This window comes from Phytophthora ramorum (genome assembly GCF_020800215.1).
Source record: "Phytophthora ramorum isolate Pr-102 chromosome Unknown Phyram_PR-102_s0002, whole genome shotgun sequence".
NCBI classification, from domain to species: Eukaryota; Oomycota; class Peronosporomycetes; order Peronosporales; family Peronosporaceae; genus Phytophthora; species Phytophthora ramorum.
Window position 1 is genome coordinate 758060 of NW_027150648.1, and position 61325 is coordinate 819384.

The 61325-nt window shown below is 52.5% G+C and overlaps 11 protein-coding genes across 11 annotated transcripts; 3 read left to right on the forward strand and 8 right to left on the reverse strand.

The window, feature by feature from the left end:
* Nucleotides 1-11528: 11528 nt before the first annotated feature.
* KRP23_1727 (uncharacterized protein) lies at nucleotides 11529-13935 on the reverse strand (the record flags this gene model as incomplete). Its single annotated transcript, XM_067886384.1, has 3 exons — nucleotides 11529-11650; nucleotides 11764-13498; nucleotides 13582-13935. The coding sequence occupies 3 exons, from the start codon at nucleotides 13933-13935 to the stop codon at nucleotides 11529-11531; spliced, it is 2211 nt and encodes a 736-aa protein (XP_067749060.1).
* Nucleotides 13936-18273: 4338 nt separating this feature from the next.
* Nucleotides 18274-19892, reverse strand: KRP23_1728 (uncharacterized protein; the record flags this gene model as incomplete). Its single annotated transcript, XM_067886385.1, has 2 exons — nucleotides 18274-18518; nucleotides 18728-19892. 2 exons carry the CDS (start codon nucleotides 19890-19892, stop codon nucleotides 18274-18276), a joined length of 1410 nt encoding a protein of 469 aa, XP_067749061.1.
* A 1180-nt stretch (nucleotides 19893-21072) lies between these two features.
* On the forward strand, nucleotides 21073-22976 carry KRP23_1729 (uncharacterized protein; the record flags this gene model as incomplete). Its single annotated transcript, XM_067886386.1, has 2 exons — nucleotides 21073-21962; nucleotides 22946-22976. The coding sequence occupies 2 exons, from the start codon at nucleotides 21073-21075 to the stop codon at nucleotides 22974-22976; spliced, it is 921 nt and encodes a 306-aa protein (XP_067749062.1).
* A 948-nt stretch (nucleotides 22977-23924) lies between these two features.
* KRP23_1730 (RxLR effector protein PSR2) lies at nucleotides 23925-26888 on the reverse strand (the record flags this gene model as incomplete). Its single annotated transcript, XM_067896039.1, has 1 exon — nucleotides 23925-26888. The coding sequence occupies one exon, from the start codon at nucleotides 26886-26888 to the stop codon at nucleotides 23925-23927; it is 2964 nt and encodes a 987-aa protein (XP_067749063.1).
* Nucleotides 26889-28422: 1534 nt separating this feature from the next.
* Nucleotides 28423-36624, reverse strand: KRP23_1731 (ABC transporter G family member 5; the record flags this gene model as incomplete). Its single annotated transcript, XM_067886387.1, has 3 exons — nucleotides 28423-29583; nucleotides 30037-31577; nucleotides 32376-36624. 3 exons carry the CDS (start codon nucleotides 36622-36624, stop codon nucleotides 28423-28425), a joined length of 6951 nt encoding a protein of 2316 aa, XP_067749064.1.
* Nucleotides 36625-39733: 3109 nt separating this feature from the next.
* Nucleotides 39734-40582, reverse strand: KRP23_1732 (Phenylcoumaran benzylic ether reductase PT1; the record flags this gene model as incomplete). Its single annotated transcript, XM_067886389.1, has 1 exon — nucleotides 39734-40582. One exon carries the CDS (start codon nucleotides 40580-40582, stop codon nucleotides 39734-39736), a length of 849 nt encoding a protein of 282 aa, XP_067749065.1.
* A 774-nt stretch (nucleotides 40583-41356) lies between these two features.
* Nucleotides 41357-42001, forward strand: KRP23_1733 (uncharacterized protein; the record flags this gene model as incomplete). Its single annotated transcript, XM_067886390.1, has 1 exon — nucleotides 41357-42001. One exon carries the CDS (start codon nucleotides 41357-41359, stop codon nucleotides 41999-42001), a length of 645 nt encoding a protein of 214 aa, XP_067749066.1.
* A 1015-nt stretch (nucleotides 42002-43016) lies between these two features.
* Nucleotides 43017-43661, reverse strand: KRP23_1734 (uncharacterized protein; the record flags this gene model as incomplete). Its single annotated transcript, XM_067886391.1, has 1 exon — nucleotides 43017-43661. The coding sequence occupies one exon, from the start codon at nucleotides 43659-43661 to the stop codon at nucleotides 43017-43019; it is 645 nt and encodes a 214-aa protein (XP_067749067.1).
* A 1131-nt stretch (nucleotides 43662-44792) lies between these two features.
* On the reverse strand, nucleotides 44793-46988 carry KRP23_1735 (uncharacterized protein; the record flags this gene model as incomplete). Its single annotated transcript, XM_067886392.1, has 1 exon — nucleotides 44793-46988. The coding sequence occupies one exon, from the start codon at nucleotides 46986-46988 to the stop codon at nucleotides 44793-44795; it is 2196 nt and encodes a 731-aa protein (XP_067749068.1).
* A 1059-nt stretch (nucleotides 46989-48047) lies between these two features.
* KRP23_1736 (uncharacterized protein) lies at nucleotides 48048-48512 on the reverse strand (the record flags this gene model as incomplete). The annotated part of the gene is made up of 1 exon (XM_067886393.1): nucleotides 48048-48512. The coding sequence occupies one exon, from the start codon at nucleotides 48510-48512 to the stop codon at nucleotides 48048-48050; it is 465 nt and encodes a 154-aa protein (XP_067749069.1).
* Nucleotides 48513-58191: 9679 nt separating this feature from the next.
* On the forward strand, nucleotides 58192-58506 carry KRP23_1737 (uncharacterized protein; the record flags this gene model as incomplete). Its single annotated transcript, XM_067886394.1, has 1 exon — nucleotides 58192-58506. One exon carries the CDS (start codon nucleotides 58192-58194, stop codon nucleotides 58504-58506), a length of 315 nt encoding a protein of 104 aa, XP_067749070.1.
* Nucleotides 58507-61325: the final 2819 nt, after the last annotated feature.

Here is a 61325-nt window from a genome sequence, read left to right on the forward strand (position 1 = left end):
CACAATTGGTCGAAAGACACTCCGCCGTTAGGTGTAGAGGTAAAGAAGACGCGTCGGCTCTGGGAGCCGACGCTGCAAGCAGTGCGGACGGTTGCAAACATCCCGCACCGGAAATGCTTGCGAGCTCGCGTGCAGCCAGGCTGCACGACGAAGGGTGCGCGATCAAGCCGGGCTTGAACGCGTGCGCCCGCGGGTAAAACCCGCCGGCGAATACAAGGAACAACTGTCCACGGCCGGGCCTGGACAAGAAGAAACTCGCGGAGCCGGGCTCCGCACGAGAAGTGAACGGTGCAAGCGAGAAAAGCTGCGCAAGTCTCGGTCAGGGACCGAGACGGTACAAGCAGTGTCTACCGGGTAGACACAGGAGTTGGAGACACCGTCGAGACACTGAGTGTCTTGACACGTACAAGTATTGGTCTCCAATACAAGAAGATGGGCTGGATAATCCTCCGACGTTAGCGTCGGAGTTATGTCGCTCCCAGTCACAAGCTGGAAGGTTTCGCTCGTGACCTGCACGATGGACGCATCGAGCAGATCTGCATCCTCTCGGACGTCGAGAGGATGACGTGTGAAGCAGAAGAGCTGAATCAGCTCATCTCTGAGGGCGCGGACGCCCTCAGCGCGAAGTCGAAGAAGGAACGCTTCGACGAGCAAGGCTGGGACTCGCTCAAGGCGAGCCCCTTTTACAAGGTCTTGCGTGAGTACAAGGATGTACTCCCGGACGACATTCCTGCGGAGTTACCGCAGGATAAGGGTGTTCAGCACGAGATTGATATCGTGCCGGGAACGAAGTACTGCGTCACGCGGCAGTGGCCACTGCCGCGTGAGCAAGTCAAGGCAATCGACGACTTCTTTGAAAGTCGTCGCAATGCAGGACAAGTGCGGGAATCGAAGTCCCCGCACAGCGCGCCTACGTTCTGTGTGAAGCCACAGGACGGGTGGCGCATCGTTCATGCTTACAACAAGCTGAATGATGCGACGGTACCGGTGCAGACGCCGATACCTCGAAAAGATGTGATCATCGCTTCGATGACTCGAGCACTATCTTGAGTGCTCTGATCTGAGAGACGTTCTATTAGACCCTTATCGTGAGAGCGATCTCTCTCTCACAGCGGTAAGCACTCCGAGCGGCATGCTCTGGGAGTGGCTCGTGATGCCGCAGGGGCTGAAGAACGCCCCAGCGACGGTCAACAGGTGCGTCACGCACTTGTTGCGCTCGGTGCGCGACTTCGCACCGACTATTTCGACGACGTGTTCATTCACAGCCGGGCTGTGAATGGGAATCGGATGTGAAGATGCATACAGAGCATCTCCGCAAGTTGCTTGAGCTCATGCGAAAGCACAAGCTCTACGCGAACCTGAAGAAGTGTATCTTCGGGGCGACCGAGATACCCGTACTTGGGTGTCTCGTGGGGAAGAACGGCGTACGCCCTGACCCAGGAAAGGTCAGAGTGATCAATGAATGGCCTACGCCTTCATACGTAAAGGAACTGCGGCAGTTCCTTGGACTCGCCACGTACTTGTGCAAGTACGTAAGCAACTACGCGGGCAAGATTCGCCCGCCGTCGCAGCTCTTAAAGAAAGAGGCTGCATGGGAATGGACTGCTGATTGTCAGCAGGGTCAAGCAGGGCTTGACTGAGGCGCCGATCTTGGCGGTGGCCGACCAAGATCGCCCATTCCACGTTGTGTGCGATGCATCCGATTTCGCGATCGGATGCGCACTGATGCAACTCGATCACGAAGGTCGTGATCGTGTGGTTTACTACCAATCGCGTCAGCTGAAGCCAGCTGAGCGCAATTACCCGGTACATGACAAGGAACTCCTTGCCATGAAGTATGCACTCGCAAAGTTTCGAGTGTATCTACTTGGGAGTAGACCATTCGTGGTCTACACCGACCACGCATCGTTGCGTACGGCGATCAAGTCGCCGCACATATCACAAAGAATGGCACGGTGGCTGTCATTCTTTGCTGAATACAACTTCCAGGTTGAGTACAAACCTGGAAGGTTGAATGTCGTGGCCGACGCGCTTTCGCGTCGACCAGATTATGCGGTGCAAGAGGCCGACGCCAACTGCGTTGGCGTCGTCAGGACGACTACACCCTCGTCGTCCTTGCTGGACGAAGTGAAGGCCGCATACGCACATGATGCGGATGCGAAGCAATTGTTGGAGTACTTCTCCACACCTTCTGACAAGTCTCGTCAGAAGCTGGCCAAACACCTTCGTGCCCGTGTACACCGTTATCGTGTACACAATGGTCTGCTGCTTACAGCGCAGTCGACGACAACGCAGATCGCATTGTCGTGCCGGATGATCATGAGCTGAAGCTCAAGATCACGTATGAGTACTACGATGCCCCGACATCGGGACATCCTGGCCGTGAGAAGACATATTTGCTTCTCACGCGTGACTTCTATGGAGTCACCAGTACAAATGGTACGCAAGTACGTTCGTGCTTGCGAGGTATGCCAGCGTGAAGCCTGCGCCCAACTCGCAGGCTCCGCTTCAATCACTACCGACTCCGTCGGAGTGCTGGCAGTCCATTTCAATGGACTTTGTTTTTGGTCTTCCGCAAGACAACAAGCGGAGGACTGGTATTGTGGTCTTTGTTGACCGCTTCAGCAAGATGGTGCATCTTGCTGCAGTACCAGCCGAGGTGACAGCCAAACAGACGGCATGTCTGTTTGTTACCTGGTGTTTAGACACCATGGTATGCCACTCGACATCGTGTCGGATCGGGATCCGCGCTTTACAGCGCGATTCTGGCAAGAAGTGTTTACACTTCTTGGGACGCAGTTGTCCATGTCGACTGCGGATCACCCGCAGACCGACGGACAAACAGAGCGTGTCAACCGCGTGCTGGTTGACACCATGAAGAGCTACGCGCACTCGTTCCATCAATGGAGCGACTGCTTGCCGATGGCGGAGTTCGCCATCAACAACTCGGTGCATGTCTCGACAGGACACACCCGTTCTACGTGAATGCCATGAGGCACCCACGCGTACCGAGCGTACTCGGTGCGGTAGCTCCTTCCTTAAGTGGGGGAGGATATCCGGTTCATTCAAAACAACCGGATAAGCACGCTGATACAAGCAATGTATCAGCTGTACGACTCGCGCACGTACTGCGCGCAGTCATGGCGACGACAAGACAGTGTCTACGACGGGCGTAGACACTTTAAGCGACAACGAACATCACGCACAGGCCGGGCCTGCTGCGAACAAGGAGCACGAACTGAACCAGGGGTTCAGCTCGGATGCAATGGACTTTGTCCAGCGCCGACAAGCCGTAATTGGTTTGTCCAGGACGCATAGCAGCTTCTGTCGATCGACAGAAGCTGAATGCCGACAACATCGGCAGAGGAAACACAAATGAATTCAAAGTTGGTTCATTAGTTCTGTTAGCTACACAGAACCTAGCTAAACATGCCGTTTCCGATTTCGGAGCAAGCAAGCTTGCTCCGCGCTTCATTGGGCCATTCACCGTGTTGGCGAAGCATGGCAACGCGTACACACTGGACATACCGTCCAGCATGCGCTTGCACCCAACGTTTTACGTTGGGCGACTGAAGCCGTACGTGCAGCACGAGTCACCTACGTCTGGTGACTCGCCAAAGCGCTCTCGAGCGCGGCGACGCGCTTCAAGGCGCCAGAGAGCCTCGTCCCGACCTCGACCTTTACGTTCGAGGTCGTCTGCGCAACCTCCGCGAGCTGAGCCTTTGACAAGCTCAGCTCCTGACGCAGAGCAGCGAACTGCGATGCTTGGAGACGCTCAACAGCCTCCAAGCGAGACTCAAGGTTTGGTTGACCAAACCCGGGGCGTCTTCCCGCCCCCCCCCCACCCCCGTTGCGAGACGCACGCGGGCAACTCGCTGGATCGTCCAGCGAATTGTTGGTCATCGGAACCAGACCCGAGGTCCGGTTCATTTTCGTATTCGTTGGAGAGGATTTTCCCCAACACGATACGTGGGAATCACGGAATGTCCTGATGGAGGACATTCCGGAAATGGTGACGGCGTACGAAGGCCGCCACCGCCACCTCCGCCGAAGGGCGTAAACTTGGGCGAGCGCTGTAGTCGTCTACAGCACTAGAAGACGCCTGCGCCTGAAAACTGGCGCGCAGGGTCTTGAGGTCGTCAGGTACACACATGTACGTGTACCCGTTGATGTCCCGTTCAGTATGCGTACTGCTCCGGGTAGCAGTACTCACAAGCAGTGTCATAAGGCACTGCGCAAGGAAGTCGATACCGACTGCACCATGGTGCAGTCGTTCAAGTTTACCACGCTTCGAGAACTTCTCGTAGCGCTCCCGCGCCAGGCTAATCCGGTCGCGATAGCCAGCGGGGTTGTTGATGTTTTCAACAAAGCACTCCAACTGACAAAGTGCCTGCCACTCGGGCACTTTGCTTCTGCGAGAAGTCTTCTTACTCGCAAACCATCGGAGCTCATGGAAGAGCCCGATGTAGTAGTCGCGCCTTTGATTCGTTAACGGATCAAAGTGTACTCGCTTCGCGACGTCATCGTCAACGATGGCGTTGCACGAGTACAGCGCGTACAGATTCGGTGGCGCGGTCGCACCGAATCGGCTGCCGATCTCAGACTGAGACGGCATCCACGGCTCGCGCACTGGCTCAGTGTGCGAGGCCACAACAACAGCGGATGGAGCGAGTCATCTCCATCCCGCGGAGTCGTTAAGGCTCCAGCGGCAGCGAGCGGTGTGCGGTGTTCCACTGCCGCTGCGCGAACGCTTCGAGCCGAAGCGTTCGATCGTCCTCGCGTGGACGACGCAGACCCACATTGGGGTCAGTGTGGCCCGGAGACAAGGTGTCCTTGTCTCCTTCGAGTTCCCCCCTCGACTTCGCTTCCGTAGTCGAGGGGAACTCCCTCTCCACCCGGAGAGTAGATACCCACTCCGGTTTGACAGCAATGATCTTGCCTGTCTTGTTTCGGATGGCATGTTTCTCATGCCATCTCGAGTGGTACCCACACAGAGAGGCGACTCTCTGTTGCCGCGCTTGTCGACATCTCCGTCGAGGCGATGCCAGTAGCGGTCGTGGCTGAGGCAGCGGCCGTCGTCGCCTTGGAGGCGACGACAGCACTTGCTGTTGCCGAAGCGGCCGGCGTCTTGGACGAAGGTCGTTGGCGTGCTCATTGGGAATGAGCACGTGTTCTCCCGAAGAAAATACGGATTGACGTGTCGAGACCGGCACGTCAAATCCTAACGGGGGGATGGTGTAGCGGGGCTACACATCGGTTCACCTCCTACCTTAGTGCAACATGCACTAAGGATACATTCAGGTGACCACCACAGTGGTCCACATTCATAGCAAAAGGCAATGACTGGTAGAAAGTAACACCTTTCTACCAATGAGAGTCATTCAATAATAGGGGTTCTGCCAGCCATCCAATGGCAGAACCTCTCATTAGAAATATCAGTTTTAGGAGGAAACCCCATTTACAATCAATACAGTTCTCATTTAGCACCAAAGCTTTCGTTTGGTTCATTTATCTAGGTTTAAGTATACTTGTGGATATAAGTATACTGAACTTAAGTAAATTACTCCTACGCTTCCTCCTACACGTGCGCACACGTGTAAGCTTAAGTAGTGGGTCTAAGCAGACCCATTACAGCGTCCGACTTGCGCTTCGTCCAGCAGTCGGAGCGGTTCGATATCCCTCGGCCTCTCTCGCCAGCCGTTCTGTACGTCTGACCGACCTTGGCGTCACCATGTGAGAGTCTTGGAAATACGTCGACGTCGCACCTTGGGCCGAAAATACTCCGGCCTCGGTCGACCCTCTGGGGCGTCTCCCAGGGGTCAATGGCAACGGGATCATGGACGGGTCGACCGGATCCGATGCGTGGCGGACGTTCGGTGGACGGCTAACTCCCGCCTCGGCCACCCCGAAGGCCGACCGAAGTTTCTGCTTCCACTTGCGAAGAGCCGTAGCGGCGTCCTCGGGTGCCCATGCTCGGAGGTCTGCTTCCGACGGGAACGCTTGGGGTTCACATCCCATAGCGCGTAGGAGTTGCACCGTGTCCTCGGCCACCTGCCGAGTATTCCACGACTCCATGGGCACAGTTAACTCGCCACCGAGCTCCATCCAGATGGCTTGGCGAACAACCTCTGGAGCGAAGGATCGCATCCAGTTGCTCTTCACCTTCATGAGTTCTAGGTATCGACCCAGAACTCGGTTGGCGGCCGGGGTGTCTCCGTTAAGAGGAGGCCGGCCGCCATTCGGCCGAGAATTCGCATCCTCGACCATCGCCGACGATCGGTGATCGTCGGACTCATCTTCGTCGTAACCGTTGGCTGGTTCGGGACCAGCCACTTCGTTCAACTCTTCGGTGAGGTTTCGCGCAAGCGACCTCACCCCTCCGCTGCGTCCTGCAGATACTGCAGCGGCTTCCGAAAGCTCGGGCATAGCTTCCTTCTCTTCCAGGTTATCTTCTTCGTCATCTTCCTTGGCGTCAGAATAGTCCATCGGCTCATCAAAACTGTCCGAACGCTCGTTGATCGACGCCAACGTACTCGGCGGCGCGAACGACGAACCGGAACGCCCCGAACCCTCGGTACGCGTTCCACTTGACCTCGCCGGCGTTGCTGGTACCGCTGACTTCGTTTCTTTCGCCATCTTCTTTCTTCTTCTCTTCTTTCTTCTCTCGAATGCTCGTTAAGGTAAGAACCTATATGCAACCAAGACACACAGAAGGTCACACACCCGGGTCGCGGCACCAGTTGTCGTGTAGGAACACGCAGAATATCTCACTACCGAACGGTATGAGTCCAACCAACAACACACGCTTCCCTCGCGAAAGGTCAGCGAACGTTGGATCAACACCTGAAGACCAGGAACGATCCCTTACACCGGGTTGGTTGTAAGCGCCTCTGTATACCAAGGTTGAGTTCGGTCAACCTTAAAACCTGCACTACTAGCCACGAGCGAGGGCTAGAATGCAATATTGCGCTTTCGCGCGAACCCCCGCAGTCCCTCAGAAGTAAGGGTACCGGCAGTCACGCCTAATACGGGTTTGCCGAGGGTAACCTCGGCGGGTAGTGAAATACACTTGGAACACTCGGGTTCTACCAATATATAGGGACCGACACTCCTTGTCGCCCCTAACTCTCGGCCACTCCTATCTCTTGGACTGACCAGCAACAAACTCTCGGTTCAATGTACCTCAAGCTCGCTGACAGGCATCCCACGCAGCCGAGCGTATCCAGACCATAAGACAAGCTAGCTAGACTTACCGAAGACGGACTTGACCCTTGGTGGCTTGTGGGGAAGACTGCTGATTTATTTCTCTTATCCTACAGCTCTGGGAGCCTCTGTAGGTCATCATTTGGCTAGTCCTATATCTCTATACAAATATCAAGTGTAAACAGATCTCTGTGGGAAATCGTATAGCCGGCTCTACACAGCCGAGGGTACGACACGAAATGGGTACAACCGAGGCTTTTAACCTCGGCCGGGGTTTTATTAGACCCAGCCGAGACCTCGGTCACTATTGTTCCTAGGTCACTATAGCGCGGGAAATGAGACCCGCCAATCAAGACGCTCTGTCGCCGTTCACTGAAAGGTGCAACGTCAGCCAAACTGTGACAGTTCGGCACCAAAACCCAACGCCACACTCAACAGCACTCCTTCGGCCAGGAACTGGATGTTGAACGAACCCGAGATGCTCTGGTGTGTGTTCTTGGCTGTTGTGAAATGGAAGCTAACTTAAACTCGTTTACCTTCCTTGAACCGGGGGTGCGGAACGTTATCCAGCTCCTCTAAGTTGTACGTAATGTCCATGGCAACACCCCACAGCATGTACGAAGAAATCTACTGGCTCATCAAACATAGTTCACAATTACTGTACTCGAAAAGTGAACTCCAATTTCATTTCATCTGTTGTTGTGTCCTCTTTTGCTAGGACAAAATGATACCCCCACCTATTAAGATACTCCCAATCACCAAAGCGACGAACAAGATGGCGTACTTCGCAGGATGGCCACGGGTCTCCCTCATATAAGTTTGCACCTGCCTCAAACTCTTCGTCGACGGGTTCGTGCCTAACAGTGACTTCGCTTTGCTCAAACCAGGAGTCTTCTGCATCAGCTGAATGTCCTTCTTGGTGATCTCCGCCGGCTTCTTTGCGAAAATCGCCGTCAGTTTCCCGAATACAGGGTTTTTCTTGAAGAACGAGACGTCCTTCTCCGTGAGTTTCGGTTGATTCTTTCCTAGGGCCTCCACGAGTCTGCTGGTAGTAACGTTTTTCCATCACGCAACCGGCTTGGGGAAAAATGTGTTCATTGAGAGTTGAAGGGCGCGGTGAGGCGGTTCGACTTGTGTGCTGCTGGGAGAAAACCCGAATGGTTCTCTCTCCACTGCTTCTGCCTACCGCTATGTCTATTGTTGGCAGAGTGGTTACCTAAGATGCGAAGCCTCATGCTTCCGGAAATAAAGGTATCCGCCTCAACAGATACCTCCGCTTTCCATCACGCAACCGGCTTGGGGAAAAATGTGTTCATTGAGAGTTGAAGGGCGCGGTGGACGGCCCCATGTTGTTAAATTGTTCGCCGTGGACTTGACTCTCTGTGAAGCACCATTCTTCTCGACATCCCCATAGACGCTTTTGCTGAAAGACGAGGATACTCTTTGAAGCAGTTCGATGCCCATCTGCCGAGTAGCTTTATGGCCAGCCGATCTGCCCCGCCCGCGACGAGGGCTGTCGCCCCACCGATGCGAAGTGAATGCGTGGCGTACTCGTGTTCAGGGACTCCAGCAAGTCGTGCCGTACACTTGATTGCGTTTGAGACTGCGAGCGCCGTCAGATTCCCGCACAGGTAGGGGTTCAATTCACAGTGTAGTTTCTTGCGGGCCTGCCTGATGTGGCTCAGCCCTCGGACCGGGCAGATTAGATCATCTCCCGATGAATGCATGGTTCTCCACGAGCCTCGTCCAAACTGATCATTTTTTGCGCCTTCTAGTCCCATCGTGACGGCAGAGGCCTTGGACTGCTTGACCCGCTTGCCGTGTTTGTCTGAGAAATACACGTTGTCATTTTTGAGGCAGTAAAAGTGACGTTGCTTGCCGATCTGCAGATACTCCGACCTTCGTAGCATGAAGAAGTAGCCGATCAGGACGCTGCCCCACAGAAGCTGGTGATGCGGCCGAGACAAGTCGAGGGTGCGGTGAAGCAGGTGTAGAATGGCGTAGTGATTGGTTGCTTTTTCCTCTTGGGAAGCGACAGTCGTTTGATGCCCTGGAGTAGCATACTCAACCGCGGAGATGATACGAGCTGTATATCGCATACCGCCGGTGGAACCATTTAATACTGGCGAGCTTCAGCATGATGGTACTGTGTTGGTTGCCCTTGAACTCTTGGTTGGCGCCTTGTGCCCAGCATGAAGTAGCGAAATATCCTAGTCGACGGGAGGCGTTTGTTGCAGTGAGCTACCGATTCCACCCCATCTGCTGTGTAAATCTGCACCATTGCTTCCAGTGCTGGCGATACTTGGTACTGGTAGCGCCTGCCAGGGAGTGCCGGAGCAGCATTGAGCCCAAACGGCCGATAGATCGTCGAATGGTGGCTTGATTGCGTCCTGTGACCACGATTTAGATAGGTTAGTCCACAGTGTTGAGATGGGATCGGCGTTACTCCAGGCCCTCGATCCCGCGTCTGCCATCCCATTGAGCTTGCCGGGTATGTGTGATGCCGTGCACACTAGTTTGTACTGGAATTCTGCCAGTGAGAGTAGTCTGTTGTACATCTGTGCCGTTGGATGTCTGCTGGCTCGCCGATTAGCCCAGGTAACAGCGGTAGTGTTGTCGATATGAAACTCAATGCGCTTGAGCTTATTGTCCGGGGATTTCCAGCGTGGACCCCAGTGAAGTACGGTTAGTACCGCACTACGGAGTTCTCGTACGTTGATAGATAAGGCTTCCGATTCACCGCTGCTAAACCGTTGACGGATATATCGATTCGCCTGAGGGTCCAATGCACAAAGTCCGTCACCGCTAGCGTCCATGTGTACGTAGACCTCGGGTTCTAGTAAGTCTGCAAATTCTGCCACCGGGATCGAGTTGAAGTGCTGAGGCTGGTGGAGTACCGCGCGGAACCACATAAGGTCATTACGAGCATCTTCTGATAGAGCTCTCGATCCGAATCTTGGCATCTCATTGGCATTGACTTGTAATCTTTGGAAGAAGGCACGAGCTGGTCTTGAGCACGATGCAACGTGACGTAAGCTGCCCAAAACCTTTTCAAGCGTCTTCTTTGTTGAGACCCGAGCTGCCAATATCGCCGATACCCTGTTCATCGCTTTCAGGATCTTGTCTGGTGGAATCGAGACGGACGCAGCTTCGGTGTCCCACAATAGTCCCAGGGCCTTGAGTCTTGTAGACCACCCTGTAATTTTTTCTCGTTAATTGCGGTCGGTCCCAGCACCGTCGCCATTGCCCGGCGGAGTGCCAGATTGGCTTCGAGACATTTTGAGCCTTCGTTGATCTCCACCAGCGTGTGGTCGTCGCACCACACGTTTCCTTTGAAACGCTGACAGTCGCTGTCGCCGAACTCATAGAGGGGTTAATGAGCTTTCCAGCTACCGCGTAGTAAGCTGGTGATCCGCACCATCCGAAACCGAGGGAGAGGTCGATCACTAGGAGGTCATCGAACAGGAAGCTGAACATGTGTACATCTTCTGCGCGAAGGGGAATGTGGCGGAACGCCCCGGCCACGTCTCCCAGCATTAGATGTACGGATGCAGCAGGGTCGGACTTTTTGAGTCCGTGAATTCGTTTTGCGATTGCTCTCAGCGGATTGTACGAGATCGGAGGATGATCACTCCGATCCGTGTAATCGTTCACCGAGGCATTAGATGGGTACGCGTAGTTGTTGATGAGGACGTATGTCATTCTCGCCTGCACCGGGTTTGTCCACCACCCCAACGGGCTGATGAAACCTCTGTCCATTGGTCTAGCAATGTCGCGTTGACAATCAGGTACCGGCCTTCTTTTTGACCTTTGCGGAGGTGACGGCGTACATGTTGCCGATGGTCATCGACGCCGCGCTGGTTCGTTGGCCGAATGGTTTGAAGGTTCGGTTTTGACGCGTTCCACCTTGGAACGACGCCGTGTCGTACGATCTCGTTCCATTGAGCTACGGTATCTGCGATTGCTGGGTCGCTCGATTGGTGGAGCTCGAAGAGATCCTTATTTGGACGTGGATCAGATAGAGTCTGGCCGCGCAACGCCTTGACAACCTCGGGTAAGCTTAGCTTGCCGCGATACGCCAATTGGGACCAAAAGGCCACCTCATCATAATTTATGTCATCTTGATCGGCTAGTGACTCTGACCCCAGCACTTTCATGTCGAACTGAGCCGCCACGGATGCCCAGTGCTCGCGAAATGTAGTGACGTTAAGCCGGTGTGTAGCGCTGAGAGTCGCCATGAATCGTGAATGCTGATGGCACGAACTAGCGCTGTGGTTGTCACTGTTTCCGCTCTTGGGTTCGATCCCCGGTCGGGTTGCCTGGCCTCATAAGTCCTTGCACTCGTCGGACAGACTTTCCACCTCTGTATGATGACGTTTTTGGCGTCGGTTGTCAGCGATTCTGGTCGGAAATGCGCTCGGGCACAGTCTGCTAATGTGCAGCCTGCCTTCGACACATATCGAAGGCACAAGCGTCGGCCGTCATCTCCTTTCGGGAGCGGTGCTATCACAGATGATGGAATTTTCGGCCTGCGCTGGTCTGGCTGACGCTGGTGCTTACCGCCGGTGCTTTCGGTTCCCCTAGGGTGACTACCGACCGTCTGTTGCTGCCACGACGGGATGGACTCCTTCAATGCTATCAGTTTTTCGTCGTTGCGGGTGAACTCCTTGCGAACATGAAGGGCGGACTCCAGTCCTTTCGTGACCAGTAGGCTACGGAATCTGCTGAACTTGCAGTTGATCCAGTGAGTGAGCAGCCGTGCCATGACTACAGTTTGCGGTGCGTTGTCGGCGTAGCCAATGATGAAGTCTCGCGCAGCAGCAATAAAACGTTTTGTGGCCTTGTTGTAGAGAAACTTCCCGAACTTGTAGAAAGCTGAGAGCGCGCCGATGAGATCGCTGCAGCTGGTAGCTTTCGGAGGAGGGCTTAGATTGTTCTTTGAGGAGAAATCCCACATATTCACCCCATTTTCGATAACCGCGACCTCATCCGTTGGGAGCGCCCGCCGGAAGTGCATGATTGAGAGGCCAGCACCGAACGCAAAATGCCAGGCGCCCCGGAGTATCGGTGGCGTTCCAATGAAATCGACAGAAGAGGACTGTTGGGCCGTCTGGAGCAAGAATTGAGGAAGCTTACCTTTGTGTCGTCGGCGAACGATGGCCTTGTGGACTCGGCGCTCCGTCGGGGATGGGTGAAAGACAACTCCTCGGTCTCTCCGTTTGCTGTGTTCATCTTCGCTGGTGCTGCTGTCGAAGTCGGAGCTGGAGTCCCTCCTGCGGCTGATCCGCCGTCGTTTGGAGAGAGGCCGATGCATTTGCCTCACAATGTCTACATCCTCGTCATCTGAAGAAATGTCTGCTAATACTGGTTCATGATTGTGCTCAGAGCTGTCGTCGGGATCACTCTCGTCATCATCATCGGGTCGAGTCCGGCGGCGGCCCAGCCTTGGCGGGTTATCCTCCGATGCCGTTGTGGTACTAATGTCTTGGGCGTGGTTGTCGACATACATGTTGTCCGGACGCTTGGTTCTCGCAGCGACGTGAAAATCAACGATGTGTTGCCGTCTATCGCGGACGAGCTGCAGCGTTGTGGGCCGTATAAGCGGGACCACGTCGCTACCATTAAATGGTATTGTCAGGGACCTTGTGATCGTATCGGGAAGGCCCGAGCGCCGGCGGCGGCACAAGACAACGACGTTATTATGCGCCGCGAGTAGTTCAGTGGCGCTGAGAGCGATGGGGTTCGCACCTCCGCCGGTTTGGATGGCATAATTGAGAGCATCGACTTTAATGACCGGAGTTTCAGGTAACAGCGGGAGTCGAGTGGTGGTATCCTGACAGACAAGGTGCAATGTTGTAACAGACTCGCTCGCTGTGTAGCCGGACACCACTGCATAAGCCCATTCGTCTGGACCTGCAGCCGAGGTGCGAATGAACGCGACGGGGTGGGCTACGAATGAACCCGGCCAGAGTTCTCGTTCAAGGTTCTGGACAGTCCGGTAGCCGAACATTTCCAACGGTATGGACAGTCGGCTTGCTTCGTCCTCTGCGTCTGGTCCCACCACCTTGACGATCGCCATGTCGGCTTCGATTGCAACTAACTCCACATACTGAAAGTCCGCAAGCCCTTCAACATGACCTGGGCCCACGAGTGCCAGATCGCCGAGAGCAGGGGGAGTGGCCATCTTGATGTGGACAAGAGAGTTGGACTTGAGGTTGAGTTGCTGCGCTTTGTCGACTTGTGTGCTGCTGGGAGAAAATCCGAATGGTTCTCTCTCCACTGCTTCTGCCTGCCGCTATGTCTATTGTTGGCAGAGTGGTTACCTAAGATGCGAAGCCTCATGCTTCCGGAAATAAAGGTATCCGCCTCAACGGATACCTCCGCCTTCTGAGCAACTGCCATCACCGTGTCGGACGGGAGGATCTTCTGGGACAACGCCTTCGTAGGCGCGAGATTCTTCCCGAACAGGTTTTTAAACTTGAAGAAGTCGAAAACGCCCCGCTCTTCCTTCTGCTCATCAAGGGTCTTTGAGTCAAAGGCATGAGGTTCAGTTGTGGGGTATTTTGAGTCATTGTCTCCGCTTGTGTCATTCTTTTTGACTACCGTGGGTTCAATGCGATCGATAGCAGTCTCTGCGTTACCTTTGTGGGTGGGTTCGTCGGAACGGAGGCCATAGCAGCTTGAGGCAAAGAGAACCAGCACAAGAGCCAAAAGATAGCTGGTAGTACGCATGGCGGCTTCGTTGTGGCAGCGGAGGTTCGAGGAGTACGAGGCTTAATTGTGAATGAAACACGCGTGCCTAAGCTCCGTCTCCTGCGCAGCACTGCAAGGATGAGTAATCCTTGCCACCATAAAAAGTTGCAAACATGACATGTGTGGTCATCAACGAGACCATCGACGACGACCTACCTTATCGATACATACACGAGTAGTGTCCGACTCTCATTTCTGCAACGGTAGTGCGATTGGACGTAAAACGAGGTACACAACTGTACATATTGTAGAGCAACTGCAAGCGTTTTCAAGTATCCGAGGGCGGATGTCATGGGAGTCAGAATCTGTCAAGTGTCAAGAGCCCGACAAAAGGTGCCTTACACAGTAATCTTGTTCGTGCAGCACAGTCAGCAAGACACCAGACTATCTTCCATACTTAAGTACAGATGTCCCCGGCAAATGTGCAACTGCAAGCCGCAATTTACCTCGCACAGGTAGTACAGATGTGCATGGGGTGTGCTTTATCAATTCAATGTACATTCATTTGTCGGAATACGCTTTGTTCCTTGCCTTAGGAATTAAAAACCGAATCGTGCTTATATTGTATTTCTCGGACTGAAAACGACAGCTCTAGCACAAACGACATTTCGAACTTGGTACCAAATGTGCCCCACAGTTTCCATACCAAACAGATGCAAGTGTGCAAAAGCATGGGTGTAGCTGCTACCAAAACATTGAAAGCCAGGGCATAACTTATCCCATGATCACTAGTTGCGATCCTGGGACTCAATATCGATCTTGATCAGGTCGGCATAAATGATTACGCCATACTCATCAGGTCGACATGTATCCACTTCAATCCGGAGGTGGATGTCTTCTGAACACAACCGGACATAACTGGACACCACTGTACACAACTGGCCATAACTGGACACATCCGCAATCTTTCCATCGCGATTCCTCCAAACGCGATCTCATGCCATCAGTCCCTTCCGAATCGCTCAATCTCTCCAACTGGCAAGTCGCTTCACCTCAACGACATGGTGCTTTTAGACGGAAAGAATTTGGATATCCGTCACAAGGGGTATGCCCAGTCGAAGAAACTTGCTCCACGATACATTGGACCTTTTCCAGTGATAAAGAAGATCTCAAAAGATTCCTATGAGTTGGGATTATCGAAGGGATTAAAGTTGCATACTGTGTTCCACACATCATTGCTGAAACCGTATCGCAAGGACCCAAAGCGAAGGCAGCAGGTGAACAAAGTCGTGTTAGCCGATGGAACCGAAGGACAACTCGTTGAAGCGATGATTGATCACCGCATGTACAAGGGAAAACCGCAGTACAAGATTTGGTGGCTAGGTGAATTCAGAGCTGATGCAACCTGGGAGCCCATTGAGAATCTAAAGCAGATTCCTGGGCTCATCGACCTCTATTGGAAATTCAAGAAGCGACCGAAGCCATTTTCAAAATAGGCGTCTTCTTGAAGGGAGGTCATGTGACGCAGTTGCCGTCAGCGGCAGGTATTGCCGCAACTACAACCAATCTGGTTGAACAATAAATTTTCGTATGCATGTCTACCAATATCTGAATGGCGCAAGATATTCAAGGATAAGAACAAGAATCTGATACGTCCGATAATCATTAATTTGATTGGTCTAAATCATCAAGATTTGATAATATCCAGTATGGGAACTGGATTTTTGATGAAACTACAACTACGTGGATATTTTAGACAAGATCATTGGTAGAACAGATAGCAGCTGAGATTAGAGAAGGATAGGCTTTAGGGTAGGACACTAGTGGTCTCAAGGACATCCGTAAAAGCAAACAGCTCAATCTCAATCACTTCTCAATTTGCTTTCAATAGCAACAACCCCTCCACCAACCTCGTCACCTGCCTACCCAAGGACCGCACGCCGGACACGCCAAGCAAGACCTTCCTCGGCGCAAGACTGTTACATGCTGTTGATCCTTCTGACAGACGAACGCTATCGAATCGAGGAACAGCATTGCACTGAGTTTGCAGTCATTGATAAAAAGGCTTCGCCGTACGAAGGCACACTGCTACATGCCGAAGTGACCCGAGCACTTTATGAAATTCTGTTTTTGAGGACTTTTCACGCTCTAGCAATTTCTGGACGCGAGTCCTTGCTTTGGAGACTTTTTCACTTGGAATTGACACGGTGCGTCGCACTGTGTTCCACCGAAGACCTAACGCAACCAATTCAGAGCTCCAAGAAGAAAATTTGGCCTCATTAATGGCGCGAGGACCAAGGACAGCTAGCATGGCATGCCTCAGCGTTGCTTCAGCTAATAGTAGTCGGTCACCAACGTCGGGCTCAACCAGAATATGATCATCCACCCATTCATACTGGAAAAATGGATTATCATCGACGGCATCAGACACCGAAGCCGGTGAATTCGATCCCATCAACCATGATATCGCGCGACCGAAGAGGGCGTAATAGGGGGGTGAGCCTGACCAGCCAAACGGTGCTGCCATATCAATGATGACAATCTCCAGCTCCTTCACAAAGGCTGCCATGCGGAATACTTGATTTGCACGAGTACGCAAATGTCGGAAGGCGCCCTTAACGTCCCCTTTCAAAATCCGAATTCGGTCAGCGTGACCGTGGATGGCTAGGTGCTCGATTCTTCTCGCAATAATTGTCACGGATTCGTAGTGCACCTTGGGGACGGATTCGACGACAAATGAGGCATTAACAGAATCTTTCCTGGGGTATGACAAATCGTGAATTGTGTGAACTTCTTCTGCAGGATCCGTACCCTTCTTTTCTACAGCTCCCAAGGGGCTGCAAACCACTTCCGGCCATTGATCAAGAATGTCTGCATTTGCCACCAGGTACTGGCCAGCGTCTTGTCCCTCACGAATACTTCTTGTCACTGCATTCAGGTAGCGCCTGCATGACCCGTGGTATTTCGGGGGAGATCGCCGAGGTATTGAGCCTTGGCGCCAAGTGGCATCGATGCCATATTCCGCTATAGCAATTAGACGGTCAAGGTGAGGGTACCCATCCAGAACCAGTCGTAGTCTGTCGATGTCCAGGGCCTTGTTGGGCCTGAGATCGTGAGGAACTTCACCTCGAACAAACTACGTGGCTTCTTCGACAGTCATGTTCTGATCGCGAATATTTCGAGACAGGGACGCACACGCAACTTTGTCGATTGTGTAGGCATCCTTTGATTTAGCACGCCGGAACCCCATGGTACGGTGCAAGGCCGATATCTTACACTCTTGTCGGAGTAGTTCCTCTTCCAGTTCGCGCTGAATTTTCTGAGCAGACAATTTCGACAGGGTGAACCGACCCGATGACTGGACAGGAGTACGCTCGACGCTGTTTGATTGAGATTTCTCTTCTTGGAAGCATGGCCTCGACTGACAACTACCGGGACCTCCCAAGTGAACCATTGCCTGCAGCACTGGCTTAGCAGTGCCGTCGACAAGTACTTGGGACCGGAGCACCCTGTCAGCCTTACTCATTGCCTCCGTAACTGTAGGACCGGAACCTCCCGAGTGAACCATTGCCTGTAGCACTGGCTTAGCAGTGCCGTCGACAAGTACTTGGGACCGGAGCACTCTGTCAGCGTTGCTTATTGCCTCCGTAACTGTAGGACCGGGACCTCCCAAGCGAACCATTGTAGACTGCACTGATTTGATGGTGCCGCCAACACGTACTTGGGACCGGTGTGTCTTCTCAATCATACGCGATGCTCCCAGACTAGTTGCATGAAACTGCCTCGGCCGACAATGACCTGTACCTCCCTCACCTACTCCGTGCGAGAGGTTCGTTGTTGAAAGGCGCGTCGTAAGTACTTCGTTACTTGAGAGGACAGAACTGATCGCTCCATCGTGCTGCTGCTGCGCTGTATCATCTCGCCGAGGAAGACACGCAGTCGATCTACCCTTGAGGAGTCAAAGATGTTTGTATTCGTCTTTCAACCCACGAAAGCGTCTGTTGATCTCGTTCTTGACTAGTTGGGGCAAATTCTTGGGTACGAAGTGCCCGCGCTCGCTTGGACACGCGCCGTCACTTTCGGCTTCACACCCAAGACGTGATAAAAATCGCATACACAGACTGCGAGACTGCCAAGATGCGGGGTCGACCTGCACCGGTAACTGCTGCAGAACACCATGAGGGATTTTCCCGAGTTTCTTTTTAATTTCGCGCTGTACGATAGTGTTTTATTGAGATGCCGGTCCCCGTGAACTGCATTGTGTGGAGGGTGCGTCTAACACGACGGGATTCGTATCGGTCGCTTGACGATGAAGTTTCACAAACATCAAATCTCGCAACAGGCGGTCATCAGACGAACAGCGCTGTTGGACGTTTGTTAGGTTTCACCTGCTTCTGCAGCAGCGCGAAAATCCTCCAGGACATCATTGACCCAGTAGACTAGCGCAGAGAGGTCTTTTATGCTCCACGGGACTTGAGCTAATGTTTCCTCAATGAACTCCACCATACACTTGACCAGCTCAATCAGCTCCACGCAGCAATATTCTCGAACGTACGACAGGAAAACCCTCGATGCATCAGCCACCTCTTCGATGTTAGTTGCAGGATCGGCAGGAGCAAATTCTGCCGATGCAGACAGGTTGTCAAATTGGATCCTCCAGCTGACAGCCACGCGATTCGCTTCCCTTGCGGGAATCGGGCAAAATGTCGAATTGAAAGCCCACTAGAACCGAACCGTAGATCATAGACACGAGTGCACACTCCCGGGAGCGCCTTGAATTTCACGTGTTCGGACCGAACCAGACCTTTAACAAAAACGTTAGACGGCTTACCTTTGTGCTTCACCGCTGTCACTCGTTCATGCACGCACTGTTGGTCTTCGCGAGGGGCAAAGTCGAATTTTGACGTCGGAGCCGCCTTCTTTGATGTTGACCCTGTTATCAGCTGCTCCGGCTGAGCAATGGTGACTGCATTTTTAATTGTTGTGTTTGGCAGAGCACCGATGTTCTGACGCATACTGAGGAACCGATGCATGAGGTCTGGGTTACCTCTGAGCTTCTCGATAATCAAGTCGTCCTGGTCCACCGCGTTTCGTATCCGCTTCTGGCGATATTTGGACGGGTCCGTCGAGATTGACACTGCTTGGTGAGGACGCTTTCCGCGGTTTTGCTGTCCGCTGACAGAAGTCTGACCCACCGATTCCCGCTCCGACTGGTCTTGGGGGGTCTCGTCGTCGTCCGTAAACGGATCAAATAACCCGCCGGTTTCTCCTATCGATCCACCCGCCTTATCAGGGTGGTGCGTACGTTGCTGTTCCGGTGGACGACAGAATGACTCCCCGACACTTGCGGGGACTGGGTCGACGCCTCCGTCAACGTAATAAGCAAAGTCCAGAGCATGCTGCAAGGTAAATGTAGCAACATTGCCAGATTTTGGATCGACCCAGTGACAGGTCTTTGTTGCGCTGGGGAGGTTATCATCCTCCAGCAGGTCTCCGAGCACCGTAGCAATGTTATTGGAGCCCACGTCTCCGTCCTCACCCAGAACTTGTTTCAGAATTGACTCTTCGATCGCCTTGATATCACTCGGGCTCCATTCGTCGCTGTTGAACTGAACATGCTCCAGCAGAAGTGCAATCACCGGAGCCACCACCTCCACGGAGCTGGCCCTTACTCCGAATTGATGACCATCTGAGGCAACAGTGACCGTGTCGCCGTCGACAGCGATGACCTGCCCGTAGTGCACTTGGTCAGCACTCGTGACCGATACAGCTCGTCTTAGTAGCGATACCCTCCCTGCCTTGTTCACGTCGCTTGCCGTTGTCACATGCGTTTCGGCCACGCTCCGGAGAACGCGACCTTCTCCACCTTCCAAACTGAGCAACGTCACCCAAATGGGTTCCAGCCGCAGTACCTTAGCATAGAATGGTTGATCGACATTCCCGTCGACAACTTCTGGGGTCAAATGGAGGTAAGAGCGAGCAGTAAGACGAACCATCCTCCTAGAATACTGAAGGGTAGATCACTGCAGGTGGGGATGTGAAGCAGGAAGACTTAAGCGCGACCAGGACAAACTGAAACTAACGACAGCTACGCCTACGGCCTTCTACGTTGGTTTCATCTTGTGCTGCCTTGGTAGAAAAGCTATTTTCGCTCCCTGCTCGAAAACTTCCATTTCATCCATAAACTACTACTACTACTGATCTACTGATTTTAGTCTGTAAAGTGCAATTATCACCATCGGAAAAAAATCTCCATGAGTCACAAAACACATATAGCAAACGTGTCATTTGAATCTTCAGCTTGATTTATGGGTGCTTAATCCAGAGACGTACTTTAGTTTAAACTTTTAAAAAAGTAGGTACAGTACATGTTAGGGCACTTTTCTTCAAGAAACAACATTTGACACCCACAAAATGGACTACCAAACTATCAATGGATGTCAAAATGGAGTTTCTTAGTGCGATCCTACCTGCTACTATGTAGTAATTTAGTATACAGAAGTGGTCTACCCCAGCAAGGTCTAGCCAACTGGATGATAATTTCCTATCGAGAGTATTCGCGTACGCGTTGTCGCCTGTGCTTCGACATGCTTACACCTACAAGAAAACAATAGCTGGTCAGAACGAAAGGAGGCACTGATTTAGACTAGACAGGTCCAAGTATTTGCTGCGCTCTCGGCGCATTTTCCCTCCGACGATATCACATGCATCTCCAAAACGCGAAGTATCCTTCTATTTGATGTTTATGCTTTTTTTTTCTTTATATAGAAGCCTTATACCGACACTAAAAACATACATGAACCTTCACAAAATGTACGTGTATACGCTATAGTATCAGCAGTAAATATTAAACGCCCTCACCATGGCCCGGGCCCACGCAGTGAACTCCAACGGTTTTCTGTGAGAATCCGGCCTTGAGCTTTATAGCGACACTGCCGCTGCTTCTGCCCCCTTGTAGTCTTGGATTACAAGTCACTATTCCGCTGACTGCCGACGGCTGCTCACCATCTGCCACTGGGTCATACTAGTCTTTCCCCGTGCGCTGATAGTTTTCCTGTATGCAACGGCAAGTTGAAGTGTGACCATCACTCTACCCTTCATCCAATCACATGTTCCACTTCCTTCCATTGGCCAAAACGTTTTTAAATCTTCACATTTTAGAATCTGGTTCCGGAGATGAATTCGCATGCCCGCTGGGGCTTCCTGCACCCTTGGTGCAACGTGCTACAGTACCGAATCCACTATCGCGGACTGAACGACGGCGATGGCGACGTGTGGAACAGTCAACAGCGCGCGCTGCAAGTGATTTTGCCCACGCGCACAGGCATCTACGGGGAATACAAGGACGAAGCCACGTTCCAGATGGAGTTCCAGAGTACTCGCGAGGCGTTGGCTCTGTTGGCGGCCGTGGCCCACGTGGACTCTGACGGGTGGAAATTCCTTTTGGCAAATCACTGCGGGGTTGATTTTGGAGCTGATCAGGAGGAAGACAATGGAGTTGAAGTGCGGTTTGTGGTGTTGATGGAGCATCAGGCAGAAACAGATTTGGTCCAGTTGTGTGGCGTGGGACAACGAAGGATTTTGAGTCCGGGATATTTGAGCTCTTTGCAGAAAATTGCAACTATGGACGAAAATTGGCGACCGGATCGACCGGGGGTTGATGTCGAGATCCCCGTTCGTGTGATTTTCAGCTCGTTCACGATGTCCAAGACCAAAGTTGCACCGATTCCTATCTTGATGAGCATTCAGAATGCAGAGAGGTTGATAAAGGAAGAGTGGGAAAGCTACAATTGGAGTTTGGAGAACCAACCCGTCGAGTCAGGACAGATGAGATGCACTTTTACACTTGAGCCGATGATCGGAGACCTTCGTGGACTAGGCTGTGCGCCGGAAATTGCTGAGACGATGGCCAAGTTTGTGGGAGAAAACGTGTGGTTCTCGCAAATTTCGATTAAGGCTGACATGGACCAACAACGCGAGAACCGAGCAACGCCCATGTCGTTCCGACAGATGATGGCAGTCATTTTTGATGCTACTCGACGTAGCCAGGAGCTAGCGAACACGAGGTATTGCTCGAAGCTGACCATGTACAACCAGCAAGAAATACCGCTTCAGTTGGGGACGGTGTCCATGAAGTGCGATTACACGCTCGGGCCGTCCGAGTACGAAGCGATGTTTTCGGCGATAGTATTAACCCAGACGACAAGGAATCTTACGATACACTTACGACTAAACTCGAACGACCCGATCAATCACAAGCATTGGTGGAAGTGGCTGGCATACGGGTGCTTTTCGGAAAGGGCACGGAAGTGCTCCGCATTGACATCGCTTGAACTTACGGATATTGATGAAATGAATATTCTGGACATGGCCGAGTTTTCGGCTGTACTATCATCTCAACATCCCGAAGAAGTTCTGTACAGTGCGGCTCGAGGTCATGTTCCTGACAAGGATGCTTTATTGAAGAAGGGTGCTCTAGTTCAGTGGCTCCTCTCGAAGCAAGGCGAGCCGCAGTATAATTCCCTTTTTGTCAAGTTTTCGGCAGCTGTACCCTACGTTCGAACCTTTAGCGACGATGGCAGGAGTGAGCGTGTGAATGTACTTGTTCCAGGCTTTGGCCGATGTTTGGTCCAGCGTGTTGATTTAATGGTCCGCCAAACCCAGCTGCGAGGTGCTAAAGAGTGTGGCTTAACTTCCCTCACGCTTAAATTCGGCAACTGTGCTCAGCCAAGCTCAAGAGGAGGGCTACAGCGTCTGTTAGCTGCAAGTTGCACTTCATTGAAATTTTTGACGATCGATGGTCCAGCCGAAGAACTTGACGCGAATATGATTCTTCAAAATTGTCCTCGCCTGGTCGAGTTGTCACTGTGTAATGGATGGATAGGAATTCGACTCAACTTCACTGAGTTTCACGCAAGAAAACAAGCTATACCCAAGCTTTGTATCAGGTGGAATGACCTCGATGGCCTCACAACAGACTTGTGCAACAACCACAATTCGCTCACAAAGTGTCTTCACCGATTGAGTATTCGCTTGATAAATCTGGAAGGGTGTGGCTACAGTCGGTGGGTTCGCCATAAACCCGCTAGAAACGTATATCTGGAAGCACTTTTGGAAATGCTGGAAGTGAACCAAACACTTGAGCACCTCGAGGTCATCGTGCCATCTGAGTGCCATAATTACGGTGACTACTTCAGAGCGTATCACCGCAAACCTATTAATCGGTGTAGAAAGCTCCCGACGGGGATTAAGACTGCTTTTATAAGCATCTTGTCGACCAAGATATCACCTTCGTCGGTGAGGATGGACAAAGAAATGAAGCGCGAGGGGTCCGCATCTCGACCAACATCGTTCGAGCTAGATCGTCGGGTGCTATCGACCATCTTCGCACTTGCTACTTCGCCAGTAGTCCGCCAAGTCTACTTCCGTGAAAAAGTGAACGAAACACTGAGTGAGCTCTGCTGAGTGAAGCAATGTGGATAGCTCATATGAGCTCATATGTCTTTGTGTTTAGTGTCGTATTGTTCAGCGTCATACTGCGAAGTATTGATAACGCTTAGTACCGTAGTAGAAGAGTGAAAAACACTGGTGTTTGAGATGCTGGTTAAACAAGGGGAGCCCCAATTTGGTCACTTTCAGCGTTGTGTATCCGGGGACGGTGCTGCCAGCTTGAACGCCTGCGAAATGAACACCTCGTCATCGATTTTAACGTTTTGTCCGTCGTTATGATCGCCATCGTCGGGCCAGCTTGCATCGCTGCGGGACTCGCGGAATCCCAAGTTTTGGTGCGGCTAGCAGAATGACACACTGGGAGATTCTGAACTGAGTAATTGACTTGGACCTTCGATATAGTGGAATCGGTTGCCATGACGAGAGCGGAAAGCTAAGGAATATGCCGTGGGTTGCTCGCTGGCAGGGGTATGGGTGCTACAAAAGGTGTGTAAATCCCACGAGGGCCTTAAAGTGCACTCGTAAAATGAAGAACAAGAGTTTACTTCAGTATTGCGTAGTATCTGAAGTATCTCATTTTACTCAAGGCGTCCGGCGGGGTACTTTGTCTTGAACTTCATCGCGTACGTCTCGTAAACCTGACGCTCCGTGTTGTCCAATGCGGAGCTTTTTAATTGTAACCACTTGAAGACAACACTCGGCTGTGTCCCAGCTTCAAGCCACTTGTCGAGTAGCTTCGTCTGCCACGATGAAGCTGTCGCTTGTGTCTTTCTGACACCTTTCCCCGAAATGAGAATCTTCGACAGAATTTCGTCGCCATAATTTCTCCTTAGAGTCTCGATGATGCTCGTTTGTGCGCTCGGGTTCTCTTTGTTGAAACGAATGATGAACAGCTGAAGCGTTCGTTTCAGAAGCGGGTTATCGAGCCGCATGTTACCTTTATCGTTAAGTTTCAGCAAGTTGAAGACGTCGTCCACTGAGTTTTTGCTGTCCATCCAGCCTTTGATCTGCGAAGTTTGCAAAACATGTACAGCTCTCTCCAGAAGCCCCGCATTATCCTTGGATTCCTCGATCATCCTTGCCAAAGATTCGTCGCCATAACGAGCCGTCAATTCTGCTATCGTCGACGAGGCGTCACGTTTCTTCTTGTCGAAGTCACCAAGATACTTGAGCCACGTTTCTTTCGTCAGGTTCTCGAGCACTTCAATGTTATCATCTACAACATTCTTGAGTGCCCAGTCGTACTTCTTCGCGTATGTTTTCATGAGCGTATCGGAGCTTCCCACATTCAGCAGCTTGGAGACTTCCGCTGGGGGGTTCTTGTCACGTGCCCATTTATTGAGTAGCGAGAGCTGCAGATTCGTGGCCATCTTTTCCGTGCTCGGGACCTGCTTTGCCGTGATGAGCACCTGCGATAGTGTGTCGTCGGTGTAGTAGAGCAGCAGTGACTTGATCATATCTGTTTTGTCGTCGGGATACTTCTTGTTGAAAGCGTTGAGGTACCTGGCCCACGTTTTGAACATTGGGTCGACGAGAAAGTTGTCTGCATTCATGATGATTTGGGACTCGCCCGCACCATTTGTTCTGACAAAGGAACGTGGATACCCCATGAGATCATAGAACACGTCCGCTGGCAATTTTTTCTGTTGCAAATTCCACTGGAAATTCTCGGACTTCACTCTTCTGGCAAGGCTGATTGTGCTGGGATTTTTCATCGCCTCACTGACCACGCTTTTTACGTCGTAATGGCTGCGGATTGCAGAACCCAACGTAGTTTTTTCGTTAGGGTTCTTTGTGTTGAAGGTGTCCAGGTATTTGAGCCAAGTTGTAAGCATAGGACTACTCAGTAACTCCTTGGCCTCAGCTTCATGAAGGCGCAGTATCTTGAAAACATACGACGGGTGTTCGTTTTTGCTCTGCAAACGCTGAATCTGCTCGGCTTGCAATTTGGTGGCGATGCTTTCCGTACTTTGGCTGCGCTTCGCTTCTTGGAGTATTCTGAACAGATCGTAGTCCCCGTACTGGTTCGCCAATGATGAGACCATCGATGCCGTCGATATTGGCTCGTTGGGATGCTTTGTGTTAAAATTGTCGACATATTTGACCCAATCAACGAAGTCCGTCTTAGCACCTGCTCCTTTGTTCGCAAACATCCTCAAGACGTCCCGCGGAGCTTTCCCACTGACCACCCAATGCTCAATTTGATCTGCTTGTAACTTGGACGCTAGACTCTGCGTACTTGGAGTCTGCTTCGCTGCCTCCAGTATTTTGAACAAAGATTCGTCGCCATACGCGGTGGTCAACGTTGAGAGCATCGATGCCTGCGATATTTGCTCGTCAGGGTATTTTATGTTGAAATTGTCGACATACTTGGCCCAATCTTCGAAGTTCGACTTTGCAACCGGTGTCTTATCTGCAGCGAATATCTTCAAAACGTCCCGTGGATGCTTCTCACTGACCGCCCAATGCGCGATTTGATCAGCTCGTAATTTGGTAGCTAGACTCTGCGTACCTGGAGCTGTCATCGCTACCTCCAGTATTTTGAACAAAGCTTCGTCACCATACTGAGTAGTCAACGTTGAGAGCATCGATGCCTGCGATATTTGCTTGTCGGGGTGTTTTACGTTGAAATTGTCGACATACTTGACCCAGTCTGCGAAGGTTGACTTAGTACTCGCTGTCTTTTCCGCAGCGAATATCTTCAAAACGCCACCCGGAGGTTTTCCAATGACCGCCCAATGCTCAATTTGATCAGCTCGTAATTTGGTCGCCAATCTGTACGCACCTGGAGCCTGCTTCGCTGCTTCCAGTATTGTCAACAATGCTTCATCACCATACTGAGTGGTCAACGTTGAGAGCATCGATGTCTGCGATATTTGCTTGTCGGGGTGTTTTACGTTAAAATTGTCGACATACTTGACCCAGTCTGCAAAGATTGACTTAGTACTCGCTGTCTTTTCTGCAGCGAATATCTTCAAAACGCCACCCGGAGGTTTTCCAATGACTGCCCAATGCTCAATTTGATCAGCTCGTAATTTGGTAGCCAGACTCTGCGTACTTGGAACCTTCATCGCTGCCTCCAGCATTTTGAACAATGCTTCGTCTCCATACTCAGCGGCCAATGTTGGAATCGTCGACGCCGCCTTCCCGGGGTACTTTGCACTCAAATCGTCCACATATTTGACCCAAGCGATAAACGTGGGGTTGACAAGTAGCTCATCCCCAAATTTGGTGAGTTGTAATCCATCAAAGACTTCTTTCGCGGGTTTTCCCTTTTGGAGCCAACCCTCGAGTTTTTGTTGGAAGCCCTTCGGCAGCAGCCACGTTTGTAACTTAGAGACGTCGAACCCTCGTTCTTCACCATCGTTATCGCCGGAGCGTTGAGTCCTCAGAAAGCGCTGGTAGGGTATTTCATTCCCACCCAGCGTGGTCGAACGAGCCGTTTTCATCAAAGCAGAGCTTCTTGCATTTGAGGTCGTCACTGCTGAAGTAGCTCCAGCGAGTATCGAGCAACCCACTAGCAAGAACTGGCACAGACGCATGCCTCAGGTCCACTCGACAGACGTGTGTGGTCGTTGGGAAGCAACTTGGCAAGTGCGATAGCTCTGATTGCATGAGGTCCACGTGGATTGGAGCGTGACAGCGTCAACGATAAGATTACGAGTTGCAGTCAGAAACAGCGTCAACGAAATGATTACGAGTCGCAGTCAAAACAACAGTACAGTTCGCACGGAAAAAGGGCACGCATATTTCCCTCGCAGCCCCTCTTGCTTTTTGTATGGAAACCGCAATACTATCTTGAGATGTGGAGCGCGGATGTCACCGGCTTTGTTGCGACGACCACGGACCAAGCGGTATTTGAGAAGGCGGACCCGGCGGCGTGCTCCACGTCGAGCGGACGCTTGCACACGAGGTTTTCTCCGGAGCGGCGAAACAGATTTTCATTTCACCACCTCCTCCTCCAGAGAATATACCCTGAACTTTAGTAAAAATAGGTGACGTCCGGCATTCGAAACACCAAATGATAATCAAGGCAGATTCATGTGCTTTCGTAAGACATATTTTGTCTTTTGAGAGGTGCCGTCTGCAGCGTGTCTTGTGTATTGTCATCAATGTTTTTGACGTGCATTTCGTACGACAGACTGGGCTATATCATTGGCTAAAATCGCTCAGAGCACCTCACATAGTCTCCAGCTCCCAGCCCTCAGCCCTCAGCCCCCAGCATGTCCCCATACCCCCATCCCGTTCTATGCTATTGTCCTCCCCCTAAGGCCCCACCATTATTGCGAGAAACAATGGTGCTACTCCGAGCTCCTCAACGCCACCCACCGAGTCTCTCAACGCGGAGAACGTTCGCCGCGCATGTATAACCTCCAGGACTCAAACGGCTTACCGCAGCTATCGCCGCGGCATTACTGCATGGAGCCATGCGACTAAGACGGACTCTGCGAGGTACTTTGACTCGAACGGTGGAATTGACGTCAATGTATTTACGCCGAAAGATTTTGAGGCCTTTTTGCTAGCTAAGACGGACGATACTGAAAAAGCTCTCAAGGTTACAACCCTCAGCAGCTATCGAAGTTCTATTAAGACATCTTCCAGCAGGAGAAATTGCCAATCTCTGTCGCCTACATTGATGACATGAAAACATTTTTCGCCGGTCTGAAGCGCATCGAAGCTGAGCGCAACCAGGGAGGAGCAGGCACAGGTGATCTATCTACGTGGAGGAAGCGGCAAACCTTTTCAGAGTGGCGAATTATGATGCAGCACATTTCTGCAGCAATTGAACGAGAGACTGGAGCGCAACCACCTACTTCTATGACTGTACACCAGCAATTGGGAACGTGTTGACTGCGGTGATGCACCTGTTCATAGCAAGGAGCCACCACACGTGTAATGTTGGCAATTGCTTGTCTTCATATGGCTCAAGTACTTTAAGTATTTTTTTACAAGCTCAGATGTGGAGTGTGTTGTCCAGCCACAGGATGCAGTGAAACAAAGTATATTTTTCATGAAATAGAAATTATTGAGACATATACATGTACAAGTAGTTATTTGCACAACGAGGCTGCTCGCCTAATTATCGATAGCGTTCTGCGACGAATGCCGCTGCTGGCGAGACTTGTAGCGACGCCAGCGCAGTGACAGGAACGCATAACCGATGAAGAAGTACAACACCGTGAGCTCCAACAGGATGATGCTGTCACTGCGAGCATCGCGAGACTTCATGCTGTAGTGCGAAAGCACCTCATCACCCGAGTGAGCGATGCAGTCGTCATCTTCGTACGATCCGGAGCCAGACATGCTGAATGAATAGTCATCGCCCACGGTAGCGAACGTCGCGCTTCCGCTACCGCTGCCGTCACTGCCACCGCAAGCCAAGAAGGCGATGCGACCCCAGAAGAGCTTCATCAACGCCTCATAACCATATTTGACCGGCGAAATGTAGTGCAGCCAGATGAGGTAGTCCGGCACGTCGTCCACGTTGATGAGCAGACCGCCAAACACCACGAAGAGGATCAACAGCAGCATGTACACGATCAGAGCTACACGCACACGGCGGAAGAGACCGAGGAGCAGACTCGCCATTCCAGCAGCGCTCCAACCAGCCAGCCACATCACCAGCTGCATGTACAAGTACAACTTGAAGCCGTGGCCGATGCCAATGAGCAAGTAGGCAGGCACAAACAGCAGAACAGACAGAACCAGCATCGCCGGCAGCTCCGCAAACATCTTCGTCAGGTACCAGCAGATCATGTAGTACCCTCCACTGCGGTGCTCCCGCTCCGCAATCGCCATCTCACGAGGCAGGAACACGAACGTTCGGTACGCAATCACCAACATTTGCAGCACGATAATGAAGAAGAAGGCGCCAGCCCAGTTCTGGATATCCTGCTGGTCGTCCAGGTCGAGCTGCAAGAAGATGAGTCCGAAGATCACGCCGAGCAGAATCATCCAGAACGCGTGCCATCCGAACACGGCGCGGTACCGCGCAAGGCGCAGGACGTGGCGTCGGAACAGCAATGAAATCTGACCGCAGCAACCAACGCGGCGACGGTGACCAGCAGCGCCAGCTTGAGTCTCCTGCTGCTCGCCATCCTCGAGACACAGCTCCGAGTAGCGGGTAGACCACGCTTCCTTGAACAGCTTGGCATGTCTATCGGCCGTCTCGCCATCGCTGCTTCTGACCGATACTTGGCGAATGAAGTAGTCAACAGGGCTCATGTACTGCGGGCACTGGTATCCCAGCGAGGCGAAGTAAGGCACAGCCGCCCTCACCTTGCCGTGGTAGACGGCAACTCCATCAGCGAGCAAGTACAGCGTATCAAACAGAGCATACAAGTGCGAGGACGGGTGCGCCATCGTCACTACAACGGTGCGTCCTCCGCGCGCGAGCTGGCGCAGTTTCAATACAACACGCTGCGACGAGTAGAAATCCATACCACATGTGGGTTCCTCGGCCAGTAGAATCGACGGGTTGGTCAGCAGCACCGTCGCGATCGAGAGCAGCTTGACGTCCGACGCAGACAGGTATCGGATGAGCACGTGGCGCTTGGAAGTCAACTCCAATTCGTCAAGAACCATCTCCACGCGCTCAGTCTCCAGGTCGCCATCTCCTGCACCGCAGCACAAGCCTCCGTTTGCCTTGCCAACCACGAGCTGTGCTTGGAATCGCAGGTGCTCCTCCACCGTCAGCGTTTCGTACAACAAGTCATCACGAGCCACATACGCCGCTCGCTCAGCAACCTTCGAAGCCGAACTAACGACGCCATTCAGAGTGACTTTGCCCCTCAACTTCTTCTGAAGTCCTCCAAGACTCTCCAACAGTGCAACGTTGGAATCCTCCGACGGACCCGTGATGAGAACCAGCTCTCCACACTTGGCATTTCCACTAGCGTCAGTCAGCAAGTGCTGAGTCTCACCCTCAACCTTCGCCTTCTTGTCGATAGTAGTCTTCAGCCACAAGCTGCTCCAGCCCAAAGTGATGCCTGGTGCGTCGCAAACTCCACGACCGCCAGCGCGCGGAGTCTCCACACGAATGTAGCAGTTGTCACCGTCTGCAGCCGTGCTGCGCTCCACTGCAGCGGACGAACTGTGCTGGCTCTTGCGCTCGATAATGCGCTGCATGCTGCTCCGAGTAGCACCATGCTTCTCACCCACCGTAGCGTTACCCACCCGCTGCTGACGACGACCAAGAGGTCCCTTAAAGCTCCAGTCGTAGCGCCACTGCAGTCCGCTGATGCGCTTGTTGGCCAGCACCAGCAGGAACCAGAAGGCAACGAAGAAGACAGCGAAGCAAATGGCCAACAGGATGAGCGAGTCGCCCAGAGCTGAGCGGTTCTCCATGCTGTAGTACTTCAGCACACCATCGCCGGTGAGTGCGTAGCAGCCCTCCAAAGTCCAGTCGCAGTCGATTGAGTCGACACGCTTCCAGAAGATCTTCATGAGAGCCTCGTAGGCGTACTTCACAGGGGAGATGTAGTGCAGCCACACCAGCCAGTCGGGAATGTCCGTCACATTGATCAGGAGACCACCGAAGGCCACAAACAATACCAGAAGCACGGCATACACAATGAGGGCGAGAGTCACGTGACGAAGAACACCCAGCGTCAGGAACGCCAAGCCAATGGCAGCCCATCCAGCGAGAACGACCACAATCTGCATGTAGATGTAGACCGTGAACCCGTGGCCGATACCGACGAGCAAGAAGACCGGCACGAACAACGCGATCGATAGGATGATAAGCGCCGGCAGCTCTGCAACGATCTTCGTGAAGTACCAGCAGAGCAGGTGGTACCAGCCGCCACGATACTCCTGTCGCTCTCGCAGTGCGATGGCCGTCTCTCTCGGCATGAAGACAAACGTGCGGTAGGCAATGAAGAGCATCTGCACCACCACGACGTAGAAGAAGGCACCCGCGAAGTTCTGGATTCCTTGTTGGTCGTCAAGATCAAGCTGCAGGTAGACCAATCCGAACACGACACCAACCAGCAGCGCAGCCAGCAAGTGCCACCAGAAGACGAATCCGTAGCGAGAGAGACGGCGGACGTGACGCGCCCACAAGAGCCACAGCTGGCCGCAGCACCCCATGTGGTAGTAGCCGTTCTTCCGGTCATAATCGTCCACGACTGCGTCTTCACTCGCGACCGCAGCACGCGCAGCATTGTCAGCGTACACTGCAGCATTGCGCTCGGTCCACTCACGCTTCAGCATCTCAACTCGAGCCACACCTTCGTCGTCAGTGTCGCGGTCTCCAGTCACCATTTGAAGCATGAAGTAGTCCACGGGGCTCATGTACTCAGGACACTGGTATCCGATAGTCGAGAAGTAGGCGACACAGTCCGACGCCTTGCCGTCGTACACACACGACGCATCCGCGACCAAGTACAACACGTCAAAGAGTCCGTAGAAGTGCGAAGAAGGGTGGTGCAGCGTCACCGCCACGGTTAGTCCCTGGTCAAAGGCCAGCCAACGCAGCTTAGCGACGATCTTCTCGGCACTGAACGTGTCAAGTCCATCGGTCGGCTCCTCCACGAGCAAGATAGACGGGTTGGTCAGTAGCGCCGTCGCGATAGCGAGGAGCTTTCTCTCGCCACGAGTGATGCCACGCAGCGAAATGCCGCCTCCAATCAGCTTGTCCCGGCACTCCGACAGCCCCATGTCCTCGATAACACGCTCCACACGAGCCAGACACATCTCATCGGTGTGTGTGTGACGCATGCGAAGCTGAGCCTGGATAACGAGGTGGTCGTGCACAGTCAACGTCTCGTAGAAGAGGTCCTCGCGCATGACGTAGGCGACGTAGCGGCTCATCTTCTCGTTCCACTCACGGCCATTCACAGTCACGTTGCCCTCCATGGCGTCCTCGTGTCCAGCAAGGCACGAAAGCAGCGCCAGACTCTCGTCCTTCGACGGACCCGTGATCACTAGGAACTCGCGAGCCTTCAGCGATCCACTCACGTCGTCAAGCACAGCTTCGTTGCTTCCAGTCAGAGCTGTACTGGCGGGAGCACTCTTCCAGCTCTTACGGTTCAAGCGCAGCTTGTTCCACGCCAGCGAGCACGGCTTCACGGCCCACTCTCCCTCCTCATTGACAGCGCGCCCACCATGACGAGGGCTTGCGATCTCGACGTAGTGCTCGTCCAGCTCAATGTCAGGCTCGACGCCATCGATAAGCTCGGTGGTGCGACGTTCGCTGTCACGTACTGGCTTTCCTGTCGGTGCAGCGACACCGGCAGCATTCGTAGGGCTGCCATTAGACGGGAGACTTCTACGAATGGACTCCACTTGGACGACGGCACCGACGGCAGCCTTGTCTTCGTGCTTGGTCGACTCACCTTCGATGTCCCAGCTAACGCTGCCCACACTGGAGTTGTCAATGGCACCACCCGCGGCCATTGCAGCAGCCGACTGCGTAGGCCTGTCCTTCTTCCCCAAGAAGCCCCAGAAGCCACCGGCACGGGCAGGCTTCTCGTCCTTGGGCTGCTGGCGCTCGACGCTTCCGCGCTCAACGGGTTGCTGTGAGTCCGTCACCACAGCGATATCGGCAACGATAGCAGGAGCAACCTCATTCTCCGCCGCGGACACCTGCTCGAACGTGGCCTCGGAGCCGTACGTCGCACCTCCCGCAGCCGCGTAGGAATTCTGGGTTGGGCTTTGCTCATCTTGCTGGTGCCAGTACGGGCGAGCTTCGCCAGCAGAAGGAACCGCAGTCTGCTCAACAGCGGCCGGGCCACCCTCCTTCCCTTCACCGTCGCCTGTGAGAGGAGACTGAGGCTTGTCAGCTCCCCAGAACTTCCAAATGCTGCGGCCAGTCTTGCGCTGAGGAACCGTCGAAGGCGACGCAGACTCGTCTTCTGTAGTTGGCAACGCAGTGGTTTGGATGGCGGCAACGCCCGGACGAGCAGCATTTGGAGATACCACGCTGACCGGGACGACAGCTTCGTCGTCTACCGGCAGCTCAGCACTGTCCGATTTCGGAGACTGAACAGCGGGGCGAGCATCAGGCTTCGTATCGCCAAGAGCGCTCACAACTGCAGCAGTAGCTGCACCTGCAGCACCAGCGACTGCAACAGCTCCAAGACCATCAGTCTCACGTGGCGACTTGGGGGTAGCCTGTGACTCAATTGTCGCCTGCGTCTCGGGAACGTCGACCACGTCGCCTCGCACCGCATCTACAGCAGCAATGGGCGCCTTGTCTTCATTCGAATCGTCCGATGCACTGACCTCGTGGAACGTAACGATGCCAGAACTCCCCACCTCTTCTTGCTGCTCTGCGTTGATAGCAAAGGACGGAGAGATCGGAGAAGTAGGAACTGCCGCAGTCGGGACCGCCGTAGTGGGGGCTGTGTCTTCAACAGACTCCACGACTTCATCGGAGGCAGGGGACACGGTAAGCTGCACTGCTTGTGCGTCAGGTGCCACATCACTTAGCTCCGGGTTCGTCGGCTCCGACTTGCCAAAGAACCCCCAAAAGCCTCCGCTGGATTCCTCCTCCGTTCTGGTCGTGCTGGCAGTAGCAATCACATCCGCAGCGTCGGTCTCGGGCTCCCCGTTCGTATCTTCTGCCTCCGATGGCTGCTGCTGAGCCTCCAGGACAGTGTCACCAGCAACGAGAGAGCCATCGCTGGTAAGAGGGGCTGCTTGTCCCTCGATAAGCTCCTTCGGCTTGTCTGGTTCTTCATCATCGCCAGATGGTGCCTTCACCTGGTTATCCTCTGACTTGCCGAAGAAGTTCCAGAACCCACCAGCAGCAGGTCCATCGTTTTCCTCCGCCTTGCTCGACTCCTCAACGGAAGAAACAGAGTAACCACCTTCCTCCGGTGCAGTAACCTCGACCCCTTCAGGAGACGAACTGTGCTCGGCCATCGCGGATGCCACAACAGCAGCACCAGCCACACCCGCCGCCAGTGCGGGGCCGCCAATCTTTGGGCTCTCGTCTTCTTCGTCCCCAGCTTCCGTCTTGGTTGAACGAGAAACGGCACTAATTGTCGGGATAGACGCATTGTTATCGTCAGCCTCAGCTTTCGTGAAGTCCGTAGCTTCCGGACTGGCCGATCCCTCCTCAGGATCAGTCGTAAGAGCGACCCCCACGCGAGTTGGTGTGGCAGCTTCGCTCTGGTTCGAAGCGCTAACGCTGGCCACCACCTTCTCACCAGGTGCAGCTATGCTCTCAGTCACCACTTGCTCGACCTCTTCCGGTTGATTCGAAGCAGCAGCAGTATGATAAACCCGACGACGCGTTCTGCTTCCCGGGATCACGATGCGGTCTGACACGGACATGCCGCCACGACTCGACCCACCCAGAGATTCATCACTGCTGCCACCGCCTTCGCTCTGAGCAAACTCAGCATCGGCGTCCAGCTCGTCGACGTCAGATTCCGCGCCGGAGCCTGCAGTTCCCTTGCGAACGACCATGCGTCGAACCACACGGTGTGGGGTCACCACGCGGCGCGTGATGATCCGGCGGCCAGGCGTGCTCTGGCTCGTGGCAGTTCTAGTGAAGCTGCCGCTGCTGACGAGATCGCCACCCTCAGCGTCCGCGTATTGCACTTCGTCTTCGGAGTCGACGCCGGAACTGGAACCAGCTTTGTGGGCGACGGAGCGACGAACCACTTTGGCCGGGGAAGACACAACACGGCGCGTGATGGTCCGTCGACTTGACGTGGAAGTGTCGCTCGCCACACTGCTGAAGCTCTCCGATCTCACAAGAGTGCCGCCTTCAGCGTCAACCACTTGGCCGTCAGAGTCCACGAACTGCTCCACCGGAACTCTCGTGCCGTCCTTCCCAACCAGCATCCGTTGGATAACACGCCGCGTAACCTTCCGCCCACCAGGTGTGTCTGAGGAGCCCTCATTTGTGCTCGTCTCTTCCGTCGACAAGCTGCCACCTTCTGACGAGACCACATTGCCATCAGCGTCGACGTACTGCACCTCTTCGTGAACCTCTCCATCGGGCCCTTTCCGGCGGATCAACACACGCCTCAGCGTTTGTCCTGGCGACACCACCCGACGTGTGACCAGAGTCCGACCGGAGGCTGCGTCGCCGCCAGTCGCACTGACGCTGCTCGTCTTGATCAGTTCACTGCCGTCGCTTTGAACGACGGTACCGTCCGCATCCAGGTACTGCACTTCCTCGTGAACGTGGCCATCAGCTCCAGTTCTTCGGACTACCACGCGTCGAATCTTCTTGCTGGGGGTGGCAGTCGTGCGCGTCACTACCGAGCCACTGGTGGAGCTAGACAGACTGTCACTAGTAGCCTCGCCGCCTTCAGTCCGTACGACGTTCCCGTCGACGTCGAGGTACTGCACTTCTTCGTGAACTTGGCCATCAGCTCCCGTTCGACGCAAAATCCGCCGGGTCAACTTGGCCGGCGTCACAATGCGGCGCGTCACTGTAGGCGTAGACGTCGTGGAGCTAGACGCGGCTAGCGCTCCGTCACCCTCGACGACTTTGCCGTCAGCGTCCATGAACTGCACCTCTTCATGGACTTTTCCGTCCGCTCCAGTCCTGCGGATCACAACCCGCCGCAGCGTTTTGCCTGGCGTTGAAATCCGCCGAGTGGTCGACGCTTCTCCTTGTTCCTCGTTGAAAAAGCTGCCACCTTCAGTCCGCACCACTTGGCCGGCAGCGTCCACGTACTGTACTTCCTCATGGACTTGTCCGTCCGCCCCCGTCCTGCGCACCACCACACGACGCATCGACTTGCGCGTGGGGGACGCCACGATTCTCCGCGTCACTTTGGTCGATCGCGGTTCCGTTGCAGCTACAGTGAGGTTCGGTACTCTCTTGACCACCAAATTGCCCAGCATTTCACTGGGCAGGTCGCCGTCCTTCATATCAACTTTGCTCCTGCTCTCGTCGTCCGGGACCATCCCGTGCACGTTAGTGGACGTCCCCATCAACCGTCTCGCGAGAGACTCTCGACTCGGAGACGACAGTCTCTTGGTGGGCTGCTTGGACCCCGTTCGGGTGACGAACTCGGTGGGTTCGGCCTTCACGTGGACGTTCGAGTGCTGCACGAAGCCGTCGTCCGTCCCGGGGGTGCCTGCATCGGAGAAGCCGTCGTAGGACGCTCCTTCTTCAAAGGACGAGGCGGAAGTGGCCGAGCCGGGCGTCATGAGCTGCTTGTGCACGAACTGGCGGGTGCCCAGCCCGCCGAAACCAGGAGACGACGCCTGCGTGTCGCGCAACTGCGGGTTCCGCTTGAGCAGCAAGTTGCGGCTGTGTGTGTTGGTACCGACGACTTGGTCGGTTGGTTGAGAAGCGTCCGCCATCGTCCTGGAATGCGGCTATTGCAGTGCAATGCTGGACGTGTTGGGGCGACGGACTCTTTTCGGTAATGACGGGGAGCGAGGCACTGCTCTTGCTCTCTGGCGTCGGCATGTTGTCGGGCGTGGGGCTGGCACGCAGGATACTTGGATGTACTTGCTGTCGTTGCAGTATTGACGAGCTGACTCCCTAGAGTTCAGAACTGCAGACGAGTCACTCAAGGTCGGATCGTTTTATCGGGGAGAAGAACCGTGGTGGTGATACATACCTGAAACTTCATAGCCTATATTAACGCATAAACACACGGTAAAAGTACCTGTTCTTATGGATGGTTGAAATTGATAACCTACGGAAGGGAATATAAGCATCAAAGGTATTTTGAAATGGTTACAGTAATGTGAAAGTAAAAAATAGAGCCAAAAAAATAGATGGTGTGGGCCCTCCTCAAGGATGGCAAAAAGTATCCTCGCCCCTTTGTCGACAGGCTTCTCTCCATAGAGTCCCATGCGACCGTCGTTCCATGACGGAAAGGGCGACTCGGTTTCCACCGCGACGGAAGCGGTCGCCAACGAGAGCAGTAACACCGCAATGCTCTCTAGTGCAGTGTCCTGCGTGGGGCCACATATCCCATCGAACTAACTCGGCCTTTCGTCTCGAGTGAGTTGACGTTGCTCACGCTGCGTCGCCGTGCTTCATGCCGACCAGCTCACGGCACAAAGACGTCCAGTACGTTGGCATCGCGTTCAGATCTGGCCGCGGCGCTGCTCCTAGCCGCTCATATCGGTCTCGCCTTTTTCGTGGGTTACAGCAGCTCGATGGCCTTTTTCCCACTGTCGATCTGACACATCGAGATGGAACCGCTCCTGAACATCGCTGTCAAATTCGCTCTGGACGCAACTTACCACGCCCATTGCCCATTGCAGAACTGGGGCGGGTGCAGTTGCCTTGCAAACACTTCAACGCAAAATGTGATCCCCCCAAAACCGGGATCGGATGCCGAAAATCGGATTCTCCGCTATTTGACGAGTCACGCTTTACACACAATCGAACAACAAAGATCAACGACAACACGCGAGGGATACTGTACCACGCGTGTCGGACCTTTTCGACAGGAGGCGAATGAGAATCGCCAAGTACCACACAGCCGCATGGTCAACAGTAGGCCTCGGCGTCGTGCTGGCATCTCTGGTGTGCATGTCCACGCGTCGTCAATGATCGGCACGCTGTCGCTGTCTGTTCGGACCCACGCGTTCGATGGTACTTGTTCATCCAGCCGCTTCGTTAGAATTCGCAGACGCTGCAATGCCTGCCTCATGTGTGAGCCAACTGGCTTTGCATGCCAATGTTTCCAGCCCCGTGTAGCTGACTCACGTAGTTAGAAATGTACTGCTTGCGAACTATAAAATCGAAGGTGTCTGAAAGATCCGTCACGTATTTCAGACATAGTGTGGATATTATCTGTAAGGCTCAGCTTGCTCTTGTTCACTATCATGCCCACACAGAACACGATCGACTACGAACAAGAGACACAGGCTGATCGGAGAACAGGCAGGGTCGCAAATGAAATGATGTCCAAGATAACGTACTGATCCATGTACCCTGGTCTCCAAAGTTTGTGTTTGCAGGCTTCACAAGGTTTACTGTCGTCTGCCAGTAGTGAAGCTAACAAGCATTGGGAAAGTACTAAGCCAGTTGCGATTTAGCCATGGAGTGGGAACCAATCGTGGGCGGAAGACATTCACTTGTGTCGAGCATTCGTACGACAGTTTGACGGCAGTGCTAACTAAGTGATATCATTGGTCAAAAGTATCCGGCAAGCGCGACAAAACTGAAGCAGAGCGTTCAAGTAAGTGCATTTATGCTTGGCTTCTTCTCTTCCTCTGTCTATATGCTAAATTGCGAGCGTTGTTGCTCTGTTCGTGTTCTGTTTCTCTGACTAGACGAAGCATTATGGTGATCTTGAGTTGTGTTAACCGACGAGAGCGACGAGAAGAGCTAATCGGCAGACCGTTCACTCCCGTAATACACAACATCGCTGCTTGCTGTACATTCATAGAGGTAGGTGGTTGCGCTCCAGTCTCGCGTTTAATTGCTGCAGAAATGTGCTGCATCATAATTCGCCACTCTGAATAGATTTGCCGCTTCCTCCTCGTAGATAGATCACCTGTGCCTGCTCCTCCCTGGTTGCGCTCAGCTTCGATGCGCTTCAGACCGGCGAAAAATGTTTTCATGTCATCAATGTAGGCGACAGCGAGTGGCAGTTTCTTCTGCCGGAAGATGTCTTTAATAGCACTTCGATAGCCGCTGAGGGTTGTAACCTTGAGAGTTTTTTCAGTATCGTCCGTCTTAGCTAGCAAAAAGGCCTCAAAATCTTTCGGCGTAAATACATTGACGTCAATTCCACCGTTCGAGTCAAAGTACCTCGCAGAGTCCGTCTTAGTCGCATGGCTCCATGCAGCAATGCCGCGGCGATAGCTGCGGTAAGCCGTTTGAGTCCTGGAGGTTATACATGCGCGGCGAACGTTCTCCGCGTTGAGAGACTCGGTGGGTGGCGTTGAGGAGCTCGGAGTAGCACCATTGCTTCTCGCAATGATGGTGGGGTCTTCGGGAGAGGACGATCGCGCAGAACGGGATGGGGGCATGGGGAAATGCTGAGGGCTGAGGGCTGGGAACTGGAAACTATGAGTGGTGCCCTTTGAGCGATTTTAGCCAATGATATAGCTCAGTCTGTCGTATGACGAGTTGTCGTACGAAATGCACATAAAAAACTTATTTACTAGAAAATAGGACACATAGTAAAACCTAGTATAAATCTCGATGATAATTCACATTGATGGCAAAACGTAAGACACTCTGTCAGACGGCAGCTCTCAAAAGACAAGATATGTCGTACGAAAGCGCATGAATCGAGTTTGACAAGCACCAGGGCCTACAAGACAGCAGTTCAACGCATCGTGTAATGTCTGGAACATCATCCAATGCACGGCTACAGACTTTCAGAAGCACCATTCACTAGCCCGCGGCAGTCCTCTTGTTTGCGTTTACCTGACACCGTCTAGCTATGGATCGTGCGTGAACCGGTGGCATATGCCGATATCTGGTACCCTTGATGCTCTACGCAATGAAAGACTCGTACGGAGCCGGGTTCCAGTCCGGGAAGAACTTGGCCGCCGCCTCCTGCACCTCCTGCTCCGTGCCCACGACGCCGTGGCCCTCCTCGAACAACGTGGTGATGAAAGCCACGAAGTCGCCCGTGTCGACCTTCTTCTTGTTCGCCTCGTAGTCCACGTGGCGCACCTCGATCTTCTTGTCGAGCTTCTTCTCCACGAGGTCACGGATCTGCAACGGCGAGAGACGCTCGGCCTCGAACGCGATCTTGGCACCTTCCAGCGCACTCTTGGGCGCCGTGGACACCACGTGCGCCACGAAGCGTCCGGCGTCCGTGCTCCCCGTGATGCTGAAGACCGTCTCGCCCTTGCCCACCACGTTCATGTAGCCGTCGGCGTAGTGGTAGTCGAGGAAGTGCGGCAGGATCTCGGCGAAGAGGCCCGTGTAGAAGATGGTGAAGGGGATCTGATGCTGCGTGAGCAGGTCCTGCACCTCCTTCTTAGCCGCGTTGGGGCCCTCGGTCACGCGTGCGCCGTACTCGGCCGGCACGAAGAGCTGGATGCCGGCCGCCTTGGCCGCGGGCACCACCGACTTCTGCACGTCCATGTGGTAGGGCGACACGGTGCTCACGACGACCTCGCTGGCGGCCAGGGCCCTCGTCACGGCCTCCTCGTCGTCGTACGAGACCTGGTGGAGCGTGGCGCCGCGCACCTTGAAGGCCTGCAGCTCCGGCTTGCTCTCGTCGCGCGTGAGGATGGCGACCGAGACGGCGTCGCCCTTCTTGAGCAGCTCGTCCGCGACAGTGCCGCCGACGCCGCCGGCTCCGATAATGGCGAACTTGGTGTAGGTCGACATGGCTGGCGTGGTGTTGAGGTGGGTAGTGGTGGAAACTTGTGTCTTGGTGAGACTTTTGAGTTGTGAGGTAGGAGGTCACGAGGCAAGGCGAGGCGAGGCGAGGGTGCAGGGCGTAGTGGAGACATGGAGGAGCTTGCCACGGCGGGGGAATAGTGTACACCGCGGCAGGTAGCTAATCAGACACTGCTTTGGCATGGTATTATTACGTTCTTGAAGAGGTTGGGCGGCGAGTCAGCGCTGATTAAACTGGAAACTATCTGAAGAGTAATATAGGCTCTGGCTGTGCTAACAAAGATTACGGCCAAGATACTTCACGATTATGAATTCTCGGCGTTATGGTACCCCTCCTCCTTATTTACGTGTTTATACGGGATTCACATATGCAAGCCACCCGCTACGGAAAACACAGAGCATAGTAGCCCGCTCTTCCCGATCAACCAGCGCCGAGTCGTCAAGACGTAATAGTACGTACAATGCCGAGTCAAATCTCTTCAAGAACGTCATACAAATCATGCCTCTAGACTGGAATCGAATAGCTCTGGCTGTGTTAGCAAATATTATCTGACAGGTTTACGGTCCTGGGCCGGTTCACCGTCAACAACCGCCAACAACCTCCCATCTCATCCCAGCTTTCTCGCATTCTTGGAGTCAGATGCCATACATGTTCCCGTTCAACCCCCTACCATAAGCTCATTTTGCAATCGTCCTCCGAGTACTAAGAGCCCGAGCAAAGCCCCAAGCAAAGCACCTCTGTCCCTGGCCACGTAGGATACGATGCACCTGGGTTACTTCACACTCTTACTGTTGTGCCTCAACGCCTTCGCCACCGCGCACGACAATGTTCGAGCTCGGAATCTCGATAGCGACCCTGTCGAGAACTCGGTTGACAGCGCGCGCCGTTATCTCAAGGGAACCGAGGACACTCTTACGCCGACCGATGCCGTGACAGACGAAGAAAGAGCGCTCGGCTTCACCAAAGTCAAGCCGCTTTTCAGCAAGACACCCAATTTGTCCAAGCTGAAGACCACGTTGGGAAAGAGAGTTGATCTCACGAAAATGAAGCCTTTCTCAGGAGACAAGGTCGATCTGAGCAAACTGAAGACGGCTTCGGGCAGGAGCCTGGATCTCAGTACAATCAAGAGCCGCTCAATGACAGAAGGCCAGATCAGCAAAATGAAGAGTTTTGCAGAGAAGGATCCTGATCTGCACCGTTTGAGCTCTGTTGTGGGCAAGAATCCGACCCAATTATCTGGGGAACAAGTGAGGGCCGCGCAAACGTTCGTTTCCAAGCACCCGGAAGAAGGGCTTGGTGTTATCGAGAATCTGATAGGCGGAGCATTTGCCATATTCTTGTTGATTTTAACTGGGGTTATGATCACGACGGTTGCTAATTTCGACTGGAGTATATCAAAGGGTTGACCGGGACGTAATAAAAAACCGTAGTCAGAACTTCACCTCTCGAAAACCGTAATGAGAGGGATACATCAAATAAGAATGAAGTGCACCAAAAGCGAAATGCTCCACTATTTTCGCTGCTATGAAAGCTGACGAATACATGCATCAAACCATTGGAGTTCAATCCACATTTCAAGAACCCTCCCGATGCATTTTGGCCTTGGATAACCTCTGACTCTGATTAACGCGGAATGGTAATAGCTCAAGAGGTAGAATGCACAGACACAAACCACGCAATCCTTCGCTGGCTAAGCTTAATGAATACTGCAGGCCTCGCGGGCTAGTGAATGGTGCTTCTGAAAGTCTGTAGCCGTGTATTGGATGATGTTCCAGACATTACACGATGCGTTGGGGCTGCTGCCTTGCAGAGTCTGTAGCCGTGTGTTGGATGATGTTCTAGACATTACACTGATGCTGACTGGAAGCCGCTGCAACTGATGTTGGAAAAGAATCGAGACCTGGATGTGATTTGGTTTGATGTGATTACGCTTTAGACGGCTGAAGAACCGAGACCTGGAGCATCTGGATGTGATCTTGCCGTACGAGTGTCCGGCATGCGATTTCACAAAATACCACCTCAAGCCGCTGGGTGAGAAGCCCCAACTCCCCTGGTGTATAAGCTCGCGTTTCTGAACGTGCTATCGTCCCGGAGCATGTCGATGGAAGGCACGAAGCAGTGCAAGAAGATTATACACGACGCGTCTGTATCGACCAGAAGTCGTCGTTATCTGGACCGGCTCGTGGTCTCCAACGTATTTGGTTTTGCAGCTAAACTCAGGCTTCGCAAGGTTTATTGTCACGTGCCTAGCGAAGCTACCAAGCGTTGGGAAAGTACTAAGCCAGTTGCGATTTAGCCATGGAATTGTGAGCGAAAGACATCCGAGTTTGACAAGTAGTTTTTGATCATTATTTGATGTATCTCTCTCATAACGTTTTTCGAGCGGTGAAGTTGTGACCACGGATTTTTATTCTATCCCGATCAACCCTTTGGATTGCTCCAGTCGAAACCAGCAACTGTCGTGATCATGACCCCAGTTAAAATCAACATGAATATGGCAAATGCTCCACCTATCGCCATCTCGATGATACCAAGCCCTTCTTCAGGGTGCTTGGAAACGAACGTTTGCGCGGCCCTCACTTGTTCCCCAGATAATTGGGTCGGATTCTTGCCCACAACAGAGCTCAAACGGTGCAGATCAGGATCCTTCTCTGCAAAACTCTTCATTTTGCTGATCTGGCCTTCTGTCATTGAGCGGCTCTTGATTGTACTGAGATCCAGGCTCCTGCCCGAAGCCGTCTTCAGTTTGCTCAGATCGACCTTGTCTCCTGAGAAAGGCTTCATTTTCGTGAGATCAACTCTCTTTCCCAACGTGGTCTTCAGCTTGGACAAATTGGGTGTCTTGCTGAAAAGCGGCTTGACTTTGGTGAAGCCGAGCGCTCTTTCTTCGTCTGTCACGGCATCGGTCGGCGTAAGAGTGTCCTCGGTTCCCTTGAGATAACGGCGCGCGCTGTCAACCGAGTTCTCGACAGGGTCGCTATCGAGATTCCGAGCTCGAACATTGTCGTGCGCGGTGGCGAAGGCGTTGAGGCACAACAGTAAGAGTGTGAAGTAACCCAGGTGCATCGTATCCTACGTGGCCAGGGACAGAGGTGCTTTGCTTGGGGCTTTGCTCGGGCTCTTAGTACTCGGAGGACGATTGCAAAATGAGCTTATGGTAGGGGGTTGAACGGGAACATGTATGGCATCTGACTCCAAGAATGCGAGAAAGCTGAGATGAGATGGGAGGTTCATCGACTAATTGAGTTTCTCGTAGTTCATCGACTAATTGAGTTCCTCGTAGCACACGGATATTAGCGCTAGTACAGTAGCAGGTTGTTTCAAAAGGGACATTGTTGAAACAGTGCCCATGCTCACGATGAACTTGTTCGTGGGGATTTTTAATTCAACGGACCGAAAGACCAGCAAATGCTGCTTGGAAATGCACTTGAGGAATCACAGCAAACCGCTAAATTCTGAAAAAATACTCTCTTCGTACAGTATTTCCGAGATCGCCGATGGCGATCTGCATAACGACAATCAGGATGATCCGATAGCCTAAAACTTCCCGGTTGAAGTTAGGGCTAGCCAATACTCGTCGTTGTTCAGTTCGTCTTCTACACAGACGAAAAATGCCGTCATATAGCACACACCTTATACCTTATCGATACTCCTTGAGCTCTGGAGAAAGTATATCGTGAAGTTGGATGGCAATTGGCTGTTTTAACGGCAATTTGGATGGCCTTCAGAATTGCGATTCAGTTGATGTGCGAAGAAATAGAGAAACACATTTCTAGGGAGGGCACCCGCACACATTGGTTCCCTTTGGGCTGAATCAAATTGGAGAGTAGACTACCAGATACAGAGCTGCGCTTTAATGACAAACATCATGGCACAGCCTGTACCTTGCGGCGTATCTCCATGTGCCGAAATTACAGACACGCAGGCTACCTGTTGCTCCGATATAGCTAGTCACAAATTACTCGCTTTGGTCGGGAATTTCCACACAAAAAATCAATTGTTGCCTTCAATGATGCAATTCGGTCTCGGACATTTGGCTTTTAGACACTAGTGTTGTCTTTCGACGTGGCGGTAGTCGGCTTTGACCTCATTGGCACTGTGGTAGATGCACTGGATTGCATTTGTCCCAGTAGGAGCCAATGAGCTATTGCAGTGTACAGTAGTACCTCAGTCGGATCTTTCCTCCCGCACGCAGTATTAGCCGTGGAAGCAGACTCGGCGGGGGACCCGGCGAGCAGCGAAAGCGAAGATCGACGACAGCACATTCTGGTCGAATCGCCACAGTCGACGTCGAATTCTTGAAGCCGTGCACGTCTTCTTCGCGTTGGCATCGACTGCTGACTCTTGATCTAGCACGCTCAGGAATGCGATCTTGGATTCCACGTCGAGGCCTGCATTGATCAGCTCGTGATGGTAGCCCCTGAAACTGCTAAGGTAGCGCTGGTACTCATTTGACACCCGCACATCGAGGTATTGGAGGGATTTGTTCACAGCGAGCATCTGCAGCAAAGCGTCCAAAGATCTAATGACCTCCTCAGGCTGATAGCCACGTTCGTCCGCTTCGTTTGCAATGACCAAGCGCACTTTCAGCTGCCGGACACACTTAACAAGCGGGTTGTTCATGTCACTCAGACTCCTAGCAAGGGCTTCGACGTTGTTCCAGTCGAGACGCAGCGTCGAGATTGGCGAGTTGCGTGTGCCAACATGGAGCTGTAAATCCTCAACCAGGCCGCTCTTGAGTGACAATACCTCGAGGTTGGGGCAGCAGCGAATAATCACGCTCACATCCACTACGTTGCCAGGATTTTCAATTGTCAAGAGTTCGAGCGACGATCCGATGGCAGCCAGTAAACGTGGAAGACCATCAGTAGAAGCTCCCTCATTCAGTCGCAAGGTCAGTGCGGTTAGGCTAGGACGATTCAGTTTCAGCTCCTGAACTGGCTGAAACACCAGCTCACTTCGTCGCACCAAGCACCGCCCAAAGCCAGGAACGAGCACGTTGACCCACTCGCTCCGTCCATCGTCACTGAAAGTGCGCAGCACAAATCTGCAGGACGTAAACGTCACGCTGTGCGGTTCGCCTCCATCCTGAATATCATACTGGACTTGAGCACCGGCTTTTAGCGTTGCGTCGCTGATATCAACTAAACCGCGCGGGCAATCGTACAGCAGCTCCTCGGGGCGGTCCGAGTCCAAGATCGCCAAAAAGGCCTCCACCTCTTTAACGCTGAGGCTTCCGATCTGACTAAGCTCAAGCGACTGAAGCGCCGAGCATGCTCGCGCTCGCTTCGAGAAGCACCCGTAAGCCAGCCACTTCCACCACGACTGGATCTTCGTGTCGTCGTTGTAGTAGCCCGAGTACATCCACATGGACAGCTTCTGGGTAGTTTGGTTAAGCACCAGCGCCGAGAACAGCGCCTCCATCTCCTTCTCCCCCAGCGGCATTTGCGGGTGCAGCACGAGTGAACCCAGCTGAAGAGGACTCGACCGCCCAGTGTTGGACAAGTATCTCGTATTCGACTGCTTGAAGTCGCGTCGTGTGGCGTCGAACGCAGCAATCATGAGCTGTCGGAAGCCGATAATCGACTCTGGGTCATTCCTCGCAGCTTCCGACGCCACTTGCACCGACACGAGCGAGAACCACACGTCATTGATCAGCAATCGTTCCATGATCTCTGCCGTCTTCTTGACACTCTTGACATCCTGGATATCTGCGACCATAGGTTCCAGCACAAATCTGCACGTGATTGTCTCCTTGTCCACTCGTCCATTGTCCCGCTGCGACCGTTCTCGAACCACCTTCTCGGCCCTGGCAACGCCACTCAGCCCCTTGAGCAGTTTCTTCTCAAAGTCTTCAGCTGTAAACTCCATCGTGCCTCGATCATGGGCCACTCTGATAGGGATATCGAGTCCCTGGCCCATTCCTCCTCCTCTCTCTGCCACCATTTTCATGGCCTCCAGAAACCCGTCACTGGACTTCTCGAGATTGCAAAATTTCACGATATCCGCCCGCGCATTGTCAAATTTCACCACAAAAGTCGCGGGAAGCAGCTCGGGGAAGTTCTCCTCGCCCTCTCGCCACCAGTTGACGTGGCAATGAGCATCCAGCAGGAACTTCCACGCGGCATGGTCCACACGAGCCACCGCCGCTAAAAGCGCGAGGGATTCGCGGATTTTAATCAGTTCTTGGAGGTAAAGTGCCTCGTCCTGCTGGAAGGCGCGGCGGCTGGGGAGCGTCACCTGGAGCCGCGGGTTGCTGGTCACCCATTGGCGGTCGTCGTCCCGCCCGCTCCCCTCGCACTGAAAGCCCACGTACAGAAGCTTCTGCGCCAAGGGGCGGCACCACGCGGCCAGGAAGCCCCAGCGCTGCTCGAAGTAAGTCTTGTCCGCCATTAAAATGTTCTGAACTGATTGCGATGAGTCAACGGCGGGGAATTTCAGCCAATCGCATGACGATCTGGGATGAGGGGAGAGTGATGGCCGGGAGTGCATGTCGTGTCTATATTATTTTTATTTTTAAAATATATTAACTTAAAACAAACAGACAATGTGCGCTTGAGTGTTGGTGTTGAGCTGAGCGCGAGGGGTCACCTTGTCCTTGCGCCTTGGTAGTGAGTCTTGAGCACCAGAGGGTTTACTGTGTCGTCTGTGCATTGGCAGCGATATCTTGAACGCGACGGTTACGCCAGATCCGTCGCGCCTTAGTGTTGATGTTGAAAACGCGCAAGGTCACCAGGCCCCACACGGCCAGGCTGATTCTTGTGTGGCAAACGTAGCCGACACCGTGTCCTTCGCACAGAGCTCACCTCATCTTTCCATCCCGGCCCCACGCGGAGTTCGCGCCGAGAAGAAAGATCCGGATCCGGGGGCGTTAAAGATGAACCACTTGTGCCTTTTGGCGCTACATGTAATTGCGAACTGGAAATATTGCACTTCTGCATTGCCCTAGGATACTCCAATATCGACATGTTTAGAGTTGCTAGGACTAACAAAGGCAGGTGGATGGCATTTTCTTCAGCACTTCCAGTCCGGATAGTGACTGAAGTTGGGTATTGTGTGTTTCCTCGCATGATATTCAATACGTAAGTATGTTGCAGCTAGAGATTTATGTCACCCCATTTTGCATTCGAGTTGCAATATTTGACCGGCGAAAATAGTAGGTAGTACTAGTAGTATGTTGTTCCTTATCGCGGCCTGCTGGAAGACACCCGTAAAGACTACAGTGTACTGGTACCAGTAGCAGCGATCTACCCAACCTGGTATCATTTCAGTGAATCTGCTATCGTCAAAGAGTAACCATCGAGAATGCTACACAAAAGAACTCAACTAAAACCGGTATTAGTACGTACTGGTTGTATGGAAAACTTAAAAGAACAGTTTCCAGCTATTGTTTTGATAGCACCAACGAGCTACAGCAATCCCCGGAGGCATTATTCCTTGGCAACGTCAAAATTAGGTCCATTTGATTGGGTCCAAGTTCTTTTGGACGCGGAACCAAATGGTGTCGTACTCATTGGCCAACGCTATAAACTTTTCGAAATCTTTACCCGATAGCTTGAGCTGGGCTTGTCGCGTCACTCTCTCGATTGCTCCAGGCTGGATGTTCTTAGCGATGAGATCATCGACATTCGCGCCCGATATGAGAAGCTTCAAAAGTTTCTTGTCTTTGCTGGTGAAGAAAGACTTGACAGTAGATCCGAGTTTCTTGACGTCGAAAGCTCTGTCTTCGTTGTCCGTCTCGTCGGTCTCGTCGGTCTCTCTCTTTCGAAGGTACCGCTGCCCGTTGCTCTGCGTCTGAAGATCAGCAATAGACGCGGAGGTGGCAATGTTCGTCAGCTTGGTCGTGGTATCCACAGCAGCTTCGCTCGTTGCGAAAAGAGCGGCAACAGCCACCAGAAGAGTGATGTACACGCGCATAACTGTAAAAACTGAAGCGGCAAATGGGGTTGAACTGGTGCTGTGTGGCGAAGCAAATTGCAGAATGGTTCACGTCTACCTTGGACAGTCGCGATCCGAAAGCAATGCATGAAGCACTTCACGCGCAGCTACCAGGTATTGATGGCGTCATTACCGCATGCAGGTCAACAGATCGTGGATTTCGATCTCAAGATTATTTTCCTTGATTTGTGCACCGGCTTTTATAATCTGTTCATAAATTGTTTGCTCAGCGTTTGACTACGGTACCATACCACATCCTATGGTAACACATGCTGTTGACCAGAACAAAGTTGCATTCTCCGGCCACGAAACGCGTCGAAGAACAGGTATTGCCATACTTGGACAGTCCAAGCAGAGAACTCGTCTGCCTTCTCTCGTGATGGCGCTTGCCACTTCGTCATGATTGAATTATTGTGCTGTTCGACTCGAACTTTGAGCCTCACTTCTGATGGGTGGTTTCTGTGCTGCAGATGGTCCAGCGAACCGTCCAGCCGCTGAATTAGCACTAGCCTCGCCAGCGCATTGACCGTGAGCCCAGTGGGCTCAGCCCATCGATCATCGAGTTGTAGTTTCACGTGTGGTATAAAGTACAGTCGGTCGGACATGAGTGCGTGTGCGCGTCGCAGGACGACAAATATGTCACAAGTGCCCCAACGCGGCGACGTTGCTGCTGCCATTTTGGTGTCCTATCCACTCATCAGCCCTCAAGTTCGTCAGGATTCCTGACGGGAGCGAACCGCGGGAGCGACCCATTCTGACATTCCTGACGTGCTCTTCTATACAGGTAGAGAGATACCCCGTAATACAGTACGGGGCCCGTATACATGTACAATCGGAACACTACCTTTTTAAATTAAATGGGTAGTCTGGGAGACTACAAAAGGGTACTGTCAACAAATGTATGGAAATCGCCCAAAACCCACAAAAGGGTATTCGATGTACTATGGGGAAATGTATACAACTCCTATCCTAACTCAGTTACCTCAATTCTTCCGTTCTTCTAGACCGCGTTCACCAGACTGTAGCAAGCCTCTCGAAATACTGTTCGAGTGGGAGTTCGGCAAGACTTTAGACTTTGAGCTCTTGGATCTTGGGCGTGTCTTCATCGTTCTCTTCAAAGCGGTCGCGTTTGGCCATGCAGTCGTGAAAGGCCGTGGAGCCCAGCCGTAGGCCCACCACGGCGGCCTGGCCGTAGATGCCCTTGCACAAATGTGCAGCCAACTTCGTGTACGATCACCCGTACCGCAGCTTGGTTACCGTGGGGATGACACCATCTTCGCCTACCAGAATGCAAGATATCCGCATGGGTGTATGGTTTTCCGGACGGCAAGTCTCCTTTCCCACTCAAGAGAACATCGCCGAAGGTAGACCGTTAGACACAGCGTAAGCGGTCGGCAGGTAGCGTCTCACTCGCGAAGTTCTCACTCGCAGCTAACCCTCCCACCGCGCCCTCAAGCATGACCGGCGAGGACAACACATCTGAGTTTGCCCCATGGAAAGTGTCTTGTGTTGCGGAAACACGAACCACGGCATCAATCGGTCGCAGTAGATCATGCAAACGCACAAGTCGTTTGTTACCCTGCGGACCTCGGCGAACCTCGTGTCGAGCGAGGCCATGTACCTGTGAGCAACAATAACGCGCTCCACCGTTGCGAAACCGAGGTACGCTTCGCTGTCCACAATAAAATCGGACATGTTTGAGAAAACTGTTCGAAGCTATAAGTTGTGGCGGGTATCACGGAAGGAGGCGCTTCTCTGATGACCCTTTCCAGTTAGAGTAGGTCTTGCCAGCATGACACGCACCCATACCGTTGAAGGAGCTTTCAGTCCTGAAGTGAACGATGAGGCTGCATCGTTCGTTCATAGTGAGAGTCATGTGCAAATCGCTCGTCACTACATGTAGATATCTACGGCAACAAACACGCAGTATTGACTCAAATGACCACCTTCAAAATGCGCAGCAACCTCCTTGTAGCCCATTGTCGTCACCTCGTCGTTCTATTCCTCGTTCCCTACGTGGATAAGCTCCTGTGAGCTCTTTTGTGGCAACACATTGGGTGTTGACGCTAAATAAAGCTTCGCGGATTTCCCCCCTCCAAAATGGGCATTGTGCGGAGTCTTCGAAAAGGTATTTCGTCCTTTTATACATACATACCCCATTATTGTACTCGTCACAAGTCGTTGGACCAAAATGTAGTCACGGTTTAGATGATTCAGAGCCCTAAAATCTATAGCGACATTTAGATATAGGGTGCAAAGTTGGGTCTATATTTCAAAAACGAGGCTGAATCGCAGCCGTTATTGCGCTACGAGTATGTTTACAAACGCATTCCTGAGGCTTCAGAGTTGCAGGAAACGGGCTGCTCCTGCGGTGCACGTCTCATTGGAGGAGGGGGTAATACGCATGGGTTTACAGGCGAAAGCCTTCTTCCTTCGATATGGCCATGAACTCGTAACACCGTACAGCATAGTCCTTCTGACCTGGGGTCAGCTCTCACACCGTGGCGTTTGACCCGGACTGTTGCTAGCGAAGTAAAGTTGTAATACACGTACAACGCACTAAGGAACAGTGTCGTGGCCGTCTTAATCTGATCGGGTAAGAACTCGAAGAGCTATTAGCATTTGCGTGGCATATTAATAAGGTTTGGTCCAATCTTCAGTGACGAGTACACAATTGTCGCACCTGCTGATTTCTCCTTGACGTGTACATGTAGCCGGGACCAATACATACAGTAATCATACTACCAATCAGGTTGTGAAGAGCATTCGTGGGTAACGTTACTGGGCAGTCGACGCATTTTTCGCACTGCACCACCCAGCCGTCTTCCTTTAGTGCGATGGCAGAGAATACTACCCAACATGAGAAGCGGATGTCATCACGCTGTAAATCACAAAAATCGGAGATGCCGACAAGAAATCTACACCCAAGCCTCACCTCAACCCCCCTCTGGGAGCGCGGTGACAGAAACCTAAGCCGAGCAATGTGACCATGCTTGGACCTGGGTTGCCGAGCGAGTTGGCGTTCACCCCCTCCTGACATTGTTGGTAGAAATAAGACAACAAATAGGCCACATACAAAACTAAGTGATTGCATCTTGTGTCAATAGTCACTCTCTTGCGATGGCGTTCCACATGATCTCATCTTCTTCTGCTGCAGTCCTCAGTAATTCATACAACGGAAAGTACCAATTCAGTGCCTGGAATCATTTTAGTGCACGATGCAAGCCCTCGTCCAATCACAGCTCTCTTTTTTATAGTGGCACCCCCTGATTGGCTAGATACCCCAGCGTCACTTTAGGCAATTTAAGCATTTTCTTGAAAGGAGGGAGTGAGTGGCGAGACAGTTTTATTTACCAATGGTGGACGACTATCGCCGGCAAGAACGGGGTGGCGAACCTTTCAGGGTTGTGTTGCTGGATCGATTCCCTTAAAACGTTTTTTCCTTCACGGTACGACCTTGTGCACCCTGGGACTCAAAAGTGTTTTCTACCAGCGACATCACAAGCCTCAGCCGAGTCCATAATTTTGACTCTGCTCGATCGATTTGAGAAATTTCATCATTTATTTCAATTTTAACACGACCAGGGATGCTACGGCTCAAAACGACAGAAGTCTCTCTTCTGCATGCAAACTCGTGATGCAGATACCAATGACCAACCACAGAAACAAACATAACTTGCCGGCGATAGTCGTCCACCTGTTGAGCCCAGACGCCGTGCATGGAGTTCAGAAGTGAACTCTAGCACCGTGGGGCCGCCTGTTCGGAAAGGCTACCGAACAGACGATCCCGGGGATGGGTTTTGACGTACCGCGCGAGACATATTAAATAGAGTATATTAGTTATTATACTATAAGTCAAGTGTCGAGTGTAGTCTACGGTACTGCGATCATATGCTTGGTAAAGGAGCCAACAGGAGATTGGCTCCTGCCTCCTCTTTGATCGAGGCAAATATCTGTGCGATGAGGAATGGAAGCAGGTCAGGAAGCGAGGACGGTTGTCCTCACTTCCGCTTTTGCTTCGGACTGAGCACGTCTGTAAGGTAGCAATAGGATAGCGGTATAACTCTCAATAAAGTCAATTGAGAAAGCAAAAGAGGTTTATTCACTTTAACATTTCAAGTGTGGGTACAAGTGATCATGGCCAACAACTCGACAAGCGGCTCGTTTGACAGGCTCGTCTTCCCAAAGGACACCAACCAATTTGGGGTGTGGAAGGATCTGATCGTCGGTCACTTGCGACAGAAAAGTGCAGCGATGCGCCGCGAGGCCATCGTCAAGGGCCTAGCCGAGCCAGCTTTTGGGTTCGAGGATTTGCTGCGAACCAACTGCGAGATCCCTCGTCCGATGGACGACGGCGATGAAGAGGCGCAGAGAGCGTACAGGTTTCAGCAAGTGACGCTTGGCGACCAAGATGCGTACATTCGGGCCCTGCTGAGTCAGACTCTGCCCCGTTCGTACCTGGAGTCGCTGCGCTCGTCGTTTAACGACAATACGCTGTATGTCGCATGGCAGCGACTGGATACAGTGTACGGGGATTCGAACGCCCAAGGAATGGCCAAGTTACTTGCAAGATTCGATGCCGCCCTGGCGATGGACTTCAAGTCTGTGGGCGAGCTCATCTTGTGCGTCAAGGAGGCGCGTAATCGGATCAACCGTCAGTCGCGGGACGCACTGAATGGCGTCACCATGATCCCAAATCAGTACGCGGCGATGAAGGTTCTGTCGCTGTTCCCAAGCCAATACTGGGGAAACCATGTGGAGTACAGCAGCGGGACGTTTCACCTGGACAGGGTGGAGTCGTTGTTGCGCAACGTGTTCATGGAGAAGAGCCGCAGCCAATCGAGGCGATGCAGTCCACGGCTATGCCCGCAAATCATGCGAGGGCTAGCCAGCATCTGGGCAAGCGCAAGGCGCGGAACACCGACCGCAGGAATGAAGATTGCTTCTACTGTGATGGCAAGTACAACAAGGACGGTCTCTTCCACATGAAGCGCGACTGTCCCAAGATGTTGGAAGACCGCAGCCTCGGCTTGATGCGCGCAAACATCTACGTGAAGGGTACGCGTGTGGCTGTCCCGTCCAGGACCGTGGGAGTTGCCCATGCCAGAGGAACGAAAAAGGGCGCAAAGAAGAAGGCCAGGACGGTACGTGCGGAGATTCCCGTGGACGTGGCGCTACTGCAGCCAATCAGCAAGCCCAAGCGCGTCGCGGCTGCTCAAGCCAAGCAGGCAGAGCCAGGGCCAAGCCGCAGCGACACGCTGACGCCGGAACAAGCCAAGGCGGACGAGGATGCGCTGATGCTGTCCCCTCCCCCAACCCCTGGATCGCCGGTGGTGTCGAATACGCCGCTGAGTGACGACGACGACGTCGACGACTTTGCGACGGGCCAACTTTTGGCCCTTGCTGGAAAAGTGACGGAAGCTTCCAGCAGCATCGCGAAAGCCTCTGCGAACATCGAAAAGACGGTAAGCGTTTTGTACCCTGAGCTGATGGAAAGAGATATGGCTGACGTGGCGTGTTCTGATTGGGTGTTAGACTCAGGGTGCGGCTACGGTTTAACCGCTGACGCGTCGCTGTTTGTGCGCAAACAGTCCAGCCAAGAGTTTAGGTTTACGTTCGGAGAAGGCAGTAAACTAAGCAATACACATGTTGGCTCTGTTCTACTCTATTTTTTGGGTCCTGGTGGTATCAAACCGTTCCGTTTTGATAACATGGCACTAGTACCGAAAGCCAAAGCTAATATATTGAGTGAGTATTAACTAAAGAAGACAGGTTATCAAATTGTGGAGAGTACTAGAGGTGGGTACAAATGTGTCCTCTGGAAACACGAGCTGGCTTTTGTGGCTATTGCAGTCAATGGAGCCTACTATATACAGGCTCGTACACTGAGAGACAGGCAGATTTACTGCTCTGCTATAAAAGCAAGGCCTATCATGCCCCTTAGGATGGCAGGGTACACTCAGGTCAAAGCAGCCTTCATGGAGTGGCATGTAAAATTAGGACACCTCAACAGAGATAAGTTAAGTGAGGTGATGAGTGGTAACCTGATACCAGGTCTACCTAGCTTTAGTAGGGTGGCACTCACGAAGATACCATTCTTCTGCCACACATGCACAGAAATGAAAATGCGCAGGATGAGCTACAGGAATATGGTTGGCACTAGAGACAACCAGCCCATTAGTACTATTCATATGGATACTAATGGACCCATGAAGACACTGGGAGTGTACGGTGCAGTAGGCTCTATCAGATACTTTCTCAGTATCATTGATGATCAGACATCATGGCGTTGGACATATGTACTTCGAAAGAAAACGGAGGTACAGATAAAAGTCAAAGAGCTACTGACACAACTAGAAAGAGAGGGAAAGTTTACAATAAGGCGCATCAGATCAGATGGCGGCACGGAATTTGTAAATTCAGCGCTAAACACATTCTGCACAGGAAAAGGAATAACGTTTCAGACCTCTAATCCATATAGTCCAGAAGAAAATGGAGCGGCAGAGAGAGACCATCAATCTAAGATGGGAAAAGTACGCTGTGCCCTCCGGGATGCAAACATGGCAGCCAAATGGTGGCCAAAGGCACTCAAATATATGACCTACGTGCAAAACTGCACCCCCATGAGTCGCCTAAAGAACAGGACACCGTATGAATGAGTAAAAGGGGCACACCCGGACAAAAAGACACTCCAGGTATGGGGTTGCGTGTGCTTTGCCTACGTGCCTGCAGCTGTCCGAAAGGACAAGAAGCTGGCAGCGCGAGCAATCAAGTGCAGATTTCTCGGTATCTCTGAAGATACCAAAGGGTTTAGGCTGCTGGATATACACAACAACAAGTTCATGGTTGCTAGATCAGTAACGTTTGACACGGAAAACTGCTCAAACATAATTACACGGTCGTTTGGAAAAGAACCGGAGAAGCTGACACCGGATGAGCTTATAGACGTTGACTCTCTGGAAAAAGCACTAACCAGCGAGGTAGTAGCCCATGATGCATCGAGTGCAGCACCAAATCCAGCAGAATTTCTTGGAGCAGTGGGAGTCAAACGCAAAGCAAAGGAGCTAATTGGAGCAGTGGGAGTCCAGGGTCGACCACGGAGAAAAAATGGGCTTCGTGAGGTGGTACAAACCCGGCCACAGCGGACCCGGAAAAGTCCGACAAGATACTCGGACTATCAGTGTTTCCAAACACATATCGATAAAGAGATTGCGGTAGACCAAATTGGAAACAGTATATCAGTCCCCAAAAGTCTGAAAGAAGCTCTTACGGGTACTTACAGAAAACAGTGGCGACAAGCATTGGATTTAGAATATCAGTCGCTACTCGAGAACGGAACGTGGAAGCTAACTCGCTTACCACCTGGTCAAAAGGCATTGGGTTCTTGCTGTAAAGTACAATGCGGACGGGACTATAGAACGGTTTAAAGCGCGATTAGCCGCACAAGGGAATCATCAAGAGTATGGTGTGAATTGTGATGGTGTATACGCACCTGTGGCCCGTTTTGAGTCACTACGGCTCGTCTTAGCCATTGGGACCATATTGAATTGCCACATTCACCAAATGGATGTTAGCACGGCATTCCTTAATGGGACTATGGACAGAGAACAGAAGGTGTATATGCATCAACCTCCAGGCTACAAATTAGCGGGTCATGAAAGACTGGTCTGTGAGCTCAAAAAGAGCATCTATGGGTTAAAACAAGCCCCTAAGATCTGGTATGGAGTCCTTCACAGATTTTTCACCGGCCTTGGTTTTGTCCGATGCAACAAAGAGTATTGCATCTATGTTCAAAACGTGGGAGAGCATTGGATAATCGTGGTTGTCTATGTTGATGATCTTACGATCATGTCTCGTGACATGGGACTAATCAATAAGCTAAAAAGGGATCACTCGGCGAGATTCAAGATGAAAGACCTAGGAGACATCCATTATATCTTACAGATGGAGGTCCGAAGAAACCGAAAGCAAAAGACTATGACAATCTCACAGCACAAGTACGTAGAGGAGCTACTGAGAAAGTTCAATATGGAAAAGAGTGCACCGGTTTCAACACCACAGATCAAAAGTGTCGAGCTAGAGCCAGAGCCAGAGATGTCAGCTCAACAAATTGCAGCCCAGGAATTTGACTATCGAGGGCTTGTCGGGTCACTACAGTATCTGGTTAGAGGAACCAGACCAGATATTGCAAACGCAGTCAGAGAACTGAGCAAGTTTTTGTCTTGCTACAATGAGACGCACTGGGAGGCGGCTAGGCGTGTACTCAAATACTTGAAAGGGACGTCGACGTACGGTCTCCTTCTTGATGGGAAATCGAGAGCGGTGACGTATGAAGTATACACAGACGCAAGCTTCGCGTGTCAACCCAAAGAACGTAAGTCGGTTACTGGGTATGTGATCACGATGGCCGGGACCAGTATATCATGGTGTAGCAGCAAACAGGCATCAGTATCTCTTTCGACTGCTGAGGCAGAACTCATTGCACTAAGCGAAGGCGCAAAGGAAAGCGAGTGGTTATGGTACCTGCTGAGAGAAATGGGGTTTCCTCAGGAACAATCAGTACAAGTATGGTGTGATAGCAAGTCAGCCATCAGCACGGTAAAGAATGCAGGCAACCATAAAGCAACAAAACACGTTCAAATAAGATACTTGTTTACAAGGGATCTCGTAGAAGAGGGAAGGCTAGATATACACTACTGTCGAACGGATGATATGGCAGCAGATATTCTAACAAAGGCTCTACCAACTAATCAGTTCACAAAGTTGAGAGAACTAATAGGGGTCAAAGACCTAAAGACATCAAACGACACTTAGTGGGAGTGTTGAGCCCAGACGCCGTGCATGGAGTTCAGAAGTGAACTCTAGCACCGTGGGGCCGCCTGTTCGGAAAGGCTACCGAACAGACGATCCCGGGGATGGGTTTTGACGTACCGCGCGAGACATATTAAATAGAGTATATTAGTTATTATACTATAAGTCAAGTGTCGAGTGTAGTCTACGGTACTGCGATCATATGATTGGTAAAGGAGCCAACAGGAGATTGGCTCCTGCCTCCTCTTTGATCGAGGCAAATATCTGTGCGATGAGGAATGGAAGCAGGTCAGGAAGCGAGGACGGTTGTCCTCACTTCCGCTTTTGCCTCGGACTGAGCACGTCTGTAAGGTAGCAATAGGATAGCGGTATAACTCTCAATAAAGTCAATTGAGAAAGCAAAAGAGGTTTATTCACTTTAACACCACCATTGGTAAATAAAACTATCTCGGCACTCTTTCACTGGACTTTCATCGGATGAGTACAAGTTATCGAGCCCACTTCCCCATTCATGATGGCGAGCCTCTCTTCTTCCGTCTTTTGCCGGTTCGCCACCCCGTTCTTGCCGGCGATAGTCGTCCACCATTGGTAAATAAAACTGTCTCGCCACTCACTCACTCCTACTGCATCCCCGTCGAGACAATTGTGTTCACGGGGTACCTCCTCGACTATGGTAACAACAGCAACGAAGCGTCTTCTGTGCTCACTCATTCATCAGTAGTATACTGTAGGTTTTTGCAGGAGCGTATAAACTATCAGAGTTATTCTGTTTGAGTGATGGATAGCACTACGTTGCCTTTACCGAGTCTCCTGGCGGCACTACGAAACGTGGAGCCCAAACGGCAGTATGTTGGTGCGTCGGGAGCGCTACAAGAAGGTGGACGTTGAAGAAGCCTTGGACAGGGCGTACGAGGGGGAGAAGTTTGCAGCTGTGGCACGACCGTTGGTGCCCCTTCATACGCTCTTCAAGAAGTCCAAGGAACTCCAAACTACTGGGGCCATCACAAAAAACGTCGAGGACCCAAGCCAGCATTGTCGGCAGAGCAAGAAACCGACCTCGTCACCTGGATTGCAGGCATGCAGCGTACAGGCTTTCCTGTCGGAGCAGAGCGGGTCCTTGAGCGCGCGAACAACGTCTACGAGAAGCTCCATGGTGCAGTGACCCGTGCTGGGACGTTTTTTTACCCGCTTATCAAAGGCTGGTACCGGCGGTTTAAAACCCACCACCCTGAGCTTGCACCACGCACGGCGCAGAAGATAGCCCGCGTGCGGAACACGGTGGATTATGACGCCGTCCGTGCTCTATTTCACGCCATCACCAAGCGCGTGATCGAGTTGAGCTTAACGGGAGAACGTGTTTTTTTTACATGGACGAGACTTCATTTATGCCTAAGGGCACGTCGACCAAAGTGATCGCGCTTGAGGACTCCTCCAATTTATGGAGTAAGAAGACGGTGCCCCAACTTTCACATGGCAGTGGTGACTGCGGTAAACGCTGCAGGTTCTGCAATTGCTCCCCTTAATGTTCTACCCGGCAAGCGCATTTACAAGACTGAGAAGGCTAAACTTTCCATCAAGGGTGCACGGGCGACAGGTGCACCGAAGTGGTTCAGCAATGGAAACATCTTTCGTTTGTGGTTGTCAATGTTTGCGGATGAAGTTAAAAGACTTGGCGTTGAATTCCCTATCGTATTAGTGCTGGACAACAGCTCGACTTACGTCGTCATCGGTACTCTCACATCTCCCTAACTGATCCTCTCTACCTGACTACGCGTTCTTTATTTGGTTTGTCGTCTCTGTGTGCAAATGAGTTTATATGACTTTCACTATAGAAGTCCTCTAACTGACTAAAACCCTCCTTATTCTCTAACTGACAGACCGAAGGTGGGGGAACTCCCTCAATGGACGCCAAATCGTGCCTCCGAATCTGACTTCGTCGGTGCAGCTACTTGATGCAATTTAGCTTTCTGACATATCTGGATCAGGCCGTGAGGATGATCCGTTTTCCGACGAGGAAGGAAGCTCTGAAGTTATTCTTAGTTAGGCACGTAGGTGCGACAATGTTAGCAAAGTCGGTATGGCCCACGAGGGGTCATTCGGCTTTTCGCATCGCGGACAAAACATCTCGAGTTTCCATCTTCTTCTCCAGCTTCAACCTTTCCTACCCAGGCATTATCATGTCCTCCGCTCATGTCAGCGTCGGTGATCTTGCATTTGTGGGACCGATGCACGTTCCAGCGCTGTCTGAGTTTTCTTACGTTCGCGTTCAGCGTGTTGAAGGAGATACCGTGCATATAGCAACTGTTGGGGCGGCCGACGATGGGGACGGCCTAGAATTGACAGCTGCAGCTGCCACGATAGGGCTACGTGTGGTGGAGGCGTCGGAGATTACTCTGCTACCAGGTTCCTATGTCGGTCGTCTTGTGGCGTTCGTACACCAGAATGGGCCAAATGCCGGTACTTGGGCCTACGGGGTCATTACACGTTATGCTCATGTTAGTGGCAGCCCGCTACTTAGTGTGTTGACTGGGGAGGTCACCGTGCGTGTCCAACTAAACGATCCACCGACATCAATAATCAAGGTGGACCCCGTCAATTATGTCCTCCAAGCCGGAGCATCCATATCGGACATGGTGCTCAACTCCAACGAACTACTCCTGCAACAAGACATGATTTGGGGCGTGTACCGCAAGCGTCGTAGTGTGATTCCCCCGAGGTTCGCGCCTTGTTGCCTGTTCCGTTCGAGCCGGAAGGTAGGGTGCCTTTGGTTCGACCGCATGATCTGCAGGTTGTTCGCGTTCGGCGCCAGCATGTTCTGGATGTGTCTATGGGGTCTAGAAAGAGGAATTCTCTAAATTTGTATCGCGATCCGCAAGCGGCAACTGCCTCGGCTGACCCTCCTCTCGACGACGACGCCGATCTTGACATCGACGATGAGGTTCCCAGTATCGACAGTGATCGCGCAGATGAGGACATCGTGGCGCTCCAACAGCAGCACCGCACCCTCGGTAAGCGTTCATGGCACATCGGGCAACAGATCGATCTCTGCGGAGACGAATCATTCGAGGGCTACGCGAGTGACCAAGACCAAGTGCGCGGACGAGGCTCATTCCGACCGACCGCTGTCCAGCGTCGCGTTCATCACACGGTCGTCAGTGCGCGACACCAAGGTAAGCACCCTCAGTCTTTATTGGAGTCTCTGCAGCATCCAGTCCATGCCCAGTTTCTTGCATCGCCACCTGTGCTCCGAGGTCTATATGATTTTGGCTTCGGGGTGCGAGGTCTCTCCGTTATGCATTGTCGGCCGGCCGACGTGTTGGCTCGTGTGGATGCACTGGAGGCCGCGTCGTTCTCTGCAGATTTCTCCGAGAAAAACAAGTTAATCCCAGCCAATCGACCGGTTTCAAAATCTGGCGTTCTCGAGGCACTCCTCGCCTTGCAAGCGTTTGCCGATGACTTCTACAGCCAAGAGGTGATCACTTTGATCGAACATGCCACCCGGTTCATTAGGCGGTACAAAGGCGTTTCCGACAACGATGCCTTTGGGTGGAAGCTCGTGGCGTTTTGGGTCACCAGCAAGTTCTGTAAGTATAGAGGGCTACTTGTGGAGGAAGACCTTGGTGCAACTGGGACGATTTGTACTGAATTCTCCCGCAATGATGAGGATCTTCTTGAGTTACTTGACGTGAGTACCAACCACCGTCCAGCCACGACCTCTACACGTCACGCAGGATACGGTTCCGACTCAGTACGGCGTCAAGATCGGGCTCGTCGCACACAGAGTAGCGTCCCAATTCCAGTACTCTCGGCCCTCCCTCGCCAAGGTGACAAACGTCTCTGCATGAAGTTCTTATCCAACATGGGATGCACCGGAAACGGTCAAGGCGGGTGCTTTGATAATAAATGAGCGCATTTTCGCCCGAGCCAGCTGCCAGACACGGTCAAAAACTATATCAATGAAAAGTACAATGGTCTGACGCA